We start from the raw sequence: 71,067 nt of genomic DNA, 5'->3' as shown, positions 1-71,067 counted from the left end.
ATCTCCCCTTGGTTGGGGAGGATTTTATTTGACTCCAATTCAACTGAATTCATCTAAAGTAGGACCAATTTCTTTATTTAAAAATAATATATATTCCCCCCACCCCAATTACAGGTAAAATCTGTTTTTAACATTCATTTTTTAAAGTTTTGAGATTCAGATTCTATACATCTTCTCTTCTTTTTTAACTCCATGAGACTGTAAATAATCTGATATAGTCAACTAACATTTATTATACATCTCATACAAATGCAATGTAATCTTTATAATTGATATTTTATTTTATTTTTTCCAATTACATGCTATGGTAGTTTTTCAATATCCATGCAAATTTATAAATTACACATTTTTCTACTACCCTCCCTTTCCTCTCCTCTCCCCTTGGCTTGAACAGTCTGATAAAAGTTGTTCAGTATAATGTAATTTCAAGAGAGAAAGAGAACATAGATGTGTGTGACATGTGTGTGTGTGTGTGTGTGTGTGTGTGTGTGTGTCTGTAAAGAAATAGTGCGGATGTCCAATAATTTGTGTTTCAAAGGAAGCAAGAGAGGTAACGAGGTGAAAACAGAGGAGAGCTTTTCAGACATGAGAGAATCCTTGGACAAAGGCATGAAAGTGGGAGATGGCAAGTCACCCACGGAGAGAAAACAGCTAGCAAGCCAATTTGACTAGAACAGGAAATTATATAAAGGGAAAAAAAAGGAAATGAGGTTCCAGAAGGTCAGGGGGAGCCAGATTGTGGAAGGTTTTCAATGTCAACCTGAGGATTTTGCATTTTAGTACTTAGAGGCAATAGGGAGCCACAGGAAATTTTGGAATAAGGGCCCAGGGGTGGTATGTTTTTGGGAATTACAATGTGACTTTTCTATGTGGGATGAAGGAGGGAGATTGGTTCTATTGGGATCTGATGAGCAAGGAAAGTTTGGTGGCACAGTACATAAGAGCACTGAGTTCAAATCTAACCTCAGACACTTACTAGCTGTGTGATGCTGGGTAAGTCACTTAACCTTGAATCCCTTAAAAAAGAAGGGAAGTGATGAACAGATATACTAGGGTCATAGTCACCAAATCAGAGTTATAGGGGATCTCTGGTCATTTAAATGAATCTGTATTGAAAAGGAGTCCTCAGGGCAGTTAAGCAGTACAGTGGATAGAGCACTGACCCTGGAGTCAGGAGGACCTGAGTTCAAATCCAACCTCAGACACTTAATAATTACCTAGCTGTGTGACCTTGGGCAAGTCACTTAATCCCATTGCCTTAAACAATAAAAATTAAAAAAAATATTATTTAAAAAATAAAAAGAAAAGGAGTCCTCACTTTAACACACCCAACAAAGTCATCAACCCTCAGCTTGAAGATTCCAAAGTTGTGGAGCTCACTACCACTCAGTTTCCACTTCTGGACAGCTCTAATGGGTAGGAAGGTTGTACTCATGTCAAACTTATATTGGTTCTTCTCCCACATAACAGCCCTGTGGTCATGGAAATGGAAGAAGGAGAGTAAGGATGCAAGAGATATTGTGGAGCTGGGATCTCTAAGACCTGATTACAGTCTTCTTTTCCTTTCCTCTAATTTTAGGACTAGAAACGAAGGATCATGGGAAAAGGGAGGTAGAGAGAGCCAGTCAGCAGCCTATGATTGCTGATAAAGTTTTTGTGTAGATACATATGGATGTGCTTTCCCACTGATCTTTCCTATCTCTACTACCAGTCTGATTGGAAGGGAAAGTCAGCAGACATGATGGGAAAGGAGAGCCATGGACATCAAGGTCTGATCTTGGGCAGGGTTCCTGGGAAAAGACTTGAAGAAGGCAAGTGTCCTCTATTCTCCCTCTTTGTCAGTCATGATTGATCTTTCAACATCACTACCTACTAAAGCATGAAAGGAAACCAGCCTCTCTCCAAAGGAGTGTCATGGCAAAGGTAGGTGCCTCGTGGAATCCAAATGGAAGAAGGCATCCCTCTTGTTGGTAGAACTCTTAAGATGCTCCTGCTTACATCTATTCCATTGGCATATATTTGTTAAAAATTATTGATATATCATTTTTTTACATCATCTTCACTTCTAAGACAACTGGAATTGGTCTCTAACTATACCCAGGAAACCTAGGTTGTAATCATAGAAAATGGGGATCAGATGATAGAGAGAGAGAGAGAGAGAGAGAGAGATGGATGGATAGATAGATGAACAGATAGTGGGAAAACTGGATGATAGTTGGATAGATAATTAGATAAATTGGTGAACTGATAGCTGAATGGATGGATAGGCAGACAGATAATAGATAGATGGATGAATGGATGGATAGATAGATAGATAGATATAGATAACAGAAATTCTAAATTGTACTCACTTTTCCCATGGATATATGTAATATGAGGGAGAGTACATTCCAGATTCGTGGGAAGTCCCTATGGTGGGGTGGTGGGGGTAGGAGGGCTGACTCATGAATTTTAGGAGTGCAGACTCAGGGTTTCCTAGAACCTAGGGTTAGTCACCCTTAAGCATTGAGTGCAAGTATGGGTTGGCAGGAGTAGCTCAGAGGGGGTGTTACATAAATATAACCTTCTCTTTTACCCTGCTTATTGACTTGTCCTTTGTGGCAAAGAACAAAAATGAAACAAAAAAATCAATTCAGTAAAACTGACCAGGAAACACAATATCGTCTCAGTCTGATCACCAATACAAGATTTCATACCTAAAGCAACTCCTCCCCACCAAGACTGTGCAGGGCCCCCAAATGAAACAAAAGCAATTCAGTAGGGGCAGCTAGGTGGCACAGTGGATAAAGCACCGGCCCTGGAGTCAGGAGGACCTGGGTTCAAATCCGATCTCAGACACTTAATAATTACCTAGCTGTGTGGCCTTGGGCAAGCCACTTAACCCCATTTGCCTTGAAAAAACCTAAAAAAAAAGCAATTCAGCAAAGCTAACCAAGAAACACAGCATCATCTGAGTGTCCACCGATGCAATATTTCATACTTATAGCAACTGTTCCCACCAAGACTGTGCTAGACCCCCTCCTTCAATGGAGAGCCTGGAGCCCATGGTCCTTCCTTTCAGTCAGAAGGGGAATAGAGGCTCTAAACCACCTCCAACTGCTATCTTGACCACCATCTTCCCTCTGATCATAATAGAGAATTCCCATATATTTAACACCAAGAGTTTTAGGAATAGCAAGGCTGGAAGCCCAATGACCTCAGCCATCATCCCGAAAAGCACCCCAAGTGGAGACAGATGTACCTTGGCTACTGTTCCTGCAGGCACTGCAGCCTCAGCTAGCAGACAAAAGGAAATTTCTTGACCTTAAAGACTTCAGTCTTATCCAATGGTTCAACATCAGTGGTTTATTGTTAGGAATGACATTAAAGAGGGGGGTATCACCATCTGATTTGTGGCAGCACTCTAAAGACCAGGGAACTTTCCACAGACCATTTTCCATCTGACTTGCAGCTGAAGGCTTGCAAATATGTTTTCTCTCCCATTAGATGTGAGTTCCCTGAGAGGAGAACTCTCTTACTTTCCTATATGTCTTTAGCATTTTGCACATAGTGAACAAGCCTTAATAAATGTTTTCTTTCATTCATTCATTCACTCATCTCAAAATAATAATTAAGTAGGAATCATAGATTTTTTTTAACTCCTCATTTACAGATGAGCAAACTGAACCTTTAGAGAGTTTAAATGGCTTGTCCATAAAAGTGTTAAGTATTAGGGTTTGGCCTGGAAAGATTTGCTTGAACTGATGATGAGTGAAGTGAGCAAAACCAGAAGAACATTGTACACTCTAACAGCAACATTGTGAGATGACCAACTCTGATGGACGCAACTCCTCTCAGCAGTTCAGTGATCAAGGACAATCCTGAGAGACCTGGTACGGACAATGCCATCCTCATCCAGAGGAAAAGCTGGAGTCTGAATGCAAAGCAAAGCATACTATGTTCACTTTTTGTTTTTAGGTTTTTTTCAAGGCAAAGGGGGTTAAGTGGCTTGCCCAAGGCCACACAGCTAGGTATAAGTGTCTGAGGTCCAATTAGAACTCAGGTCCCCCTGACTTCAGGACCCGGGCTCTATCCACTGTGCCACCTAGCCGCCCTATATGTTCACTTTTTAAAACTTCTTTTATGTTTTTTCTTCCTTATGTTTTCTCCCCACTTAGTTCTTTTTTGTTTATTTGTTGTTTGCAAGGCAGTTGGGTTGATTTGCCCATGGTTACACAGCTAGGTAATTGTGAAGTGTATGAGGCAGGGCTGGTGCTCTATCCATTGAGCCACCTAACCTACTACATGGAAATATGTTAAGCACAATTCCATATGTACAACCTATAACGGATTCTTCACTGCCAGGAGGAGGGAGGAAGGAAGGGAGGGAGGGAGAAAAATGTGGAACTCAAAAGGTTGCAAATGAATTAATGCTGATAACTACCTTTGCAGGTAATTGGGAAGACTATATACAAAATTAAATTAAATTTTTAAAAAAGTATTAGACTTGGGATTTGAACGTATTTCTTCTTGACTCCAATTTCTTTTACTAATTTGGGAAATTTGTGAATGGGAAAAAGAGTGGGCTGACTATGTGCCAATAGTAAAGAGATAGACAGAATCCAGGGCAGCTCTAGCATCTGTGAGCTGCCAAAAGACATCAGGGAAAGCCCTTAGCCCACTGGATAGATTCCCTAAGAAGTATCTATAGGAGAAAATGGAAAGGAATTGTTCAGATTGGGGGTGGCTAGGTGGTGCAGTAGATAAAGCACCAGCCCTGGAGTCAGGAGGACCTGGGTTCAAATCCGGTCTCAGACACTTAATTACCTAGCTGTGTGGCCTTGGGCAAGCCACTTCACCCCATTAAAAAAAAAGGAATTGTGCAGATTGAAAGAAAAGAATATAAATTAAACTGGTTGAGAGATACCCACATCAAGATGAATAGCCAATGCGGTGGAACAGGGGAGTGAAAAGAACTGAATGCCGCGTTCTATTTTAGTGAATCACTTTCCCCAAATGCACGTGAGTGTGTTGGACAGGTTTTAGCATGTCTGGTTTTTGTTGTTGCTGATTTTCTTTTGAGGATAACAATTTTCATTGGGGGGGTGGGGCGCAAAACAAGGACTGTGCCCAGATACCAGACCAGGAGCAAGCAGCTGATGGTCCTGGGACAATGGGACCTGAGACTGTTTCAGGAACAATGTGATCAAAGAGACAGGAGTGGAAGCAACTGGAGCCTGGACAGTCATGCTCTAGTCTGGGAAGTGGAGAAATAAATGAACAAGGGCCCAGAGCTAAGGGGAGCCTACTGTACCTGTCACTAATACTTCTCTTCTGGATGCATTCATTGTTGATGAAAAGATGAAGTGAGGGGCGGCTAGGTGGCACAGTGGATAAAGCACCGACCCTGGAGTACCTGGGGTCAAATCCAGTCTCAGACACTTAATAATTACCTAGCTGTGTGGCCTTGGGCAAGTCACTTAACCCCATTTGCCTTGCAAAAACCTAAAAAAAAAGAAAAGAAGAGATGAAGTGAGGGACTAATGCTTCTTCTTCTTCTTCTTCTTCTTCTTTTTTTTGCAAGGCAATGGGGTTAAGTGGTTTGCCCAAGGCCATACAGCTAGGTAATTATTAAGTGTCTGAGGTCAAATTTGAACTCAGGTCCTCCTGACTCCAGGGCCAGTGCTCTGTCCACTGCACCACCCAGCTGCCCCGGGGCTAATACTTCTCCAAGAGCTATCTGAGGTGTGGATGGGCCAGGATAAAGGAAAAGAAAATTTAATGCCTGTCTTAATTCCCTTTTATTGATTGTACTCTTTTATTTAATGCCTTTCCTTTGGATTGGCAGGCATTGGATTTCACTTAGTTCAAGAAACATCTGTGATAGGTAATGAATAGATTTAGGGAGATGAGTGGCCAGAGACTAGCTGAGGAAAGGTCATAGGCTCTACAGAAGCATTTTCTTGATGAACTCTCACGATATATGAAGAATCAAATCTATGCCAAGTCCTTTCCTATCATGGCAGCCTCAAACTTTCTTCAAGCTCAGTTCAAACATCACCCCTTAATGACTAGTGCTCACTTTCCAGAAATTCCTTTCTCTGTGTTTGATGTTTATTGTTTTACATGTGACTGTTCAGAAAACTTTGGGCAGCTCTTGATTGCCTCTGGGATAAAATATCAACTTCTCATCAGGATGGTTAAGACTTTCCAAAATCTGGCTCTAGAGGGATGCCACATTATTATCATTCTTAACCCTTTGCGTTCTAGCTGGGAAACTAAATGGTCCTATAGCTCGACATTCCACTTCCTATCTCTGGGCATTTGCTCAGATTGCCAGCCCTGACTGGAATAGATACCCTCCTCACCTCTGTCCCTCAGAGTCCTCTTCCTTCAGGTTTGGCTGCCACTTCTTTCACTAAGTCTCCTGTGGTCTTCTCAGTTGTTACTCCTCAGATCATTTTGGGGAATCTCAGAGAAAAACCACACACCAGTCACTGGAGATGTTGCAGAGATATGGAAGGGCTGCAAGTCATAGAAACTTGGTGCCTAGAGGATCCTCAGATTTCTATGACCCCTGAAGGAATTTCTTTCCAGGCTTGAGAAATGAGTGGAGGGGGAGGAGGAGGTGATTTGGTTTCCATGATTCTGTTGAATCTTGTGAATATAAAGCATGAATGAATGAGTGAATGGAGGGATGAATGGATATTTCTTTATAAAGAAATCAGTAATATCACAAGAGACTAGAGTAGAAACTGGAGGGGAAGGGACTGGAGCTAGGGGGGAAGAGATCCCAGAGCTATATTCACAAAACTATATTCACTTAGTATTGGTGAGAGTGAGTTCCACCTAGCCTAATTTTCTCTCCTTCTCCCCATCATTCCCCAGACCCCAGTGCTAGGCAGATTTTCACTCAGGATTTAAATACCAAAGCCTTTCCCTTTATTTTCTCAGGTCAGTTGGAAAGGAGGAGGGGAGGAAAGAAATGTTCAAATCCTTTGAGGTTACTTCAGTCTGTAATTAGGAGCAATGCTTTTTTAATGTCGGTTCTATGACATTACTTGATCTTGCTAATAAATTACAGGATTATTAAAAATGAAAGATCAAATCTTGTGACTTAAAGTGGTTGAGATTGAAGGGAGCTCAGGGGGAGGAGAGGGCTTAAATAGGAGAGCATTTTGCTTTTTTGAGAAACTTCTGAATATCTTATGGAACATATACCCTAGACTGCCTTTGAACCTGGAGAAAAAGCAAGAGATAAATGAACTTGGGGGGGGGGGCGTAGAGTGGTTGGTTTCAATCAGATCTTTTACCATTGTTTCTATCCTTGCCCTGATGGACATGCTTGCTTACCCTATGCCCTGCTTCCCTAGTATTTATTGTACACAGTTTTGGGTTAATGTTGTCCCCACCCTCAGCCCAGTAGAATGAAGGCTGTAGCTGGGAAGGGATGGACTTAGTCTTTTAAACCTTTGTCTGAGCCCAGCACAAAAGGAAGAAGGGACTTGATAAATGTTTGTCCAATGGGATTACATCAAACCTTACACAATTCAAACATCACATATCTTTAGAAGTCACAGTTACCAGGAAAGAAAAGGAGAATCAAAAGAAAGAGATGAAATGAAGATAGAGAGAGATAAAACATCCTTTTTGATCCAGGGATATCACCTCAGGGAGACTGAGAAGGAGGAAAGGAGGAGGGCTCATGAAATTCAATTGAGTTCTAATTCCAGAGTTACATGGTCTTCTTGAAATCTGCCAGCAGCTTCTGCTGGAGGACTTGGGGCTCAGCCTGATCAACTGTCATGCCCCTTCTTTCCTCAGCCGGGCTTCACCCAGCCCAGGACCTGTGGCAGTCCTGGTCCCAGAAGGGTCCTGGGAAGATTGCCAGCACTCTCTGGAGCTCCTGACCCTGTAGTCCAAAGAGTGGATCAGCTTCTAGGAGAGGCAGGGCTGTGCCCAGGGAAGCTGCCCGCCTGCCCGGTCAACCCTTAGCTGCCAGCATCTGGTTTGCTCTGGGAGCAGCACTGGGTCAAGAGACAGGATTTGGGCCTGGCCCTGATACTTATCTGTACATACACAGGCAGGTTGCTGGGACTGGCCCAGCTCCTGGGTTTGGAATTCTTTGTTGGCTGGAGGATACAGTTAGGGTAACCACTAGCTTAAGGCTGAAGTGAAATGTGGAGAAAGAGAGGCCCTGAGGCCTGGAATGGGGAGTGGGAGAGAGGAAAGGAGGGGAGAGTGGTCTCCTGTAGCAAAACTTGTGTCATAGATTTCAATCTGGAAGGGAGGTAGAGGACACTTTGTCCTACCCTCTCCTTTTTTGGAGAAGGAAACAGTCAATACCTAGTAAGTAGTAAATAGCTTCAGTTGTAGATGGTCAACAGATACGTCTTTGTTAACCACAAGCCTAAAGCAGGCACTAAGCAGGGGCTTGGACAAGATGAGGAGAATAAGAATAATGAGTTTATAGATTTCCTCCTCTGCCAGCAGTTATGGTGCTCAGTGCTTTATAAATATCTGCTCATTTGAGCCTCACAACACCCCTGCATGCTGGTATTTGACTCATTTTACAGATGAGGAAACTGAGGCAGACAGAGATGTAAGTAAATAGAGACCAGGGCTGCAAGAAGCTGTGTGAGGCTCAGTGATTGTGTCCAAGTAGCTACTTCCAGATTAGTATGGATGGCTTGACCACTGGTGTGTTCCTCCACTCGCCCAGCCATGACCCAGCTGGTCCGCAGCACCATCGAGGAGGCTCCAGCCCTGCGAAATGCTGCTGCAGCTTATTGGAAGCCTTGAATGGTCACATTTTGGCAATATGCCAAGCTTGAACTGGTTCCTCCAAGTCCTGCTGATATCCCCAGAGCTGTTGAGAGCCTGAAAAAAATATTCTCATCAGCTCAAACTGGTGGCTTCAAAAATCTCACAGTTAAGGAAGTTCTGCTAAATAGTTTGGTGGTGACTGAGGTATGCATGTGGTTTTATGTTGGCGAGATCATAGGCAAGGGTGGTATCATTGGAGGTCATATTTGAAGAGCAACTCTTAGCATGTGAGTATTTTATTTATCCTTTCTATATTTGTGGAACAGATATGCCTAGACTTATAAAAAATGAAAAAATAATGTGAAAAAAGATTAATATAGATGAAGGACATCACAGCAAAGAGAGAACTAATTCACATTACACATAGATTCTAGGAGGTCATTTCTATCTAAGTAGCACAGAAAGAGAATCAGGTCTGGAGTTAAAAAGACTTGAGGCTAAATCCAGTCTTAGACACTTCCTAGCTGTGTCACTGCACCCTTTCTGCCTCACTTTCCTCATCTGTAAAATGGCCTGTAGAAGGAAATGGCAAACCATTCTAGTATCTCTGCCAAGAAAACCCCAAATGGGATCATGAATGAGACACAACTGAAATGACTGGAAAACAATAAGAGAGAAAGGGAGAGAGAGTCTAGGGAGAAAGTCGGGCCTGGTGGGGGAGACCCCTCCAGCACAGCCAAGATGGCATCACGAAGAATCCAATACAATGGAACAAAACCCAGCAATAACAAGAAAGGCAGGCCTTTCTTCTCAGTATGGGAAGCATGAGAACTCTTAATTTTAGCTCTGATCTGTTTAGAAAAGGATATATGTGGCAGCTCCCAGGAAGGAAATTCAAAGGTCTCTATGCTATAAAGAAAACCATATTTTAGTGGGTTAAAAAAAAGAATGTGGTGAATGAAGAGAAACAATGTACTCCAAAAGCTTATTAGGAGGATTTAGTAAGGGTGTATTAAAAGGGGGCAGTGAGGGGAAAGGGCTAGATTTGGAGTCAGGGGCCTTGGATTGATTCTACTTGCTATCCATGTGACCTTGGGCAAGTAATTGCCCTTCCCTGACTGTTTCCCCACCTGTAAAATAAGGGATGTCACTGATCCTCTTAGAGACCAAAGAATGAACAAGAACAAGAAAATAAGGGAATTGGCCTAGATGGCCTTTGAGGCCCTTCCAGTTCAAGGCTTGGTTCTTTGACTTGTGGACCGGAGGTGGGGATTCCCAGAAGTGAGAACTTTCTGGAAGGCGCTGCTTGAGAAGCCCCAAGGTTCACTTGTCTGCAGAAGGTTCAATCATTTCCATTGGCTCCTATCCCAGAGAGAATGGAAATGGGAGGAACTTTCAGGAAAGTGAACCTGGAGGAGCAAAGAGAAGAATGGGCAGAGGCTGAATCTGTGGGTCCAGGAAAGGATCAACAGTCCCTGATGGACCTGCCTCCCCACCAAAGATCTAGTTAGGCTGTGGGGGTCTGGGAGAGTCCAAATTCATGGGCCAGGAGAGGAAAAGCAGGAAGCAGGTTCAGATGGGTCAGCCCTCTGCCTCCCTGGTGGACCTGTCCCCCCATGAAAGGTCCAACTAGGCTGGGGGGGTGGGTCCTGACAGTCCTGCTTCTCTCTTATATTCAAACCCAGGTCCTTTATTTTCCCTGAGTTATCCCTCCCTGGTTTTAGGGTTTTGAATCACTGGATCTCATCCCCCTAACCCTTATCTTCCCTAGCTCATTTGTATGAACTTACTTCTTTTCTCCCCCCATTAGATTGTGAGTTCCTTGAAAGCCAGGCTTTTTTTTTTCTTTGCTCAACCTCAGCTGGTTAATAGATGGTGATTAACTTTCTCTAATTAGGGTTCAGAGCCGGATTTCTTCTACATAAAGAAAGTCAGAGAGGATGCCCAAGGAAAACTGAAATATTTCCATCTGCCCAATTAGATGCAGAGAGACCCTAGTGCCTTTCCCCTAAGGGATCTGGCTTTGAGGGTATCACATGTGCCTAGCCTAGCCCCTTTGAGGGGTTGCTGTCTTCATAGAAGATGATTCAGATGATTTAGGGAAAGGTGAAGAAAAACTGGACCAAGAATCCTCTCTACCCTAGAAGGGCAACCAGACTGGGCACAGACCCCTCAACACTTTTACAACAAAGGGTTAGGATTGAGACTTAAGGGCTTTAAAACACATTTGATTCAACCCATCACCTCTTCTTTATTCATCTATTCATTTTTTTTTCACTTTTTAAAATATGTTTTAGGTTTTTTTTTTGGCAAGGAAATGGGGTTAAGTGACTTGCCCAAGGCCACACAGCTAGATCTGAGGTCAAATTTGAACTCAGGTCTTCCTGATTCCAGGGCTGGTGCTCTATTTACTGCACCATCTAACTACCCTGATTTATTTATTTTTTTGAGGTAAACAAGGTTAAGTGACAAGCCCAGGGTCACACAGCTAATGTGCCTGAGGTCAAATTTGAATGGAGACTCCTAACTCCAGGCCTGGGGTTCTATTCACCGTCACTTAGTGGGCCCCTTCTGACATCAAAATAGTTTTAAAAATAAATGCTCTTGATATCATAGTTTATTTACATTGCAGTTATTTCTGGCAATACCTTTCTCCTCTTTCTGGAACCCTCCCTCCATTCAGCAAAAACACCTGATGTGATGACCTCATAGATCAGTGTATGTACCATTTGGCCCTAATACATCCCCACCTCTCTGTGAAGAGAAAAGAGGTATAATTTAGTATCTGTTTTCTGGGACCCATTTCTCAACTTTTTCACCCCTCATTTTACAGTTGAGGTAATCTGAGGTTATAGTGACATTTCCAAGACATTGTTATTTGTAGGGGATGACAGAGCTGGCATTCAAAGTGAGATGATCCCAGTCCAGGGACCTTCCCATTATTTCGCCACCTCCCATGTAGCCTAGGGCATCTGGGCTTCATGCTGGAGGGACTGGAAGTAGCCCTGCAAGGAAGTTTGGGGCAGGGCTGGGAAGGAAGCCTGGCCTGCTCTGAACCACAAGATGCACAATGGGATCTCTGTGGGTAGCCCCCGTTTGACATTGGGGAGAACTCTTTGTACAGCACTGTTCCTTGTTTCCCCTTTCGACCATTTCTTACTGGAAAGGGTGATAGGAGAAGGTGTGTGATGTCTTAGCTCTGGGCCCGTGGGGACTGGACTCCTGGTCAGCCAGGAAGACTGAGGAGGCTGAGAGGGGTGAAATGAATAGAAATTCAAGATTGTAGCAAAGTCCAGAGTCCTCCCAGGCTGGGATTTCCCTCCTTCCTCCCCTGCCACCTATCTCACCTCTTCTATCTACTTCCCTACAGCCTCAGGAGGGCAAAGTTCTAAGAAGTACCAGAGAGAGAGAGGCTCCTAGGCCTGGAGCTTGAAAGCCTAGAAAGAGCCAGAAGTTGCAGTCCACAAAGTCCCTGCCTGTTCCTAGGAAGGCTCACTTGGTTGATCTGCTCTTGGTTGCTCATGGCCTCTCCTGTTCATTTTACTGGAGGCTGGTCTGGCAGAAAGTTTATGGAGGAAAAACAGAACAATATAAATCAATTCACTTTAGTTTAATGATTCATAGAGCTAGATAGAAAGATTAAAACAATTTTTTTAAAGGCTTTCTCGGGGTTTGAGCATACAAGGATGAAACCAGAACTAGGAGGAATTTCCATTCAGTAGAATGGAAACACTTGAATAGAATACATAGAATAGATTCAGTCACTTGTGCAGGGGTTGGTGGGCCCACTGGAAAGGGCAGGCAGGGTGTGCCTCTTGATCTGGGCTTGGTGATGATGTTTACCCTTTGTTCTCGAAGAAGTCCACATAACATCAGAGAGGTGATGCCATGCCAAGCAAGTGAATGGGATTTGAGTGCTAAGTCAGTAGCTTCACTTTCTCCTCTGCAGCCATCTGGATCTAGTGGCCAGATATGACTTAGGATGACTGGATGTGAGGCAATCAGGGTGAAGTTACTTTTCCAAGGTCACACAGCTAGTAAGTGTCAAGTGTCTGAGACTGGATTCGAACTTCCATCCTCCTGACTCCAAGGCCAGTGCTCCATCTACTGCATCACCCAGCAGGATTCTAGGAGATGGGGAGATGAGGAGGGAGAACATTTCATGGAAGGGAGCCAGCCTGGGCAAAGTCACAGAGGTGGGAGTTTCAAGTGGATTCATATCCCTGAATTATAAAGGGTGGAGAGAACAAGTAACAAGGAAGAAAAAAGCATTTACCAAGGGCCTACTATATGTCAGATTCTAATTAGCTGTGTGACCTTGGGCAAGTCACTTACTCCTGATTACTTCACATCCAGGACCAACTCCAGACCTGATCCATATCTGGTCATTAAACTCAGATGGTTCTGGAGGAGAAAGTGAGGGCAATGATTTAGCACAGAACCCCCTCACTCAAATCCAATTCACTTGCTAATCCTGGCATCACCTCCCTGATATCATGGTCTTCTTCAAAAACAAAGGACAAACAACATCACCATCACTCACAGATTTTCCACTCTTTGATCTTCATAATAACCCTGGGAGTTAAGTGCTATTATTATGCCCATTTTACAGTGGAAGAAACTGAGGCAGATAATTGTTACTGACTTGCCCAGGGTCACCCAGTTTGTAAATGTCTGAGACTAGATTTGAACTCAGGTCTTCCTGATTCTTGATCTGGGCACTGTGGTGCCCCCTAGCTGTCCATCATGACTTCCAGTTTAGAGTTAGAAGGGACCAACCTCCTTCTTTTGGTCATAAGAAAAATGAGAGTCAGTCCAATGTCAGAGATAATAGGTGCCAGAGCCAGGATCAGAAAGGAGATTATCTCCAGTAGGTAGTGGGCTCCTCATCACTGGAGGAATCCAGGGAGCAGTGGGTGACCATTATGGAAGAATGTTGTAGATGAAATTCCTGCTTCTGTTCTGGGTGGTCTAGGTGACCTCAGCCTCAACACTCAAAGCCTATTGTCTGATCTCAAGATCCCCTCCAGAAGGGGCTGGTGTCTGAGTGAGGGGGTTCCTACAAAGGTCTCCCGGCAGCCCAGTTCCCCGAAGCAGGACTGCCAAAGTCTGGATCCTTCCCATTCTGACTCACTTCCTCCTCCACCTAGGACAACTCTGAGAAGGAACTAAGTTTCTTGTTGACTTTCAGTAAAGTAAAAATTCCCTAATGACTTGTTTTGGCTCCCAAGAAGGGATAAGATTATAGATCTCTCAACTTTTGTTGGAGAGGTGGGGGACATTGAGTGAAGTGGCAGTGGTGGGGGGGAGGGTGGCAGAAGTGGAATGAGAGAGGGCAGGACTCGAGGTAGGGAGTGCTGGAAGAGGATGGCAGAACTGGGCAAGGGGTGGGGGAGAGAAATGGCAATGAGATAGGAGAGCCGTAAGAGCTGAACTAGAGAGTGTTTTGTATGTATTTTCAATGTTTTTACAACTCATAAATCAGCAAAGACTTGGTTACTGTTTGGTTAATAGTCTAGACAAAGTGATAGAGAAAGGGTTATAGTACATATCAAAGGAGATGAAGAAACAGCTCTCAAAAGAATTTCTTTTTTTAAATTTTTATTTATTTATTTTTTTTCAAAAGAATTTCAAAATGTTCATAACAACATGAAAATATGCTCCAGATAAAAATAAGAAAAATGCAAAATATTTCACCTCACATCCTTGCAAATTGACAAAGATGACACAAAATGGTGATAACGTTGGAGGGGTTGTGGAAAGATAGGTACACTGATACATTGTTGGTGGAGCTGTGAAACAATACAACCATTTTGGAAATCACTTTAGAATGATGCAAATCAAAGGACTAAGAAAATTAATTTAATGGGTCAGGACCCCTACTCAAATTCCAATCAGTATCGATCCATCTGATATGATTCTTTGCTCTGGTCCCAGAGCTATGAAATAAAGTTTGTAAGATCACTTGTGCAATCATTGGAAGCTAGCTAGAGGTTCTGCACTCTTGGTTTTCTTTGTCTAGGTGACTAAGCCCAGTGCAGCAAAAGTGACGTGGAAACTTCCAATTTATTTTTCAACCTCTAGAGCATTCTCTCTTGTGCAACATGAGCAGGTGACCATCTTATGACTACTTAATGGAGATACCCCATGCTTCCCCTAATCTATGATTATCTTGCTATTATGTCATTTTAGGTCCTCAAGAACTCCAGAAGGTGAACAATGGGAAATCAGAGACTGGTGGGAAGGATTCTCAATGGAGCCTCCAGGGTCCATGGATGCTAAGTGTGTGCAGTCATGGGTACACACACACACACACACACACACACACACACACACACACACACAGTAGACCATTATCCACTGCCCACACTACTCTGGCCACTTCCCCTTTCTCCTTTCTGTAGCCTGTTCCAACCTACCCACTGTTTGTCTTATCTGGACAAACAGGCAGCAGAAATATTGGCCTATGTTAAAGATGAATACCTTTCATTTGCTTGGGCTCTCCCCAAATCTAGAGCCTCGTAGGAGAAAATGCTATGAAGCTTTCAAAAATCTAAATAACAGCCAAGGAAAGAAGAACTATCTATTTAAAAAAAAATTCTCCTCCTCCCCCAGATAATAGAATTGTAGAGACCAGTTAATGACTGGCATATCAGCCTGGGGCCAGAATACACCAGGGTTTGGGGCACCCAGTCACAGGCAGTGTTTAAACAGACCTTCTGCATTCATCCCAAAGAGAAAAGCTTCATTTTGGAGGCCAGGCTTAGTTGTTACTGTAATTTGTTAAAACAATAATATAATGACTGGAGGATCTAACTTCCTTGTACAAAGCCCTAACTAGGGCTGGCAGCTGGGCTGTTGTCCCAGGGTACCAGATTTAGAAGGCTGATAGGACTCTAGTTGGGAAGAAACAATAGAGTTTAGCACATAGTGAGCATGAATCATTAGTTTAGAATTTTCTTAATCTTCTCAAAGGTTAGTCTCCCTCTATCCCCTCAGTACTTTGTTTGATTTTTATTCTGAGGCATACCTGGGCAAGGCAACCTGATCAGCAAACTCCCGACCCCGTCCCAGAGTTTAGCAGATAGCTAGGTGGCATAGTGGATAGTGTGATGGGACAGGAGACAGGAAGACCTGAGTTCAAATGTGGTTTTGGGCAATTACTAGCTGGACAAATCACTTTAATTCTGTTTGCCTCAGTTTCCTCATCTGTAAAATGAGCTGGAGAAGGAAATGGCAAACTACTCTAGTACCTTTGGCAAGAAAACCCCAAGTGGCATCACAAAGAATAGGACATGACTGAACAATACAAAAATACCCATTCCTCAGGTTACTGCCTGACACATAGCGCTACTTAATATATGATGATGGAATGAATGAATGGAATGTTCTGAATTCCTGGCCCTCTCTGGACCTGGAGCTACATGATGAAGAAAAACAAACCAAAAACCCCCAAACTTTGCTATTCTTTGGTACTGTGCATGATAAGGACCATACTGGTCCAATAGAAAAAGGAAATACCAACTCCCTCTTGGTACTTAGTGCTTTTTCCTTGTGAAAATGAGGGCATCTATATAAGGCAGGAGAATCTCCTTCTCCTGGGGAGGATGAATTCACTTGAAAGTGTAGGGAATTGTTTATGGGTGCTGGTATAATTCCTGTGCATTTTTGATTAGATTAAATAAAAAGCCTGTCCCATATTTGATGTTATATTAAGCTGGAGTATTTTCATGGGACCTGTTGACCTTTGGGTAGTCAACTGAGATGAGAGGCAAAATCTGAATTTTCCCAGGTTAAACCCTCGTTTAGAATAAAATAGACCAAATCTTAAAATTCTACAGGGATGAGGGGAATTATTCTTGAATAGTAACATGAAGCAAAGAGAATCTACTTACTGAGTAGCCTAAAAAATGCAAGCTGTGACCCAGAACCAAAGGTTTGGACTTCTGTGTAAGAGGTTCAATTTGCATTGAGGGAAGTGGGGATGTTAAGTCTTTTTTGAAAAAAAAATTATTTAAGGCAATGGGGTTAAGTGACTTGCCCAAGGTCACACAGCTAGGTAATTATTAAGTGTCTGAGACTGGATTTGAATTCAGGTCCCCCTGACTCCGAGTCCAGTGCTTTATCCACCAGGCCACCTAGTTGCCCCCAGATGTTAAGTCTTTTTTTTTTAGGTTTTTGTAAGGCAAACGGGGTTAAGTGGCTTGCCCAAGGCCACACGGCTAGGTAATTATTAAGTGTCTGAGACTAGATTTGAACCCAGGTACTCCTGACTCCAGGGCTGGTGCTTTATCCACTGCACCATCTAGCTGCCCCCAGATGTTAAGTCTTAAGAAGAGAAGAATATGGAAGAAAGATTTGCTTGGTCCTCTTTGGTCTCAGAGGGTAGAGAAGAATTAAATTCAATGTGAGGAAAACCTTCTGAATGATTAGAGAAGCCAAAAATGGCTTAGGAGTAAGAGAGTGGGTTCTCTCCAGTGAAGGAAGGCGAGATAATCACTTGATGGGGCTGTTACAGACTGGTTTTTCCTCTCAGGTCCAATCTATATTAGATGATTTCTGAGGTCTGTTCCATTCTGAGGTTCTGTGATTTTCCCTTTATTTCTACTACATTAATCTTATTAGATTCAGCCCACTGTTACAGCCTGCTGAGAGCTTTATGAATTCTGACTGCCATCCCAACATGGTTGCTATCTTTCCCAGTTCTGTGGAGATGATACAGTCATCTTCAATGACTTCATCTGAGTCATTGAGCAAATGCTAAATGACACAGAACCAAGGACAGATCCCTGAGACACTCCATTAGAGACCTCCCTGAAAAAAATACCAATTACTTTTTATAATCTGATCTTTCAAACCATTCCAAATCAATTTTATTATAGTATAATATAATATTATTAATATAATAATAAATATGTATGGGGGTTAGAGCCTGTGCCTCCCTATCTTGTCCAGAAAAATAGCATGAGGAATTTTATTAGATGTTTTGCTTAAGTGAAGATATTCTATAAATATAGTATTCTCTCATCTTTTAATCTAAAAACTCTGTCAAAAAAGGAGGTGGGGTTCATCTGGCAGTGAAGGTGTGTTAGCTCCAAGGGGGTCATTGTTTCCCTTTCAAAATGCTCAGAAAGCATCTCTTTAATTCTGTTTCTTTTACAATTTCATGAAGAATCAAAGACAATGTCATAATGTTACAATTTGCAAACCCCATCATACTCCCTTTAAAAAAATGAGGAGATTTGCCGAACTTCAGTCATATTGCATGTCTTCCTTTCTTCACAACTTTACAAAACTCACTGATGGCTTTGAGCAATCACATTCCCCTGTTCTTTTTTTATTTTCCTCCACCCAGGTCAACAGTCAGGACTGAGGACAGTGAGATGTTCTCTTACCATCTCTTAATTTAGGAGGGACAGCTAGGTGGTACAGTGTACAGAGTACCTTGCCTAGAGGAAGGAAGTCTCATCTTCATGGGTTCAAATCTAACCTCAGACACATTAACTATTTGACCTTGGGCAAGTCATTTCACTCTATTTGCCTCTGTTTCCTTATCTGTAAGATGATCTAGAAAAGGAAATGGGAGACCATTCAAGTATCTTTGCCAAGAAGACCCAAATGGGGTCATGAAGAATTGGACGTGATTGAAAAATAACTAAACAGAATTTATCTTGCATTTCAAATTCCTATATTTTTTAATCTTAGAAGTGAGCTTTGTTTAAAAAAATGATTTTTTTGATTATGTGTAAAGATCGTTTTCAACATTCATTTTCTGTAAGATTCTCAGTTTCATATTTTTCTACTTCCCTCCCTTCCCTCCCCCGTTCCTATGACAATCTGGTATAGATTATATATGTTTAACCATTTTAAACATATTTCCTTATTAGTCATATTGTGAAAGAAGAAGCAGAACAAAAGTTAAACCATGAGAAAGAAAAAACATTAAAAAAAGTAAAAATAGTATTTTTCGTTCTACATTCAGCTCCACAGTTCTTTCTCTGAATATGGGTGACATCATATCTCTATAATAATTTTATTCTATATTTATCAGACCAAAGATATCCTTCCTCTATGGCAACTACTACTTTCAGTGGGAAACATTGAAGTATGGTAGAAAAATGGCGATTTTGAAGTCAAAAGACCTGGGTTCAAATCTGTTTTCTGATACTTGGACAAGTCAGTTCATTTCCCTTGATTTCAGTTTTCTCATTTGTGAAATGAGGAAGCTGGATTGGATGGCTTCTGAGGTTTCTTCTAGAAGTAGATTTAGACTGTCTTGGCATCGACATCTATGAGAGTAGTTTTCTTTCTCTTCTCTCTCTTTTTTTGTTTGTTTGTTTTTAGGTTTTTGCATGGCAAATGGGGTTTGTCCAAGGCCACACAGCTAGGTCATTATTAAATGTTTGAGGCTGGATCTGAACCCGGGTACTCCCGACTCCAGTGCTGGTGCTCTATCACCGTGCCACCTAGCTGCCCCTTCTCTTCTCTTTTTATGCTGATGCACTTTTGATGAAATTTACCAAAACTCCAAGCTAATGTATTTTCATGGACCATTGCTAGATGAATTAAGACAATTGTTATTCTTATTGTATTGTTTCAGTCACATCTGACTCTCCAGGATCCCCTTTGGGGGAGAGATTCTGGAGCAGTTTCTCATTTTCTTCTCCAACTCATTTTGCATTTGAAGAAATTCAGGCAGACAGTGTTACATGACTTGCCCAGAGTCACACCAGATTTGCTATTTCCTTCTTCAGCTCATTTTACAGATGAGGAAACTGAGGCAAACAGAGATCAGTGACTTGCCCAGGGTCACACAGCTAATAAGTGTTTGAGGCTAGATCTGAACTCAGGAAAATGAATCTTCCTGATTCCAAGTCCAAGTGGTCTAACCTAGCTGCTCCAGTTAGGACTATTATTCTTATATTATAAGGACTGATGAAGAAATCCAAATCCCATGTTCTGACACTGTCATTTTAATTTACTTCCATGAATTTTCTCATCTACAAAATGATGTGATGTCCTCCAAAGTCCTGGCTCACATTGCAAAATGTCCACTGTAGCTATGAAGTCTTTAGTTTTTTACCCAGGGCTTCATAGTCCCTGGCAATACTGTTCAGTTTTCTTCAAATAGCACCATTTATTTATATCTGAATCACCAGGCTTCGGGTCATCGAGCCTGACCAGTCTTGGGTGTGTCTCTCTCAGGCCTCCAGTAGATTTCCTGGGCAGAGGAAGAAAAATTTCTCTATTATGGATGTTAGTTTGACAGACACCTCCTTAGCAGGACTCCTTCTAATAAGGTTTGGCCTTCATTTTTGAAGACCACGACATCTATTAGGAGGTGATGCCATGACAATCACATGAATTGGATTTGGGGTGGGGGGTGCTGTGCTAAGTCACCAGCCTCACTCTCTCCTCCAGAGCCATCTGGGTCTAGTGGCCAGATATGAATCAGGATGAATGGAGATGGCCCTGAATGCGAGGCAATCAGGGTGAAGTGACTTTTCCAAGGTCAGACAACTAGTGTCTGAGGTCAGATTCGAACTCCTGTCCTCCTGACTCCAAGGCTGATGCTCTATCCACTGTGCCACCTAGGTGCCCATCATTGGACAACACTTGTGCTTTGCCTGTTTCTTCCCGAGATGATCAGAAAAACTTTTGGGGGGCAGCTAGGTGATGCAGTGGATAGAGCTCCATTAAAATCTGGCCTCAGACACTTCATAATGACCTAGCTGTGAGACCCTGGGCAAGTCACTTAACCCCATTTCCTAGCGAAAACAAAAAAAAGATAAGAAAATCTTTTGGAAAACACTGTCCATTAAGGGGAGAGAAGCAAAACGGGAAGGCTAGAGGCTAAGAAGCTGATCCTTATAAATCAGTGGAGGCAAGCTGGATTGAAACACTGAATCGATCCATTCATAGAATTTGACTTGGTCAAAAGGCTCCAAGGAAGGAGAACTTGCTTCCTTTCAAGGCAGGACATTCTACTTAGTTGTTAGCAAATTCTTTCTGATCTCAAGGTAAAACTGACCTCTTTGTGCCTCCTTCCACCCTGTTTGACTTCTGCTTTGCCTTCTGTGCTCAGGCAGGACATGGTCACTTCCTTCTTCACATGATGTTTTATATACTTATGTACTTCAAATACTTGGAAGACAGTGAGCATGTGAGACTTTTTTTTTCAAAGTTGACATGTCCCATGTTAGCACCCTTTACCATCTCCATTCCCCTCCTCTGGACACCCTCCTCAAATCATGGTGCATGATCCAGAGGTGCTTTGATGAAGCCAGAAGAGTGGTGTCTCTCTTAAAGCTGACCCAAACTGAATCTGATTCTGTGGCTGTCCAATCATGAGGCTGACTTTCATTGAACAGCTTGCTACAGTCCCCTGATCTTTTCAGGTATTTTTTTTTTTTTAGGTTTTTGCAAGGCAAATGGGGTTAAAGTGGCTTGCCCAAGGCCACACAGCTAGGTAATTATTCAGTGTCTGAGACCGGATTTGAACCCAGGTACTCCTGACTCCAAGGCTGGTGCTTTATCCACTATGCCACCTAGCCACCCCGAGTCCCCTGATCTTTTTCAGAATAACTTCTGTCTGTCCACATCGCCTCCATCTCATACTGGTGAGGTTGGGTTTTGGTACTCAAGTGAAAGATTCAGCATTGATCCCCAGTGGATTTCATGCTATTTGATTAAACCCTTCAAGGAGGGAAGGAGCTCGGGCCCATTCAAATCCCATGGTTCCTTGCTCTGTCTTCTGATGTTGGCTAGTCTCCTCTCCCTGGACATTTTCTAGGGCGACCTTCCAGGGTCCGTTGAGTTCAATATCTTTGTGCTTATGAAAGTAATTTGTGGACTTAGGTTGTTTGAACTGAAGTCCTGTTCCAGATACTGGGTGCCAGGACCTCTCTCTTGCCAGGTCTCCTGCTGGGTGCAGCCTCTTGCAGTCTCAGACTGGGAAACCTCTGCCACCATCTTGTCTCTTCCAGTCTACTTGCGCTGTGTGGTTAGGCATAACTGTGTACCTAATGATGAGTTGGACTTGTAAGGCCGAGTCTTTTTTTAAGTTGAGTCAGGAAAGGTGGAACTCAACCCCAAATCACAGGAATTTGTTGCTAGTTCAATTAATTTTCTTATGTTAGCATCCTCTTCAGGGCAATGCAGGCCTGAGAGAGAGAGAGAGAGAGAGAGAGAGACATAGATATACAGAGAGAGACACATAGAGCAATAGACACAGAGAGACAGAGACACAGACATAGAGAGGCAGAGAGACAGAGACAGAAAAAGACAGACAGACAGAAAAGAGAGACAGAGAGACACAGAGACAGACACAAAGAGACATACAGAGACAGAGAGACAGAAAGAGAGAGAGACAGAGAAAGACAAAGAGACACAGAGGGACTTAGAGACAGACAGTCAGAGTGACAGAGACAGAGAGAGACAGATAGAGACAGAGACAGAGACAGAAAAGAGAGATAGGGAGACACAAAGAGACACAGAGACAGAAAGAGGCAAGAGAGATAAAGAGATAGAGACAGAGATAGAAAAGAGACAGAGAGAGAGAGAGAGAGAGAGAGAGAGAGAGAGAGAGAGAGAGAGAGAGAGAGAAATATGAGTGAGTGAGTGAGTCCATCTGCTCTCTAAGCCTGGCTGAGCTAAATCCTCCTCTCTGAGGTAAGTGCTGCAGGTCCATGGAAAGCAGATTGGTTTGGGAGCCAAAGCTACTGCTACTGTTCTCTATTTTGCCAAGTTCTAACTGATGCCCATTCCAAAGTAACTTGGCTTTGAAGTCTGTGGAGGGGTCTGGATGATGCAGGGATTCACACCGCTGGGGATGGTTGGAGAAATTGGGGAGAGTTTGACAGTAGAAAGAACACTTGGCATCAGAAGTCCAGGATTCTGTCACTACCCACTTGGGTGGTTTGAACATATTACTTCCTCTAAGGCTTCATTCTGTGAAATGAAAGGGGTGGGCTAAGTGACCTCTCCAGTCCCTTCCTTTGAAAATCTCCAATCCCATGAATGCACTAATGTGAACAGCCACTTCCCATGCTCCTCTCCCTGTTCTTGGAGTAGCTGGCAGATGGGAGGAGGGAGGGGATGAGGACCTGGGCACCTCCTCCCTACAGGACTGCTCATGACTTCACTGTAGGATGGAGACTAGCAGAGTGGTTGCCATGGATTTGATCCTGTCACCAGCTCAGCTTGGTGACTTCCTGGAAGGAGGAAGGGGAATTGGCCCAGCAAGGAGGAGGAGAAGGAGGAGGGGAGATACTTGATGTCAGATCCTTTGACTGTGGGGACCAGTGGTACCCCAAGAGCTGTGAGACAAGGCTGAAAAGCTCTTGTTCACTCATCCTCACTCTAGGGCTCCTGCCCCCTAGCTTGTTCAACATCCACCCACCTAGCAGATCTTTGCTCAGAAATTCACTTTGTAGAGGGAGTGGATGGTTAGAGGCCTGGGAGACCATTCTGAGCACCCCAGTAGTGCTTGTTAGGGTGGGGGAAGGGAGGGAGAGAAAAGAGCGCCACCTTCTACATTGTCCTTCAATGAAGCTGGCTCCATAAGTATCCTTGTTCTGGCCATATGGTATCTGGTGGCAGATAGCCACTTCCCCACCCAACCTGCCAGGATAAACTTTCCAAAAGGATTTGCATTTCAAAGATCTCCAAAGGTGGCAGAGCATAGGGGAATGCTACTTCCCACTCCACTTCCCCATCCCCAACCCACACACTTCCTATCTAGAAGCTTATTAGTTGTGGTCCCTTCTCTGACGAGTGATTCCAAAATATGAGTTTTCTATATGGGATACTGATGTTTCACATACTCCTCTCATATCCTAGAATCACAACTAGGGTGGGGCAAGCAGGATGCAGGTGCAAGGTGCCTAGGAAATGAAAGGGGACCCCTCCATCTTTTGGGGGTTCTTTGAACAGAGGCTGGATGACCCCTTCTCAGATACAGAAGTTTTCCTTTTGTCTGTGGTAAACAAGAGAGCTTCTGAGAATTTTTCTAGTTCTCTAATGCTGTGATTCTGAGTTTCTTTTTTTGGGGGGTGGCGTGTCTACAAAGGAAGTTCTAACTAGTGAGAGAACCCTTGTTTCTCTGGTTCCATTTTTTTCCTATGTCCACAAACTCCAGACCACAAGGGTGCATTTTCTAGGGCTTGTGAGGCAGGGCTAACCAAAGTGTATGCAAATTTGAAAATGATACATTGAGGGGAAGGTCATTATAAGCTGTGCCAGAGGGATGGCTAAAAGGAGTAGAGGCTATTTGTCAGAGGGCTGCCACCTCTAGCCTCAGGACAGATTCTACCTTACCCTTTCCATGACTATGGTCTCTAAGGTCTCCCTGGCTTCCAGGGAAGATCCATTATTCAATGAGAATGCAACTGGAGCATGTGCTGGGGGGGGAGGTTCAGTCCACACATATCTCCCTTGGAGAATTAATTTCCCAATTGGATGGGTGCTTAATTGTCATCTTGGCTGACCTCTAGTCATTTCCCTCTAGTGAGTATCAAACAAGGGGTCATCTAGGAGATGCTTCTAGACTTCCAAAGAGGGGGATCCCTCTTTGCAAGGAATGTTGGAATGGGGGTCAAAGGAGATGAAATGAAATGTTGTCAATGCCACTTAGAATTTTAGTCTTGAGCCTCAGTTTCCTCCTCTATAAAGTAAAGGGGGGAGAGTTGATGGTCTCTGAGGTTCCTTCTAGAGCATGGTCTTAAAGCAGTCTCTCTTAGATGGAAAGATCCCAGTATCTTGAAGATGGCTCAATAAAACATTGCAATGAGTTGGATACTTCCCTTTAGGTTTCTCTCAAGTCAGTGACTTCAAGTCAAGACGATGTCACATTCTCTAGGGACTGGGGTGGAAGTCTCCAGAGTATTCATCTTTCCAAGGCTTATGGATCACTCCCCCTCTACAACCTACTAGAGGACTTTTTTTTAGGATGTTTTTTTTTTTTTGCAAGGCAAATGGGGTTAAGTGGCTTGCCCAGGGCCACACAGCTAGGTCATTATTAAGTGTCCGAGGCCAGATTTGAACCCAGGTACTCCTGGCTCCAGAGCCGGTGCTCTATCCACTGTGCCACCTAGCCACCCCCACTAGAGGACTTTCTGAAAAACTCATGGCCCTCTGGTCAGCATGGACGTAAGCCTCTTCGAAATTGAGCCTGGCTGAGTCTCACATCACAGCTTTACAAGCTGTTGCTGGATCCCTTTCTGATGGGAAGCTCATCACCTCCCAAGCATGTCCATTCCACTTCTCCCTTATGGGGATGGATGTCTAAGCAGACTTCTCCTTCCTGAATTCTGTTACTAACAGTGACCTGTAGTTCTTTGGATGGTTGTGATCACTTCTCCTGACCTTCCTCAGCTTTCTTCATAGAAAGGTCTCCATGTTATCAAGAGGGAGGGTTTGGGCTTCTCTCTGCTTCCAATATTCCTACCATAGGGAGGATTTTCCTAGTTCCTAGCTTGGATTTCAGTGAGTCAGAACGTAGGTGGGCCTTCAGTATTAGGACTGCAGTGGCTCTCCGGCCTCCTAAATGTTGTCTTTCCTCAAGTCTTTGGGGGGGGGGGAGAGGCCAAGGTCACCCACTGCTCCCTTGATGAGACATCACCCCAGGATGTCATTGGTCTTCCTCAAAAAAAAAAAGACAAACTTTCAAATCTGGCCTCACACACATAGCTGTGTGACCTTGGGCAAGTCACTTAACCCCAATGACTTAACATACCCCCCAAAAGATAAGATTCTGCCATTGGATCCTTCCAATTTCATGGCATCGAGTAAATCTGCATCTCTGCTGGGGCCTCAGTGAATGAAGCTAATCCCTCTTCTCCTGGATCAGTCGAAACATGCTGGCGGTTCATGCTGACAGATTACTTGGCGTTTCCAAGTGCACCTAACATTCATTCATATCTTTGGGCTGAGCTCCCTCTCCAAAGCCACCATACTTTGATGATAAAAGGTTTGGCTGCGAGAGATGACCTTCAGGGTTGCAGGAGGTAAGATGTGCCTCCATGTCCTCCTTGGGGACTCTTGTGTGGTTCCAATAGCTCCCTAGGGAGATCTTGGAAACACCTTGGCAGCCTCTACACCACATATATTCCACACTCTCTCACCTGTCCAAGGCCCTTTCTGGCACCCCTCCCCCACTACTGGGAAGGGATGCAGCCCCCCCTCCCGCTCCTGAGCAACTAGGAGAGGGTGTAGCCCCCCACTGCCCCCAAGCCGCGAGGATGGAATCAGAACAGTATCTTGACGCTGTGACAAGACATCCATTTGCTAATGGCCTGGATGATTTCTCTGCACTTCTGAAGCTTTGGGCCTGAAGTAGATGCATGGGGCCGGGTGGCAGGATGGCATCCATTCAGAATCTGACCCTTTCATCTTCTATTCAGAAATAGAAGAGATGGGCACAGCCACCCTGGGGGCCGGAAGAAGGGAGCTTACAAGAGGGCTTTCTTTTCCCATCATTGAAAGGGAAGAGAAGAATGATACATCCATTCTCAGCTCCTGGATCATTATCCCACTGAGTTCATGTCTCAGGAAATGAGCATTTATTAAAGTTGGCAATAAAAAAAGATACAAAACATCACACTGAGTATTGTGGTGCAAAGGGGCGAGGCGGGAGGCTTGGGATGAAGCCTTGGTGGGCCAAATGGCACAGGGATTCATAGGGTTGGTACTGCCCAAGTGCCAGCTGGCTGTTTGAGAAGGGGGGGGTCTCCCCTCTCTGCATGGCAGGCAGGTCCTGGACCAGGACCGTGGAGGTCAGGAGTTGAGTGGACATTGGTGCACCCACTTGCAATGACAGTGGCTATCTACAACCCCCATGGACACCCAGGCATTGTTAACATCGCCCCATGCCACATGGGTGGTGTCCTCATGCTTTCTGGTGATGGAGCCATCTGTTCCTGGTGGCACAAATACATGCCTTGTGGCAGTTATAGTTTATAAGCTCCTTGGCTCAGTCCCCACCCATGGGTCTGTGAACCTTCTTGGGATGGAAGCCAGACTGGTCCTTGGCAGGGGTAAATGTCATAGGGCAGTCAGTATGGGGGATTCCCTCGACATTCCAGAAGAATTTTCAAGTTGGGTTCACAACTTTTTCAAGGTCTAACCCTGTGGCTGATTACCTTGGGGAACACAGGTAAGTCAGACACCTGTGCCTTGGTTTCCTTCTCTGTAAAAGGGACTCCCTTTCTGCCCTCGATTCTGGGCTTCAAAGGATGAGCTCAGTGACCAACTCTATCCGTCATTATAAATGGGAGAGGCATAAAATTACCGATGGTGCATTCAGAGAGTACTGCCCCCCCAACTGATCTGCAATCATGGGAGCAAAATGAGAGAGCAGGGGTGGGGGGACCCCAGTCGCTCCTCTTTTTCGGTTTGGATAAAGGTTCTCAAGGGATTCTATCAGTGTCCTCCCTCTTCACAGGAACGTGGATTCCATTTACAAAACTCAGAGATCTGTTTTTACAAAAACTGCCCTACAAGCAGCATTGCTACACTTTTGTCTATTCTGGGATCTAGGAGGGGCCCTAACCCACCCAGGGAGAACAGTCACCTTTCTCTCCCAGGTCTTCCCTCCCTCTCAGGCCCCATTACACCTGGGCAGGGGGAGGACTGGGTGTTGGTGCTTTCCGAAGGGGCTCCTTGACACAGCCACTAATTTACCTCTTGTACTCTTGTACTTCTGCTCCCTGGCCAGGTTGGGACTGGGGAGGGCTGATGGTCACCCTGCCTTGTCAAATGTGAATTCTAAACCTAAATTTCATTAAAAGAGGGGCACTCAGTCCGGCTTGTTTGCTCTCTTGAAGTATCTGGGCCTTGGCTGGCAGCTAGCTGATGGAGATGAGGCGGCTTCTGGGTAGCCTCATCTGGGAGCAAGGTAGATCACAGCTATTTCAGGTCTACCTTGCAAACAGGACCCTGCCCATGGATGAGGCAGCAGAATGAACATTCTGTGAAAAAGATGGCCCCTTTGCTTTAGCCGACAGGCGGCCCATTTCAGGAGCAAGCTGGATGGTGGCTTGCCCAGAGCAGGACGGTGGGGATCAATGAGAAAACCTTCATTGCGGGGTCAGTGGGTCCCACTTTCCCTGGTTAGGGGAGCAGGAAACACACAGCTCACCCTACATAGCAAGGATGGGCTGCTGAGGCATCTACACAGAGAAGATGCCAAAGTCTCCAGAAAAAGGGAAAGGTTCTGAACTCTGGACTTGGGGTGGGGGGGGAGGGTCTTCCCAAATGGCCTGCTCTGAGGAGAGACAGGGAGGGAATGGAGAGGAGGTGCAGTGCAGGATTCAGATACTGGCCAGGCTGACCGCTCCTCAGAATAGATTGGGGTGGGGTGTGGTGAGGAGGGCAGTCCTCATGACACCCTGCTGCAGGAAAGACTTCAATACTGGAGATGGGAGAAAATGACTTTTCAGTCAAGGCAAGTGAAGCTGTCTGTAGATTTTTAACAAGTATCTGTTGCTAAGAGACAGATCAAAAAGCCTGGATGAGAGGCAGATCTCAAAGGCGCACCAGCAGGGTCACAGGGCTCCTTCTCACTGGGGTCACCACCTCTGGATCCTGCTGCCTCTTTCGTGCTTCATTTGGCCCAGGCCCACTTGACGCAGGCATCGGGCTTGCTGGGGATGTGGCTGCCATGGATGCTATGTGCTGACCCTTTGCTGAAATTGTTCATGGACAGTCTTTGGGTGAACCTTGGTAGTTAAACGTTGCTGACCCGCGTCTCAACGGAGGAGATCATGGTGGGGGTGGTGGGTCTGCTCAGGGACCGATCCCGTCGGACATAGCGCGGCTTCCGAACTGAAATAGAGACCAGAAAACTGGGTCTAAACTAAGGTCAATCCTTCTGGCAGCCCCTGAGCCTGGGCACGGCCAGGGAGGGTTCTAGACATTTTGAGGAGCTGGAAAGGATGGAGGGAGGGAAGGAAAGATAGGAGGGGATTGAGGAAAGGGTGAGGAAGGAACGAAGGAGATTAAGGAAGGAAGGAAGGAGAAAAGTGGGAAAGAAAGGCAAGATTGGACTGAAAGGGAGACCTGGGGAGGCTGCAGCTTGCTCTTGCTCCTAAAGAATGGCCAGCAATTAAAGACCTTTCCTCAATTGGTTGGATTTATCAAATAAGCAGTTTTTGAGGACCTACTTTGTATCTGACGCTAAACTGGGTCTGAGGTACCAGCCCCTCCCCTCAAGAAGCTCCGTATATCATCTCAAATCTGTATATTTGAGGGAGGGACAGGTGGGCACCAAGGAAAGACCCAGGAGTGTGGAGGTGGGGAAGGAAGAGGTCTAGAAAGATGGCCTAATGTCATCTAAAGAGACTTCCTGTAATAAAGGCTCCAAGTCATTCTGGGTCTTAACAGACTTTGAGAGGACTGAAGTTACTGTCCAGTCCACCAGATGCCAGGCATCCCCTCGATAGCTCCCCAGGCCCAGAATGACCTCCTCTTCGCCTCTGTTAACATCCTGGAAGGCACATGAGCCTTCTTAGACCCCACCCCTCCATGCTTGACTGAGAGTACTCTTAGAGTCTCTTCTTAGCCCCCTCTTTGAGCAGAGCACCCATGCCTCCAAGTCCCAATGGCCCTTTTTCATCTCTCTATCCCCAGTTCTGGGTCTACCACCTCACAAACAGCAGGGGTTTAATAGATATTGTCTGCTGAAGTGAACGAGAGTGAAGATGCCTCCAGCCTTCCCAGGACCTGCGCACAGCATGACGGCCTTGCCCCTTACTCCCAGCCAGAAAACCTTCCTTCATATTTGGCAATAAACTTAGGTCCAAACTTGAGCAAGGGCAGAGGGCAAGATGCCTAAGGGCAGGAGCTTGTCAACCACCTCTGGCCTGTGCACAAAGAGAAGCCTAAGGGATGCTCACTGAATTGAATTCAATGCGTCCTAGATGGTCAGGGATCAGAGAATCATCTCTGCAACTCAAAGGGACCTCAGGGGTCATTGAGTCTCAACCCCTCCTTTTACAAATGAGGAAACTGAAGTTCAGCAAGGGGAAGCACAGAACTTGGGGCTGAGGTAGAATTGGAACCCAGACCCTCCAGATTCAGAATCAGTCCTTTCTTAGAGAGGCCCATGAACCCAGGATCTAGACCTTTAAAGGACAGAGGACTTGGGATCCTTAACTTGTTCTCCAGGCTGTAACTTGAAAAGAGAAAGAACATATTTCTGGCATAAAAACAATTCAATTGTGGAAATCAAACTTTACCTGATGAATTTGGAGGTGGTATCATGGCAGCCTTTGGGAGGAAAAAAAAGGAGAAGGTAAATACATTGTATTTCCAACAGCCCAACCATGGGTGAACCCAGCTAAAAGGGGAGGGATACAGGGGTATTTGGGGGTGTGTGTTACTTACAGTTTCTCCAGGCTGTAGGACAGATGCTAGGGAGAAAAGAAAACACACCATTACACAGGAAAAGCAAATGGGGGGGAGGATGGACCCCAAGATCAGTTGTACTGGGTGAAGTCTGAGCACTTTGAGGACCTAGATTCAGATCCCACTTCTGTCACTCCCATCTGTGTGACCTTGGACAAGTCCCTTCCTTCTGGTCCTTGGTGATTCTTATATAAAATGAGGGGATGGGATTAGATGACTTATGATAACCCATCAAGCCTGCAAGGACCTTCCACTTTTCCCATGAGACCACTTAGACAACGTTTAGATGACCAAACCATGGTGGGAGGAGGGCATCACCTTCCCTCCCCATCTCCACCTTCTGAAATCTCCCTGAGATGTCCCGGTGAGGTCACCTCTGCCATGAGGCCCACCCTGATTCCTGCTCTCTTGCTCCCATCTATCCTATAGACTTTTGTGTGAAGAGCATTTCCTCAAGTCAGGAACCCCCCATGCCTCCTTGCACCCCTGGGTCTATTGCCATGTTGGTTGCTCTTCTGTCCAGTAATTGGCTTTCAAAGTGGAGAGAAGCCCTTCCCATTAGGAAAAACTCAAACCCAGCAAAGACACAAGCCACTACACAAGCTTCGCTGGCTCAGGTAAATCATTTTCCTTTTCTGAGTGATGTGAGTTTATGCTGTAGGAGAGTCCCTTTGGCACTCCCTGGGCAAGTCACCCAGACAAAAGGCCCCACAAGCTTGGTGGCTCTGGGGCAAGTGGTGGAGTGGCATATGGGCTGAACCCAAGCTAGACCCTTCTTTCCCTTCTTCCCCTGCCCTCCTTTGCAAGCTGCTACATGGAGGGAAGAGAAGCTGGCCCTAGCCCAAACTGAGCCTGGTGCCCATCTGGTCCTGGGCTGGGTGACCGAGTCTCCCTCCCCCCCAGCTGCCTCTGACAGGACAGAGCAGGCATGGCCAAGCACTGCCAGGAGCAGCCCTTGGAATTCTCTGCCAAGCTGGGCGGGCAAGGGAGTTTCATGTTGGAGCTACACTGCCACCAGTGGGAAGGAATGCATCCAACGTGGAAAGCTGCCACTCGGTTACTGTAGATGGCAAGGCCAGACTGGTGTCTTGTGACCTGAAGGAAGGATCCTCTGGCACAGGAGGGTGGTCCTGGTTCTTGGGTCCCAAAGGACCAAGAAAGGGCCAGGGAGTCATGGAGGGGAAGGGCAAGTCACCTGAAATGCCCTAGGTAGTAGCACACTCCAGTCTGGAGTGAGGAATCTGGCACAGGAGCCCAAGGTCTTAGTGCCAACTCTCTGACCACCAGGGCTCATGAAGCCCGTTTCCTCTTCTATAAAATGATGGAGGAGGGCCTCTCAGGAGGCCCACACTGTAAGGGATCTGGGAGGTCAGCAAACCCCACTATCACATTTTACAGCAGAGAAAAAAGGAAGACAAGTGGCTTGTCCAAGGTCACAGGGCTATTACCCGAGGCGGGACTATCCACCAGGCTGCTAGGCAGTGAAAGAACACAGGGTGGTGGTTGGCAGAGCAAATATTCTAAGGGCCTTTGTCTGGGCCCACCAGCAGTGGGTCTCAGGAGTGTGAAGGCTAGGGCTCAGATTTGGAACAAAGGAAACTGAGGTCCAGAGAGCGGATGACTTGCCCAAGGTCAGTCAGAGTCAGTGGCAGAGCTAGGATTCAAATCCAGGTCTTCACCTCCTGATCAAAGACACACATGTTCAATCTCTGTGGGAATTTATTTCCAGAAAGAAAAAGATAGGTCCTTCTATATGAGTCTGGAGAGGCTCTGCTGTCAGAAAATGGAAAGGATGTAACTTATTGGCTTGCCTTTGCTTTCCTTGTCAGGGAAACCTGGAGCCAAATTTCCTGCCCTGATGTTCTCATGTGCTCGACCCGCCCCCTCTTTTCCTCTGACACAGATGGTCTCGGTTCTGTTAAATCCTTAACTGTCTCCCTGGTTTGCGAGGAGGATGAGAAATCTTGGATGTGGGGAGGGGGCAGGGGGCAGGCCTCGGGCCAGGGTCGATTTCCCCTAAACACGATCTTATTTTCCAAGGCTGGTTGCTAAGGTCAATGTTCCCATTTCTCAGATGAGGAAATGAATGGGGCTCCCACCAGCAGGGGGGATCTGAGCTAGCCCCAAAGTCAGCAGTCCTATCATTCCCTCCCCACCACACCCAGCAGACCTGGATTGGGAATGCAAGCACAAAACAACAAAAAGCCAGGCACTTCCCCTCAGCTCAGGCCAGACTCTGATCTCCTCCTATGCACCCACCTCCTCCCATTGGCTTCTCCAGAGCTAGCCCTTCTGCTGAGAAGAGGTGACCCAGAAGGCACCTCGTGGAGTGGAGAGGAGGCCCAGGGCAGCACCCAAGCAGCAAGCAAAGGAGTAACACACAGGGTGATCGGGAGATACCTTTGTTTCTTCTGTAGAAGAAATGGGGGAGCTTACTGGAGCGTTTGAAGTAGAAGAACAAAGCAACGGTGAGGATGAGGCAGGAGCTGATGAAGAAGGTGCCCAAGAAGAGGGAGACGGCCACCTGGGGGCCTCCTGGAATTCAAAGGAGATGGGGTTATGGAGGAGATGTGGCCAGGTCTCTCCCCTCTGTTAACTGGCCAGGGTGCCAGGCCCTGGGAGGTGGAGCAGTAACTCAGTAGGTTGGCCTATCAAACCCAGGCACAGAAATCGTTAATGCACGTCTAGCACCTATTGTTCCCCTTGCACCCTGAAGGTGCCAGTACCATCTGGAGCCTCTGGAGGTCATTGTGGAAGGAGGAGATACCTCTTCCCTCTCCACCAAAGAGGTCATTCTGGGTATGGCACCGGCTGCTGAAGGTGAAGGAAGAGAGTTATTAGCTCATCCCTCTCATTAACTTGCTTGAGGAGCCCTATAGGAGCCTGGGCCTGGGGCAGGGTGAGGCCTTTCCTCCTGTACTAAGGCAAGGATGAGAAGAGATGGAGGAAGAGACGGAGAGGGATGTGGGGGGGGGAGGGGGAGAGAGGCAAGCAGAGGCAGAGAGAGACAGAGAGAGAGGATGTGTTCAATCTTTAATTAGTGACTGGTCAAATCGAAAAATCCTGGCAGGACAGAAGAGGGTGGCAGAAAGTTAATGGAACTTTCAGGAAATGATGGGGCAGGTGCTTTTTTGACATGCTTGCTTGGGGAGGTGAGTTTACAAGTGAGGAGGGAATCACATGGTGAGGTTCAGGGTTATTTTTAGAGGCTGGGGAAATGACAAAATCCCAACGAGAATGGCAAAACGCGCCTTGGCTCTGATTTTTGCCATACATGGAAACCGACTTCTCTCTAACAAGAGTCGTGTGGGCTCTATTGAATTTTCTGTTTCTGAGTATCTCTGTTACTGGGCGAGAGCAGCGGGTGGCATCTGGTGGCTCCAGAATATTTGTAGGAGCGGATGCAAATAGCCAGGCACTTGTTTTTTTAATCACATACTTTTCAAACCCAAAACCAGCCCTGAAATTCCTCATGCCTCGCTGGGGAGTGTTCCGGGGGGGGGGGGGCGCTTGATTTAATGGGTACCAGTTTGGGCTGTTGCTGCTGGAAGGTGACCTGGACACAGGGACTCCTGTGCTGGTATGCCTTAGTCTACTTCTGGATGGGAGAAGAGGAGCCCTACCCCAGCCGTCTTTGAGAGACAGGTCAAAGGAGACCTGGCCTTTCCCAGAACAAACCCACGACACCTATTGAAAGCCACCCATCAACTTCCCCAGTGTGTGACCCTGAAGAGAGGAAAGATTACTGGAAAGTTATGGCTTCTGATGGAAATCCTGATTAGAAAACCAGGTTTGGGTTCAAGGTCTCATCACAGCCAGAAGGCTCCTGGCCCAATGTCCAGGCCTTGGGGACGAGAAGATGAGCGGGTCCAGTGGCGGCCTTGACTGACACTAAGCTGAAGGTGCCTATGGCAGGGTAGAATCCTCCAAGGATGATCCCTGCCAGTCTATCTCTTGAAGAAGGCACGGGGTAGGGGGGCATCATGGGGGACCTGCCCCACCCTCTTGGTGCGCTTGCCAAGGTGTGCAATCACGTGACCATCCAGAGGAGAAAGCACCATGGCTTTCATGAGCAGCCTTCATTCATCCTGGTGACCAGCTGTGGCCATTCTCCTCACTGCTCTTTGCAAACAACCCCATGTGGAGGTTTCTGTTTCCTAAGGGAACTGTCTGTGGAGAGGACCCAGGGATTCTGGCATTGATGCTGAAACACTGCCACTTCATTTAATTAGTAATTTCCAGAAGGATGTCAGTGCAATGGCCACAGAAGGGAGCTGGCAACAGGTTAATGGGGAGGAGGTAGGGGCAAGGGGAGGACCTGGCCTGGAGCAACTGCCCCAAGATGGTTAAAACTGGCCTTCTCCATCTTTAATCAGACCCTGGACCCCAAGACTTGGGGGTTTTAGACAATGTCCTAATTTGGAATTCTCTGTTTGTGGAACTGACCATCTGAAGATTGCCAAAGGACACAGTTCCTCGGGAAGATGCCCACTCAGTCCAAGCTCTGACCTTGCAGCCTCGTGCCCTGACACCTGAGGCATCAGGGTGGGCTCTGGGATGGGGAAAGGTAAGTTTGGGAGGGCATTCCCTAGTGCCCTGAGGAGCAGAATGACTTACCCAGGTTCTGCAGAAGAGGGGTCACTGTGGTTCTGTAGGATGTGAAATTAATTTCTTTGTTGCCAACTAAGGGTGAAAAAACATCTATTAGACCCACAGTCTGTAAACTCAGCCCTGGCCTGGTCTGGGGGGGGGGGTGTCATCCTATTATGGAGGGACAGGAGCTTCAAAGAGAAGCCTCCTGGGTCTTATGGGTACACCATGAGCCAGCTTCTCAAGGAAGCCTGAGGCTGTGCGGGATGAACTGTTGCCATGGAGGAGGGAGCTTTTAGGGAGATCTTTGGAAGGAATGAGACACGCCAGTGGGCAAGGGTGACGATTTCTGCAGGGAGACAGCTGAATGAACTCCAATTTATCAATAAGGTAAGAAAGGGGAGGTCCATGATCACACTCTGCTGGCTAGTGTGAGAACTGCAGGCCAGACACAGTGAGGGGAGGGTCTCCACCAGCTTCATCAGAGCCCCCCTTCTAGGACTGGGTTTGGGGTAGCATGGATTAGGGGTTGTGGGGGTGGCTGGGACCTTGGCCGGAAGTGAGAAAAGTGTCCTCTGTGGGACTCCCACAATTGAACTAAACCCACCCACTAGGCCAAATCCAATGCAAAGGGACTCACGGCTTCTACACTCCACCACGTAAGCCCCATTAATGGGAAGAGTTTCATTTCTGCACCGAACACAGCTGCTGCTTCCATCCTCATTCCAGTGTCGGTAGCAGCCTATGCAGGGGAGAGGAGGGAGGGCCGGTAAGTCAGTGGGAGGGGGCCAGAGGGGGGACCAGGATTCCCTTCTGAGTGCTTTTTCACAGGTTGATCTTGTGATGTCCCTGTGAAGGTTGGAAGGAATTGGCCTCCTCATCTTGTCAGATGGAAAAAACCTGAAAAGGGTGTGTGTGTGTGTGTGTGTCTACCCAATGGCAGGCCTGACTGGTTCTTCTCTCTAGTTTTCAGAGGTCCAAACTTTGGGAGACTAAAAAAATCCTTAAGAGTTCAAAATCCTCAAACTTGATGTGCCCCTGAGCCAAATTGGAACCACTTCCTCTGAGGTCTGGAAACCTGAGTTCATTCCAATTCCACATTCTACTATATTGGTTTTTTTTTAAGGCAGTGGGATTAAGTGACTTGCCTAAGGTCACACAGTTAGGTAATTATTGTCAGAGGCTGGATTTAAACTCAGGTCCTCCCAGGGCCAGTACTCTGTCTACTGCACCACCTAGCTACCCCCCAGATTTTCTTCTGATAGTTCCCAATTCCTGTGGATTTTTCCTCTGGAATATCCACCAAAGCCCTCCCTTCCTGATAAGTTCTCAGTGTCTCACAAAGGGGCTGGTTTCTCAATCTGGGAATTCCTTCCAATGATGATGATTGTGGTCTGTCAGTTCTGTGTGTGACTCTCACCTGCTCAAGCATGCCGGAGACCTCCCTCCTCCTCTTCTCTCCCACCCCCTTGGTGGCTGGCCCCTGTGTTTTCATCTCCCCCCCCCCCATCTTTTTTTTTTCTGCCTCTATTCCCTTGAGAACCTCTTTTGCTCCTGTGGCCCTCAGGTACCACCCACTGTTTAGGTGTTGCCTAAGCTCCTCACTAAACTGCACTGTCCTTTGTGGAATATTTATATGATGCTTGAAAGTTTGCAAAGACTTTCACATTATCCCATTTGAGCCCTAGGAGGAAGTAGGAGCCACAGGGATGATCCGATCTATTAACACTCAAGAGAGGTTAGGTGTGGATGGTCACATGGCTAATAAATGGCAGAGGATAGATTGGAATCTGGGTCTTCCTGACTTCATCCTCGGTCCCTGATCCATCAGCCTAGGCTACTATCATGTCTGCTGATTCAGCCCTTGTCATCTCCCACATCATCCCACCCAGGTTTCCCACTGCCTGCAGTCTGTGATCCAAGGCCCCCCACAACCCATCAGTTTCTGACCTTTGCTCTCCCTCACCAACACTCCTCCTTTCTGGGGCACCCTGGGTGTACCCCACACATACCCCTCTATCTGGGCCGATGATCATGCACCCTCTTTTCTAATTGACTGCAGCCTCTGAAGGCATTCATCTGGCCCTAAAATCTACCACCCCGTTAGCTGTTTATCTTTTCTCAGGTATAATCTACCTTCCACTCTGGAACATAAACACTGTGAAGGCACCTGCCTTCAGTCCACACCAGGAGTGCTGCAGAAGCCCCCCGTTGCTCCAGATGCTTGATGCCCAGAACCACTGTTAACAACACTGATGGGACAGATGACTCAACCCAAGAGCCTCTAGTCGGCCTCAATGGCACAGCTTTACTTAGGGACCTGTACCCCCCTTCCAAAAGAGGACATAATCAGTTTTCCCCTGACAGTTAGCAGTGGGGAGAGTTAGTACAAGAGGGATTGCTACCAGCATCTCTTGACTCTAGGATACAAGTGAGGCCTGATGATTTCTTTGGTCATAAGATGTGCATTCTGAGAAAATTCAGAATTCCCCTTTCTGCTCTTTGGCCTTGAGCCCTCTATAGAGTCATAATAGAAACTTGCTCTCAGACTTAACTCCATGAATTGGGGCCTTGGTAATTCTATAGGCTGAGAGATCCTTGAGGGGTGCCTCATTATTGGAGGACCTTCAGTTATGGCATGGATTCTTATTGCCCCCATTTGCCACTGCCTTGGAAAGGAGATGACCATGCTCCCTAGAGCCTTGGGGAGGCCCCTTGCAGGGGGGGGGGGGCGTGGCAGTCCAAGCTCTTCGCTTTACCTGAAGCACACTGGTCAGTGCCCGGGCAGCTAACGTTGACGTCCATCACGTCTGTGCAACACTCTAGCTGGGGGACCTAAAAAGGACAGAGAGCTTGGTCAGCTGACACCTTCCATTCCTCTGGGAGAGGGGAAGCATCCAAGTATGATGGGGGACCTTGAGCAAATCCCTGGAAGTCAAAACAATAACGTGGTTTCTCTGCCTTCTGTGGGCTGTCTGGAGCCCTGTTCATCCTCTTTCCCCAAACCCATCTCTCAGAAGCCTCCCTAAGCAAAGCAAGTCATTCTTAAAGAGCTGATGCCCAGCCAAGGTTGGCCCAGGGCAAAGAGGCCCCAAAGGAGGATGATGGGAAGAGAAAGAAGATCCAACTGAGGCTCTGAAATCCTTTACCAGCTGCTGATTGTCCCATGAGGGAACTCAGTGTTGTAATCTCAAAGAAAATGAGAAAGGAAAGAATTCCAAGGCCAAACATTTCCACAAGGGAGCACCTTGTGTCTATGTGGAAGCTATGGGTCCAAAAGAGAGTCCAAGAAGCTAGAGGGCATTTTCTAACCCATGCAATGGGTCACGAGGAAGTTATAATGATGGTTCCTCCATTTCCAGTGCCTGAAGGCTGGCAAAGGGCCCCATATCCAAGCTCTCATTCTATCTCCATGCTGCCCTCAGGAGGTTGGGATTAGCAGCAGCCTACCAGAGTAACAAGGGGATTGTCCAGCAAAACCTGTTGCCTCCCTAGCTCAACCCTGTACAACTGGTCACAACTTCCCATGGCCAAAGTGTGCCGGGGAGTCTGGACCAGTAACCTAACTTCTTATAATCCTTCACTTTCCAAACTGTTTTTAAAATAGATTCTTAGAATTGCAGATGTCCCATTTCACAGCCACTTCTAAATGAGGGCTCAGAAGACATTCCCAACATTTTTCTTGAAGATATGAAGTGTGACAATCAGATAGAACTGAAGTTAGACATTAACTGACTGTGCCCCATTTAATTAGTTAGAGGAGAATCTGGTCTCTCGGCTGAATAGCTGAAAGATGGCAGCCAGCTGACCTTGGACCTTGGAGCACAGGGGCAAAGCTTGGTGGCGCCCAGGACTGCAGAGATGTCTGATACTGGGGAAAGTGAGCCCTTCTGTCACCCTGAATCTTTCACCCCTTCGTTTCTTGAGCTGCCTCTAAGTACTTCTGCCACAGCTTAAGCCATCAGGAGGCAGTGATACAAAGTTGGGTGATGAGGTGTCAAGCCCCAGGAATTGAGATGTTGCTTCTGTCACTGTTTCTGAGGCTAGGATGCCCATTCTAGGCCCGATTTCTAGGGTCTCAAGGAGGAGAGTCTTGGATTAGGGATACACATTAAATCCTGCCTTCTATCTACTAGACAAACATTATTTCCTTAGAGCTGGAAGGTTCTAAGGAAGGGAAGGGACCTCAGAAGTCATTGAGTCCAAGTTTCTCTCTTACAGAGGGAGAAACTGAGGGTCATAAAGGGGGAAAATTACTTGCCCTAGAGAACCCAGGAAAAAGGATTGTAGTTATAGTGAGGATTCCAACTGGAAAAAAAATCTCCATGATAAATCCAATGGGGCTGAAACAAAAGCTATGTGCCTACTTTACGGAGGCCTAAAGTCTGAAAAGGAGAGATTGGAATTCTCTTCAGTTATTAGAAAGTACACAATTGGGGGACACGAATCAAATGCCCCACCCCACCCCTGTGGATCTCCCAAGGCTTCCCAGCATATTGATCATAGTATGACTGCCCCATTTATCAGAAAAATCAGCCACAATGCTGATGGAAAAAAAAATACATTAAAAAAAAGACAGAAAAACCATCCTTTCAGCTAACTGATAGATAGCCAGGACTTGAGCTAGTAACTGGGTGAATGACTAATGGGCAGAGAAGGGACAAGGCCCTTGGTGCTGAGTCACTAGGGAGCAGGCAGGCAAGGGGACTCCAGCATGGCAAGCACGCACCTTTCACTACAGAAAGGTTTGAGCTGGGAGGACTGGGGCAAGGCAAGGCAGGGCAGGGCAAAAAAAAAAAAAAAAGTGGGGGTGAAGCCACTGGATATGGGGAAAATAGGGAGCCTGGCTGCCTCTCTGAGGTGGGACATGGACATTCAGGCTAAGGGCAATGCTGTCTCTGATAGTCTTTGAGCTGTCACCAACCTCTTTAGTGATTAAAAAAACCCCCACCAAATACCAAGCCCAACTTACCAAAGGCAGAATTGGCAGAGGGATTCCAGATTTGGGGCTGAAGGAGGGGCCAGAGCTTCCTGAAGTGAGAGGCAGCTGCCTACCTTCCTGGGAAAGCTTCGGCAAACAACCTATCGAGCAATCCTTAGAACCCAGGCCTCCCTGGGGCCACCTCCGCCAGCCCACAGGTTTTAGAGCTGGTTTTACAACTCTGGGAGGACGGGCCGCTTCCTGTTCCTCTGGACGTACTCCTTGGCAGGAAGCTGCATCCCCTTTCTGGGTGTGGTGGGGATCTCAGAGGTCCTGGAGAGAGGGTTTGGCTACTACAGAAGAGGAAAAGGGAGGGGTGGGTGTGGGGTGGGTGAATGGTCCTAGTGGATGGAAATGAATGGAAGCCAAACTCTGGGGCCTTTGAGGTGTGCCCTGCTCCTTTCACAAGGAGCTCTGGGCTCTGGTGGTTCCATTTACCCAGACACAGAATGACTTCTTGGTGGAGAGGTTTCTCAGTTCCTCCTATAAATCACACAGGTGTCCTAGTCTCACAGGCTGACAGGAGGGGAAGGCCCAGACCCACCTTGGGCTATGTGGCCATGGGCTACCTAATACCCCTTCAGCCCAAACTCTAGTCATCAGGATGACTTAAGGGATCACCTTGCTAGGGAATGCAAAATATCTAAAAACACAAAACAAAAGCAAGGTCTCTTGGGCCCCGCCCCTTCACAGCATCTTCCCAGAGTGACCTCTTTTCAAATATGAGGAAGAACCCCATTGCACTTGACACTCTTGGATGGAAATGCCCACAGGCTGGGAAGATAGATGTCTTACCTTATCTAGGGGAGAAACTGAAGACATTCAGAAGCCTGGCCCAGTTGCCTGTGGAGGATGGTTTCCTGGTGATGGCAGGCCTCTGGTTGCTAGGCAACGAGGAGTCTTCCCGGTCCTGGTCCAGGCCAGGCCACACCCCACATCTACAAATCAAAGTGGATTAGGAATCAGCCTGGGTCCCAGCAGCCCTGCATATCACAACAGTGGGGCCACCTCACCCATCAAAAGAGGAAGACCGTTTCTGAGACCACAAGGGGAACTGAAATATGAGTCAGAGGGCAGGGTTCAAATCTCACCCCAAGGCTTCTGATCTATGAGACTGGGGGCAAATCCCTCAGCTTCCTCATCTGTAAAATGATGTAGTGGCTTGGTGCCTCGGGCCCTTCCTGGATCTGGTCACATTTCTGACAGAATGAACTCAGTAAGAACAGAGCCTCTGGAAGCATTCATTTCTAGTAGTATAAAGTAGGTTTTCTGAGCTGAGATTGGATTCCAGAAAGGAAAATCCATTCATCTGCTTGGGATGAGTCAGTTGTGTTCCCACCCAATTGTCTCCCCTTCGGGTCATGAAGGTGATTTCCAGACATGGTTGTCTTCCCACTGGGGAAATGGTCTCTCAAAGCCTTCAGCAGGGGAAGACTATCATCACCCTGATCATTTATAAATACTTGCCACAAGATTTCCAGGTTCTCCAACTTCATTCATTTTAAAACAAATATGGGTCACTGTAGGGCCTAGGGCAGACAGGCAGCTGATGATCAGAGTGGATGGTGACCAAAAGCATCTGAGCCAATATGAATGGGTATGGGCTGTGTGGCTCTTTCCACCAAGGCAGATCTTAACCTCTTTGTGACTGTGGCTAAAAGATAACCATGCCATACATAGCCCCTAACCCCATCCAGCTGGATGACCCTATGGGGAGGACCCTAGGGCTGTTGCTTCAAAGCACGAAGGTAGGAGGGGGCAGGTGTATTTGATCTCACTGGCAATAGGGAGCCACTTAAGTTTATTGAGTAAGAGGGAGACTACCCTTTAGGAAAATCCATTTGGTAACTGAATGGAGGATGGATTGGACCGGGGAGAGATTTGAGGCCAGCCCACTCCCAGTAGTTACTGCAATAGTCAACCAAGTGTGAGAAGATGAGGACCTGCCCCAGAGTGGGGGAGATGTCAGAGAGAAGGGGGCACCTTGGGAAGATGGTCTTGGCACCAGCTCGGATGTGGTGGGGTGCAGTCTGCACAGCTGCTGCTCTGGGTGGAAGGGCCTCTCACAGCTGTGATTTGCTGGCACAGCCTTTGAGAACTCAGTCCCTTCCATGGCACAGGGAATCTCATCTGAGGGATGAGGGATACCAGGAAAGCTGACAGAAGGCGAACGTCTGGAAGTGCTGGTACCAAAGTGATGCTTGGTTTGGCAGGACTCCCTGGGGCAAGGCTGTCAGAGGTCTGGGGCCCCATTGGCTCAGGAAGACTTTCAGGTCCTTCTCTGGTGCCTGCCCATTAGCCAGAAATAAGTGTGCTTGGGAGGATGAGTATCTCCACCTCTGGTGGGCAATCAGAAGACCTCATTGGTTATAGGTGGCCTGGGAAGGTGGGGAAGATGCTTTAGTGATCCACCAACGGGGGGAAAATCCAAAGATGGCAAAGATTTGAAATGCTGGCCCCATTAGCCATTCTATAGCCTTGAAGTACATACAGGCACCCCCTGCCCCAGGAAGGAAGCAGTTATGAAGCCAGTTATTCTATGTGCCAATTACTTTGTACAACCAACCTAGGACTTACTATCACTGTCTCCATTTTACAACTGAGGAAACAGAGGCAGACTTACTCAAGGGTCCCACAGCTAGCACATGTCTGAGGTTGGTTCCACCCACTACTTGGAGGCTTGTGGCCACCTGCAGGGGAAGGAAGGTCAGAAAGTATGGGCAACTCTCAAGAAGGAAATTCTAAAGAGCAAAAGAGAAACAATTAAAAGGTGAAAAAAGTGGGCCTGGTCTGAACTGCCCAGGCCTCACTAACTCGGATTTTAGATACATCTGGAAGAGGGGAGCAGGGCAGGTAACAGAAGATAAGTCCAGGGCCCTGGCAGAGTCCCTCAGAAACAGTATCCGGAATGCCAAGATGCAGAGTGATGGAGGGAGGTCTGGATTAGGCCCCTCATCTGCTTCCCACTGCAATGCAGCTTCTGCCCTGTAACCCCAAATCTGAAAGGTAAAGTTTGGCTTCCTCTAGCCTGGAACCAGGCCCTGCCATTCTAGTGCCTTCCTCTCAATCTCCTCCCTCTATGGGCCGTTCTTCTCAGTTAGAATGGAAGCCCCTTGAGGGTAGGGACTGTCTGGCTGTCAGGTATTTGTATCCCAGCACTTAGCCCTGAGCCCAGTCCAGGGAGGGGGCTTTAATAAATGCTTTTTCTTTCACAAACACCAATCTTTCTGTAAGGGATTAAAAAACAAACTATAGGAGGGAAAAGGATGGCCAAAGAAAGGGCAAGCTGCCCCAGATGGGGATAGACCACATAAAGAGGACAGAAATGACTTCTTCCCTGGAAATGCCAGGACAAAAATGATGAGCAGAGAGATGAGGCTCAAGCTAAACAGAGGGATAGTGAGAGAGCCCCTCACTGCCCTGGATGGTATATAGGTATATACACAGGAATATAAATCAAAGCAAAACACTGTCAGCTGGGTTAGGAACCTATGAAAGACCACGGAGAATGGAGCCTGGAGGAGGAGGAGGGGTGTTCCAATTTTTCTCAACAGGGACAAAAACAAACAGCATCTTAGAATTATAGACCAGTGAGTTTGACTTCAACTCCTGGGGAAATTCTGGAAGGAATCATGAAAAAGATGATTAATGGATGCCTGGAAAAAGAGAAAGCAGGACCACATCCTATGTAGGGGTTGCCAGGGATGCTGGCAATACTGTTCCTCTAGACTTCAGAGAAGCATCTGCTAACCAAGTTCCCACTAGTCTTCTGGAGGTGGGCTAGACAATAAAGCAACAAGATAGATTGGGAATTGGTTGAATGATTGGACTTGAAGAGTGACGGTTACCGGTGCCATGTTAACAGGGTAGGAAGTCTCCAGTGGGGTGAGTCAGGGATCTGTGTCGTTTAATATTTTTATCAATGAGCTGAATAAAGACACAGGGAACATGTTCATCAAATCTGAAGGCGAGGTAAAGCATGGAGGGAGAGTTACGACTGGATGGCAGTCAGGCTCCACAAAGACCTTGACAGGATGGAGCTGGACTAAAGCTAATGAGATGAGATTCCACAATAACCACCTCCCTTACATGATAGTTCAAAGCATCAGTTTTACAAGCACAAAAAAGGAGGTGCATTTAGACTGACAGCAGTTGGGTCTGAAAAAGAGGGTTTTAGTGAGTTACTAGCTCAAAAGGAATAAGGAGTGTGATGGGGCTACCCACAAATCCAAAGGGTTCCAGGGCTGCATTGAGAGAACAGTTTCCAGGTATAGAGGTGATACACCTCTTTGACTATGCCCTGATCTGATTTCAACTGGCTTTCATAATTGGGAAGAATACAGACAAGTCAGAGAGTGTCCAGAGGAGAACAAAGATGGTAAAGGCTTATAGCTCATGTTACAGGAGGTGTTGGCCTTATTTAGAACAGAGAAGAGAAGTCTTGGGGCAGACATAATAGCTGTCTTCCAAATACTTGTAAAGCTCTCATGTGGGAAAAGATGTGTTCTATTTGCCCCCCAAAGGCTGAAACCCAGGGCCATGGGTGCATGTACAGAAAACTAAGTTTAGTCCAGAGATCAAGAAACTTTTTTCGGGGGAGGGGCAAGGCAATAGGGTTAAGTGACTTGTCCAAGGTCACACAGCTAGCTAAACTCAGGTCCTCCTGACTCTAGGGCTGGTGCTCTATCCACTGTACCACCTAACTGCCTTATCTTAATAACTAGAGTTGTTCCAAAGTGGATGGGTCCTCTCTGAAGGTGCTGGACGACCACTTGCTGGTTACGGGATAGCAGCGATTCCTTTCCAGGTATAGGCTGGACTAGCTGTATGGATAGTGGCCCCTGCCAGCTCTGACATTCTGTGAATAAACTGCTAAGCTCCTACCCACAGCTGATCCTTCATTCTTTTTTTTTTTTTTTGCAAGGCAAATGGGGTTGAATGGCTTGGCCAAGGACACATGGCTAAGTAATTATTAAATTTCCGAGACCAGATTTGAACCCAGGCACTCCTGACTCCAGGGCCGGTGCTTTATCCCCTGTGCCACCTAGCTGCCCTGTGATCCTTCATTCTTCTAAGACCCATCCTCATTTGCTGCTCCTTTCCTACCCAGGGGCATCCAACCAGGATAATGGAAGAGGCATCAACCAGGGTACCAACCTTGGGCAAATCATTTAACCTTATTGGGGCTTGAGTTTCTTTATCTGTAAAATGAAGAATTTAGAGAGGCTCCTTATGATGCCTGTATTGTCCAGAAATGGAGACCTACCCTTGGGCTGTGCTGTCTTGCTAAGTGAATTCAGACTCCCCCAGCCCCATGTAACCAGCCAGCCCTGGGTCAGTCTTGCTTCACAGGTCATTTGACCACCTACTATGTGGCTGGCTATCCAAACCTTGCCCTCTTTTACCTTTGGCTCTGCTGTCAAATGCATGTTACAGTGCTTTGGAGTCTGCCCCATGGATCCGGCTACTTTCCTTGGGTCTCCTTTCCCTGGTCACTGCTCCCTTCCAAGTTACAACACAAGCTCCTGGAGGGCATGGGCAGCCCCAGCTTTCTCTTTGTATTCTTAATGTTTAGCTTGTAAATAGCTATCCTCTCTCCTTCCCTCCCCAATGATAAGATGATTGCTTCCAGATACTTCACCACAGCAGAATCCCCTGAATCCAGTAGCCTCACAGTTTATAAATATCAAGTCTGCAAGAAGGTTCTAGATGCTAAATGCTAGGAAATGCAAAAAGCGGCAAAAGTAGTTAGGAAATATGGGGAACAAGTTGGGTTTTATATTTTTTTATTTGCAAAATACTAAACAGCCTGGCATGATGTCTAGGATTTGATAGGATATGAGATATGATACATAAAATAAACAGCTTTCCTGAGAAAGCTTGAAGGAGTAGAAGGCACATTGGATTTCATCTCAGGAGAGGCCTGGGTTCCCATCCTGTTTTAGAGCCCCTCGAGGTATGGGAGGCATGAGTGATTCCCTACCTCCCAACATTGGTGTCAGCCTCATATGAGCTAATGTGTAAAGTTCGTTGGTGTAATAATTCTTAAAGCATAATATAAATGTGATGTTTAGTTTTGCTAGGCTTTAAGTCCAAAGTAGATGGGACTCAGGTGTGTAATAAAAATAAGTGCAGCAAGCCATTAAGTTTTAATTTAAATTTTAAGGGTCACAAAGTACTTTAGTTCTATTATCGTACCCATTTCACAGATGAGGGGAACTAGGCTGAAAAGGGTTAAGTGACTTTTCCAAGGTCAGATAGCTGGTATATAACTGAGTCATTCATTTATCCATCAGGTTGGCTACCTTCCTCATAAAAAATAAAGAGCACAGATGTTACAAGTGAAAAGACAGCTGGATCTGAAACCAGAAGTCCTGGATTTCATTCCCCCTACTCCTGCATGACCTTGGGCAAGTCACCTCCCCTCTCAGGGTCTTGTTCCCTTACTGATAAAAGGAGAGGGTTGGCTGACTAGATTCCTAAGGTCCCTTCTAGAGAGGTGGAACTTCAGCGACTGGGCTTGATGTCAAGAGACATATTCTGGAGTTCCCAAATGGGGCTCCAGAGGGATTAGCTTTGTGGTCCTGGGCAAGTCAATGTCCTCATCTGTAAAATGAGTTAAGGAAGGAAAAGACAACCACTACAGGATAGGTGACCCCCAAATGGGGTCACAAAGAGTCAAGAGATGAGTAAACAGAATTCCAGTTTAAATCTCCATCTCTAATCCTATGGGGGGAAAACAAAGAGCCCAGAAGTGAGACTAGGAGAGGATGCCCAGGGCTTCCTCTGGGGGAACCCATGGAATGGGGTGGAGAGCTGGCTGGGAAGTGCATATTATGTTTAGGATCTCCCTTCTCAAATGGCTCTCCAAAGGTTAACCAATCCAAGCATTGGTGGCACTAAAAAACAAATAAATTTAATAAATTCCCCTTGGGGATTGTTTTTTGTGGCAAAAGCTCGGGCCTGAGACTCCATTCTCTTAGAACACTTCCTGGCTTCCGGAGATCCCAGAGTTCTTTATTCTGTGGCCGCCAGGAGGGCTCCAGGGTCCCTAGGGAGCGAAGCCAGCTTATCGACTAGAGATTTTCATTAGCAGTGGATGCAAGGCTGCTGTTTCTAGAACAGAGCTCATGTGAACAGAGGTTTGGTGAATTCAGGAAAACATCCATAAACATTCACAGCTGGACTATTAAAGGCTTTTGAGCATTTTGTGCTGATTAACAGAAATCAACTCTCTATCTTTAAGATGATCTGACTGAAAGATAAAGGATGAGTCTCACTGTTCAGCTGAAATCTATTCATTTAACAAAGAATCTGCTGAATGCTCATCCTAGGGAAGGTTCTTTCTCTACCAGGCGCCATAGAGAACACAGGAATCATCGCCAGGACGTAGACAATGCTTTGGAGGTTCAGCCTCCATCTGATATCTCATTTGATTTTCAGAATTAGGGGCTCATTTTATAACCAAGGAAGGAAACTGTAGCTGAGAAGTTCGGTAGTACATGGATTAGAGGTGGAATCAGGAAGACCTGAGTTCTAATCTGGCTTCGGACACTTAACTGAGTGGCCTTGGGCAAATCACTTCACCATGTTTGCCTCAGTTTCCTCCTCTGTAAAATGAGCTGGAGAAGGAAATGGTAAACTACTCCTGTATCTCTGCCAAGAAAAGCCCATATGGGATCACAAAGAGTCAGACATGACTGAACAGTAAAGCTGAGAAGTTAAGGGACTAGCTCAAGGGTTCCAGCCAGTACAGCTCACTCCAAGAGACCTGAATGCAAACAGAATTAGACTGAGACCCAACCCTGGGGCCTTAGGAGAGGTTCCAGTTTCACTGATTAAAATTAAATGTCTAATGTCTAATAAGCACCTGCATGTATGGCACCTGGTGAGGGGCAAAACAACACACAGCTAAAAACCCAAACCAAACCCATCTGACTGACTTCAAAGAGCTCCCTTCTGCTCCAGTTTAGTGACTCATCCAAGGTCATACAGCTAGGTTATTATTAAGTGTTTGAGGGTGAATGTGAACTCAGGTCCTCCTGACTCTGGGGCCAGTGCTCTATCCTCTACCCCACCCAGCTGACCCTCCCTTCTGCTCTTGAAGAAATACTCATGGCAAGCCCCCCCCCCCCCCCATCTCTTTTCTGGTTCTGCCTTCTACTTTCATACTTTCCTGGAACTTGAGAAATGAATTTCTATTCTTCCTCCCGATATTTTACCTTATTCAATCAACGTTTAAAGCAAACAGCAGATGATCTTCACAGGCCTGAGCCAATAAGAACCAGATGAGCTATGTTCCTGCTACTTTTGCATTTATTCTCTCTCCCCCAAAATGAGGTCTCCAGCTGCTCTATCTTTTGCTCAGACCTTTCCTGTGTTGGGAATCCTTTCCCTCCCCATCTCTAGCTGCTGAGTTTCTACCACTCTGAATACATATCCCAAGAGCATGACTCTAGAGCAGAATGGGACCCCCCAAAACACCAAGTTCATCCCCCTAACTTTTTTTTGAGGCAGTAAGAATTAAGTGACATGTCCAGGGTCACATAGCTAAAATGTGTCTGAGGTTGGATTTGAATTCTGGTCCTCCCAACACTAGGGATGATGTTCTATCAACTGCAGCACCTAGTTACCCTCCTCCCTCCCCATCTCATTTTATAGATGAGGGACCTGAGGCCCAGAGAGAAGTAACTTGCCCAATATGGATCCTCTGATGCCTATTTGGGAAGAAACTATTTTTGATAGAAGAAATGGTTTTCCCCTAGAGAACCAATGCTTTAAGATCTCTGAGAATGTCATAGGGTATTGATGCATACATTTTTGAGGGGTGGTGGGGGTAGGGGAAAAGTCAGGTTAACAAATATTCTCATACCAAAGCTGAGGGTAAACAATTTCAAGTCAGAGAAAAAAATGGAATTGTTTCCAAATAAAACTGACCATTTGCCAGTCTTGTCTAAGAGGTTTTCGGTCTTGCCTTTGATAGTCTTTGGCAAGGGGTCAGAAATCAAGGAGCAAAGTCCAAGGCTTTGATAGATGTCAGATCACAGCTGCTCAGCCCGAACATCCTTCCCATAGCCTTGAGCAGGGCTGCCGATGCCCCATCTGCTTCTGCTTTCTATTCTTATGAACTGATCTTTCTCTGTCTCTCCAGACTACCCAGGGAGTTTCTATTTTTGGTCTGAACCAGCACTAGGGAGACACTGACTCTGGCGGGTGGCTTTAACTCTCCCACAATGCCAAAGTGGGGTGAGCCACAGAGATCTCTTGATGCCGGATGTCAACTGGAGGCTGATGTTGGTCAAGTTCACAGCAAGGGGAAAGCAGCCAAAATGGGGGCAGGGGGAGGCGGGTGTGCAGTGTGAATGGCGAGCTCCTTATTTGCCAGAAGACCACAAACAGCTACCCTCCCAGTAAAAAATATCACCCAATGTTTTGATAGAAAATAGATGCTGAAAACCATCGGCCTAGAGAACAACTAAGCATTGTGGCCTTAGGAGTCCGAGTCTGACCTCCAAAGAGAGTGTAATGAAATGATGCTGTTGATTTCCTGTGCAAGGTGAATTGATCGCTCGTGAAAGGTGTTGCAGACAACCCTCTCTTCTGCTGAGGAACGCCACAAGGTCACAGCAGGTTCCTGATGCTAAGGAATTGGAGCTCCCGACTATTCTGAGAAGCGGCACAAGATGCCACAGCAGTCTTGATGTTAATTATATGATGCCTGCCGTGGCAGAGCAAACAAGAGAGGGAGGAGCTGCTTTGGGGGCTGTGGGGGCAGGTGGGCAAATGGGGAAAGCTGGCAGCACTGACCACGTTACTGGGAAGGGTACTGGGACCCAGAAAAACTGACCCAGAATCAGGAAAGTCACCTGTCCAGGGATGAAGGAACCAATCCAGAGGAAGGTCTTCTCTCCCTGCCCATCACTGGAGAGGACGAGGAGGCATACACTGAACAGAGCCAATGCCTTCCTTCCTTCTGTTCAACTACCTTTCTTTAAAAACAAAAGAAAAAAACTATTTTGTTACAGGGGAAGACTGGGGAGGGACATGGAAGTGAAAATGATTTATCCACCAAAAGGCATAATCAACTTTGGCTTCCACATTCTGGAGAGAATTAAGATTTGGGCTAGCCCAGCTCTGGAGCTGAGGCATTTCCTTTCCCTGATTTCCCCATCAAAATTGCACCTTGCCCTGGTTTCTGGAGCCCTGGCCAGTTTTTATAAAGTGCTTTCTTCACAAGGGAGGAAATATGCATTTTTGAAGGATCTCCGAGCCAGGCACTGTGAACCTCTCACATGATCCTTCTGACAACCTTGAAAGGGCTGTTTTTATTCCAATTTTGCAGCTAAGAGAGAGGTGAAATGACTTGCGCAGGATGGCCCAGCTAGTCAGCATCTGAGGCTGTGATGTGCCTATTCACTCTGCCACCCAGTTAGCTCTAAACATACATGGCCATAGCTAGAGGGATCAGTGGCTGAGAAGTGCAGTGACTGGCCCAGGACCACACAGCTTCCAAGTACCAGAGGCTGGATTTGAACCCAGGCTTCTCCTGACAGCAAAACTGAGGGTTCTGGCTGCTCTGCTACGCAGCCTGGCCCTCTGCCAAAATGTCTGTCATTACCAATCCTGGCAAAATCCTAACGGTTTGTTGTGACTGGTGAGGCTGGCACCCGGAGCTGTCAACTCCTGTCTCAGGAATGTTAGCAAGGCCACGGGGGGGGGGGGCATTCTCTCTCTCAGTCTACCAGGAGGAGGGGCTGTGGCGGCCGAGACAGGGCTGGCGCTCCTTCCCAGGAAGTGCATCTCCACATTGCTGTTCATTCCTATCTGTCCTGGAGGATCCTTTGTGACCCCATTGGCAGAGATGGTGGAGTGATGGGCCATTTCCTTCTCTAGCTCATTTTACAGATGAGGAAACTTAGGTGAAGAAGGTGGAGTGACTTACCCAGGATCACCCAGTCGGTCTTTATCTGAGGATGGATTTGAACCCAGGTCCTCCTGACTCCAGGTTTGGGGTGCTGAGCCACCTAGGGGCCCAGCTTCTAGGCTTGAGATTATAGACTTCCACCAAAACGGTGATTAAGAGTGAGGACCTGCCCCTTGCAGTTCATGCTTTTCAAGTAAACACTGAATATTTCATAGCTGGATCTAAGTCATAAAATACTTCAGAGGATAAAAATCCTTTCTTCTTGATGATCCCCTTGAGTATTTAGTGCAAATGGGTCTAATGAGGGCTGGGGGAGTTCAAGGAAGTGCAATGAGCCTTAGGGCATGGTCTGATTTCAGCCTCTGTGGGGCAAGGAGGGAGAACAAGTCGGACCCTGGCTCATGCCTCCCTCCCTCCCCCAAAGTAGCAGGCCGAAGCATGCATGGACGTGGATGGAGGCAGGGAGACTAGGGAGGAGGCTCTTCTCATCGTTTGGGCAGGAGATGGGGCCTGAGTTAGTCTGGGGGCAGAGGGAGTGGACAGCACAAGAGATAAGGGGAGGGAAGTGGTAAATGGCAAAACCATCTCATCCTCTAGCAGCCTCCTTATTCATCTACCTGAAGGCCTTAATGAAAAAAAAATGTAACCCTTTGGGGACGGGGTGACCTGAAGATCCCTAAGGGCATCAGCCTGAAGGTTTTTAAGAGAATTTTCATTTGGATGGAAGGGGAAGGAGCTCTCTTTTCTAGGGGGTGAAAACTGCTGAGAAGGAGGAGAATACAGCCCAGCCAGTTTCAGACCATTTAAACTTTGGTTAATGATCATGACCAAAATTCATAGAGCATGTTGAAAGTTTGCAAAGCTAGACACACACCCGTATATCATCTTTATCATATCCCTATCCAGCCAGCCAGCCCTTTCTTCTGTCCTTCTTCTCTTCCTTTCCATCCATCGTTTCCTTTTATCTTCACAACACCCAGAAGGGACTCCTCCCTGAGCCTCAATTTTCAGTTTTTTCAGTTCCCATTTCCAGATGCCCTCTAGCCAGCCTCAAAGGTCAAGAATTGGGGAACCCAGAAGCCCAGAAATGGTTTACAACAGGGTTTTCTCAGACCATGGTCAGTTCACTGGCTCTCATTCAGCTATTTTCTAGCCGGAAGGTTGTGAGCAAGTTACTTCCCCTCTAAGCCTCCAGCTCCTCATTTGTAAAATGTGGGGTGGGATCCATCAAGAATCTTCACCCTGGTGTTCATGGAGATTTGGGGGATAGGAAAAAAGCCAATCCAACATCACTAAACTTTGATCCTCTTTGAAATCCCTATGGATTTTATTTTCTTCCCTGAATAACACGATTCTGAGAAGGGGTTGGTCTAAAGCATCACCAGATTGCCTCAGTGGTGTGAGGGGTTCCCCAGCTTAAGTCCAGGAGCCCCTGGACTTGCTGGTCTGAGGTCCTTTCCAGCTCTGACATCCTAAGATCCTGGGGCATTTGTGTTTTTGCAGAGATGAGCCTCAATTGGGCATCTTTGACATTGTTTTGGGGCAGGGAGGTGGTTGTGAAGACCAATGGGTAGAGAGAAGGGGTTCTTTTAGTGTGTGGGGGAGAGAAAGAAATGACAGGGGAACTCGACTCTCTTCCCTGAACTAGAACTCCATCTGCCCCGTGTGCCTTTAAGACAACCATCACCCTGACCTGGATAGCAAACTTTTCCTTTTCACCTTTGCTTAGAATCCTTATATTACCCAGAAACTTAACCTGCCCCATCCCCAACTTTGTTAGTGAGCACTTTCTTTTCCCCCTCATTTCTTTCTCCCTTCTCTTTTCTTTCTCTCTCTCCCCTCATCTCTTTCATTCATCTCTTTTTTCTCCCATCTTTCTCTCTCCCCCATCTTTCTCTTCTTTCTCCTATGTTCTCTCTTTTTCTTGTCTTTCTTGTTTCTTTCTCCCATGTTCTCCTTCTCTTCCCCCTCATGTTTCTCATTTTTTCTCTCATCTCTCTCCCTCATCTTTTTCTTTTCTCCCATCTTCTCTCCTCTCATCTCACTCTTGACTTTCTCCCATTTTCTTTCTCACTTCTTTCATACCTTTGTCTTGTTTCTTTCTCTCCCCTCATCTCTCTTCCTTCATTTTTCTTGTTTTTTTTTCCATCTTTTTCTCTCTCCCCTCATTTCTACCTCTTTCTCCCTCTCATCTTTCTCATTTCTTTCCTTTTCCTTTCATCCTTTTTCCCATCTTCTTTCTCTGTCTCCCATTTTCTTTCTGTCATCTCTTTTCCCCATCTTCTCTTTCTCCCATCTTCTTTTTCCCCTTATGTTTCTTTCTCACATTTCTCTCTCCCATCTTTTCTTTCTCTCTTCCCTCATCTCTTCTCTTTCCCCTCTTCTGTCTGCCTCACCTCCATTTTTACTATCTGTTCCTTTGCTGAACCTTTTAAGGACCAGGACTGCTTTGGTTTGAGTCTTTCTATAGCCCCTAGAACCTAAGCCTTGCACATCCTGGGCTACTAATAAAAGTCTGTTGACTTGAATTGAGGAAAGGAAAGTCTGTCTTTACTGAAGGTGGGGGGGGTGTCTGGAGAATGTACAGTAAAACCACCCCCAGCTGGCCCGATGAAGACTAAGGTCACCCGGGGACAGGTCTCCTAGGCTGGGGTAAAGCGAGCCTGGGCAGAGGGTGGGGCAATAGCTGAAAAACTGTGGGGTTTGTATGTCAGCCCCTCCCTGCAGCTCTGAAGGCCTGGGAAGGAGGCAATCACAGCCAGGTGGGAGGACACCCAGGGTTATTCAAGTCTCTCCCACATGAGGCAATTCTGGGGAAAACAAGGCCCTTTTGATAGGCATCTAAGTGAAGGAATCCAAACTACAAGAGGCAAGAAGCTCACCCACTACTGTGTAACATGTGGGTTTACATCTAGACTCTGACCTTCCTTCCCAGAGGCACTCTAGGAAAGGTCACCTCCCCAGGCTTGTTTCCTCATCTAAATAAAATGGATCATCTCTGGGGTTCCCCTTTCTGGTTCTAAATGGAAGTTTGCTGTTCAGTTGTGTCTGATTCTTTGTGACCCTATTTGGGGTTGTCTTGGCAAAAATACTGGAGCGATTTGCCATTTCCTTCTCCACTCATTTGACTGATGAGGAAACCAAGACAAACAGTGTAAAGTGACCGTGTGGCCCAGGGTCACAGAGCTAGGATGTGTCCAAGGGCAGATTTAAAGGAAGCCTTCTTGACTCCAGCCCTGGTGCTCTATCGGTGACACAGGGTAAGAGTTGGAGCAGGTACTTAGTGACCCCTCTATGACGGATCTATGAAGTGATTGGTCATCCTCCAGTGATAGGACCCCAGGGGCCCCTGAAGTGGCGAGAGCCCTCTCATTGGGGAGACTTTCAATTTTTACCAGCTGCTCCTAGTTTTGCTCCAGGAGGTCAAACAGACCAAGGATGGGATCCCTCCTCCACATGACAGTTAGCTCTCACAGGACCTGAGAGGTTCCTTGGTCCACCTTCCTCATTTTACAAATGAGGAAACTGGGGGCAGCTAGGTGGCGCAGTGAATAGAGCACAGGACCTGGGTTCAAATCCGGTCTCAGACACTTAATAATGACCTAGCTGTGTGGCCTTGGGCAAGCCACTTAACCCCAGTGCCTTTCAAAAACCTACCCCCCCCCCCAAAATGAGGAAACTGAGGCCCTGGGGAGTGAAGTACTAAAAGTTGGAGTGTCTAGTCTCCTCCTCTACAGGGTAATGAACTAACCAGAGGCTCCCAATATTTATCTCTCGTTTGTAAAGAGTAGTTTGCAACTATAGCTGACATCTGGGAGGGCGGATTGAGTTTTTAATCTTTCTTTGCATCCCCCAGCCTTTAGCTTAGTGCTTAAGAAATACCTGTAAACTGAGAAACATAGGAATGGAGATGGGGGGTGGGGTGGGGGGGAGGGGATAAGAAAAACCAGAGGATCCCAGATGTTGGAAGGGTCCTTAGAAGTCCTGAGAGCAGGTCTCTCCATGTATAAGCGACTTTCCAAGGGGTCTCATCCAGGATTTGGGGAGGGGGAGACTGATGGACAGGTGAAGGGGAAGGAGAGTGAACAGGAGGGTGATGGAAAGTGCATGGACAGGGAGAAGGGACGGTGGAGAGATGAGCAAAGAAGGACAGAAATTAGGGGGAGGGTGAGAGGAGAAGGGAGGTGAAAGGATGCGATGGAGTGGGGGAAGGGAAGGGGAGGGGAAGGGGCAAAGAAGGAGGAAGGGGCAGAGTTGTAAGAGAGGGAAGGGATGGGGGGAGAGAGGTAGGGGAAGTGCAGAGGGGAAGGGGCAGAGTCCTAAGAGAGGGAAGGGATGGGATAGAGGGGGAAAGGGAAGGATGGGGCAGAGTAGTAAGAGAGGGGAAGGGATGGGATGGGGGAGGGGAAGGGGAGGGCAGGGGGAGGGGGCAAAGAGGAAGGATGGGGAAGGGATGGGATGGGATGGGGGAGGGGAAGGGGCGAAGAGGAAGAAGGGGAAGGGGCAGAGGGGGGAAGGACGAAGCCGGGGAGGAGGAAGGGAAGGGGCCGAGGGGCCGGAGGGGAGGGGGCAGCCTGGGATAAAGGGATGGGGCTGAGGATGGGTGAGACCCTCCCCTAGCCCGCGCAGCCCACTCCAGCCTCCCCGCCTCGGAGGGCTCCTCACTCACCAGCCCCGCCGCCTCCTCCGTCTCGGATGCCTCCGCCCGCGGGCAGACTCCTCTTCGTGTCCCCCGCCCTTAGTCCCGCGTCCGCGCCGGCCCTTGGGACTTGTAGTCCGGCGGCCGCCCAATGGGCACACAACCGGAGAGCGCGGCGCCGGAGCTGACTACATCTCCCAGCGGCCACCGCGCCCCGTTGGGGGGTCCTCCCGCCCAGCTAAGGCAGGTTCGTTGTTGTCTTCGGGACGCGGACGTTAGGGAGGCGTTTCCAGGCGCTCGCCGGAGACGCTGGAAAATGTAGTTTTTTTTGTCCCAAGGGCCTGTGCAAACCGACCGAGCGTCCGGCAGCGTGGACTACATTTCCCAGCGGGCGTCACACGGCGGCCATGGTTGGCGTTGCTAGGAGATAAAGAAGCCCCAGAGAGGGGCGGGGCTGGAGCCTAGGATGGAGGGGGGACCACGAGGGGCCTGTATCCCCGGAGCCTGACGCCCCTGCTCACCCGGCCTGGCCGCCGCTGTTGTCCGCTGGAGACCCGCCGGGCTGCAAATGTGCGTGTGTGGCGAGGGGGTAACTTTTAGTGCCCGCGGCTGGCTGAGTGACCTTGGGCAAGTCCCTTAACCCGAGCAGGCTCTGAGGGATGCATCCTCCTAGAGGGCAGTGCATGGGGTACAGTCTGGTCTATCTTCTGGGAGAATATTATAGATTAGATCAAACTGAGCTCTGGGTTATGTCTCCCCTGCCCCTCTTCCCCTGACGTTATCATGACCAGAATGTAAAGAGCAAACGGGTCTGGCTCCTTTTCTACTGAGTCCAGACCTCCACGCATTCCTCAGGGCGGGAGGAGATACTTGTCTCTGTTTGGATTATATGCTTTTCTTTAAATTAGGTGGAACAGCCCTGGAGTCAGGAGGAACTGAGTTCAAATCCGACCTCAGACACTTAATAATTAACCTAGCTGTGTGGCCTTGGGCAAGTCACTTAATCCCATTTGCCTTGCAAAGACCTAAAAACAAAAAAAAGAATTAGTTTACACTCTTAGATTGTGAAGACCACATTCTTAACTAATGAGGAAGGGTCAGTGGGGAGTTTTCATATATATTGTTCCTGTTCATGTCTCCTTACTTCACTCTCCCATCTGTATGGTTGAGTTGAGGCCCCGCTTTTTCTCCTCATACCTTGAGAAATCTCCGGAATTTATTTGAAGGGGGTTACATACCACACAGCAAGTTCTAAAATCCTATTCATCTCGAGCTTTTTTAAAAAATTAAATTGTATTAGTCTCCATTCCCACATCTGTCAAATGAGAGAGTCTGACCAGACTGGGTGTCCCTAATGTCTCTCTCCTGACTCTGCCCTCACCCTGGTGCAGGCCGGCATCACTTCATTCCTGGACTATTTATTGCAATAGCTGCTGGGGGATCTGTCTGCCTCAAGTCTCTCCAGTTCCTGTCCATCCTCCCTTCATATCCAAATGTCTCCCAAAGCTATAGCTCTGCTGGGTCATCCCTCTTCCTTCTTCCCCTCCCACTCCCCAAACACTAGGGTCTCCCCACCATCTCCAGGATCGTCCTCTGCTGGCTGTCCAAAGCCCTTCACCACCTGGCCCCTTCCTTTCCAGCCTTCTTATACCTTACTCCCCACCATGCAGTCTAGTCATTTAGTGACATTGGCCTCTTGACTGTTCCCAACAGAAGACTCTCATCTCAGCTGTTCCTCATTCCTAGAATCCTCTCCTTTTTTCCACCTCTACCTACTGGTTTCCTTCAAGTTTTAACCAAAAAAAAAAACCCAGCTTCATTTTTCTGATCTCCTTAATGTTAGTGCCTTTTCTCTATTGAGTCTTTTTTTTCTTTTGGTTTTGGTTGGGCAATGGGGTTAAAGTGACTTGCCCAGGATCACATTCAAATTTGGACTGAGGTGCTCCTGATTCCAGGGTTGCAGATCTGTCCACTGCACCACCTAGCTGACCTACTGATTCTTTCCAATCCATGTGATCAAGGTCTTGTTTGCATCTATTTGTTTTGCATCTGGCTTCTCCCCTTACATTGTGAGCTCCTCTAGGGGCAGAGACTATCTTTTATTGTCCTTTGGATTTCCAGTGTAATATAAATCTTGATTGATTGATTTATCCTGGACTGATTGGGTCCCCTCTCAGAATCATGCTTTTAAAGGTACAAAATAAAAGATTAAGAAAGAAACTGATTATATTGAAAACCAGTTATCCAAATATTGGGGGGAAACTGAGTTCATAGACCTTGGGTTAAGAACACCTGGACAATCAAGTGATGGCCAAGGTCTTCTTTTCTCCCTATTAAGCAGCTAGGTAGAGTATCTGGCCTAGTGTCAGGAAGTCTCTTCTTCCTGAGTACCAATCTGTTCTCAGATACTTACTACTTGTGTGAACTCAGGCAAGTAGCTTCACCCTGTTTGCCTCGGTTTCCTCATCTGTAAAATGAGCTGAAGCAAATGGCAAACCATGAGCTTTGTGACCTTGGACAAGTCACTTCACCCTTTCGGCTCAGGTTCCTCATCTGTAAAATGAACTGGAGAAGGAAATGGCAAACCATTTCAGCATCTTTGCTAAAAAAAAACAACAACATAAAAACCCCCAAACCAAACCCCAAACCTCAAATGGGGCTCTTGAAGAATCACCAACAGTAAGCAATGTATGTGAACTCTTTGAAGGAAGTATTTGTACTTTTTAGCCTGGCACACCCTGGTGAATCCTTAGTAGATGTTTGTTGATTCAAGCTTTGGCAATCTATCACCTTTCCAAGAGGGGTTCATTTCCAAAGACACATTTGAAATACTGGGCATCAAAGTTTAGGAGAATATTGACAAGTTGGTGAATTGAGTCAGTCAGTAAACATTCATGAAATGTCTACTATATGCCAGACACTGTGCTGGAAGTTCTGGAAAAGAGAAGGCTTGGAGGGAACATGTATTTGAAGGACTATTTTTTTTTTTGGCCAGAAAAACCCACTCCTTGTGGGTCAGAACCTAGAACAATGGGAGAGGTGGCCATTGCCTCTAGAGGTGATGGGTGCTTCCTCTCTGGGTAACTTCCAACAAAGGCTGGATGACTACTGGGGAGGATTTCCTAGAGGCAATTTCTGTTCAAGTGTGGGTTACACTAGACCCTCTGAGGTCCCTACACACTGAGTAGGACCACACAATCAGAATCCTAGTCTAATTGCTGAGGGCTGTTGTTCAAAGTATTACTGTGATCAAGTCATTTCGTCAACAAGATGCAATAGCAACTGAGATAGAGACAACCTTATTACTGTAACAAGGATCAAGATGACTGGAGATGGCCCTGGATGTGAGTAACTTACCCAAGGTCACACAGCTAGTAGGTATCATGTCTCTGTGATCACATTTGAACTCAGATCCTCCTGACTCCAGGGTTGGTGCTCCACCTACACTATCTAGCTGCCCCCAATAAAGACATACACACATAAAATATAAACTAGTCTTGGAAAGAAAGGCATTAGTGACTGGGAGGAGAGGGGTGGGGGAGGGGAGATGCAACAAAAGAAATAAATCTTCCTTTTCAAAAACATTGTCCTGCTTGTAAAGAGGATGATGCCCTTTTTGGGCCTTCTATAGTGTGAGAAAAAAAATTATTCAAGTCAATGCAAATTTGGACTCTGCTGTATGACCTTGAGCATGTCACTTAACTTTTCGAGGTTTCAGTTTCACAGAATTACACAATTTTCTGAAGGAGAGGACCTCTGTGTTTGCCTGGTCTACTCCATATCCATATAACACAGCTCAGAAATAGCCATTCAGCTTCTGCTTGGAGATCTCCAGTGAAGGAGGAAAGTCAGCACCTCTCAAACCCATTCCACTTTTGGACAGTTCTAATTATAAGGAAGGTCAAACCTGAATCAGCCTTTTTGCAGTTTCTACTCATCATTTCTGGTTTTGTCCTCTGGAGTCAGACATTGTTAGTTTAAATTTATCTTTCACAAGGATAACTTTTAAAGGCAGATAGTATGTTCTACTCTCAGTCTTTTCTACTCTAGGTTCAACACCCCTGATTCCTTCAACCCCTCCTCAGGTGATATGGACTCAAGGCAACTGGTGATGCAGTGGAGAGCTGGTTCTGGAGTCAGGAAGACCTGAGTTCAAATCCAACCTCAAACACTTGCTTAGGGACGTGGTTTGGGGGATATTATTTAACTTCTGTCTGACTCAGTAAATGGTGATGATATTAGTGTCACCTCCTTTATAGGATTGTTGTGAGGGTCAAATGAGATTTAAAAAAAAGCCTTTAACACAGTATCTGGTACCATCTTGATGGCCCTCTCCTGTCCCTTGGGAGTCTTCTATGTTACCAATATCCCTCTCCTCCTCCTTTTCCTCCTCCTCTTCCTTTTTTTTTTTGGTGAGGAAATTGGGGTTAAGTGACTTGCCCAGGGCAAGTATCAAGTGTTTGATGATTTGAACTCGGGTTTCCCTGACTCCAGGGCTGGTGCTCTATCCAGTGTCATCTAACTGCCAAATATTGATATCTTTTTAACCTGTAGTCCCCAGATCTGAACTTAATGCCCTAGACTAGACTGGATTTGGACAGAATACACAAGAACATTTGTGTTCTCATCTGTGACCTGAGATGGTCCTTCAGACCTTCTCCAGCTCTGGTACAGGGGTTCCTGCTTTGGAGCAAGTCAAATATAAACTCCTTGAGGGCAGGGACTGGTTTTCATCTTTGTGTTTGTATCCCCAGACAATTATCACAGTCTCTTCCCTGTAGGAGACATTTAATACACACTTGCCGAATTGTCAAATTGTAATTAGGGTATGATGTTGCCTGAATGCATAAATGGAAGCAGTATAATCTAGAGAAGTTGCTTTGTATAAAGGTGATTGAGTTGGAGTCTATGGACCTGGATTAAAAGTCCAGTTCACCTTTTACCAGTTGAGTCTATGTGACCTTGGATAAATAACTGACTCTTGCTGGGTCTCAGTCTTGAGACTTCCCAGATTCATCTTCTCTAGGCATTGCCTCCTGGATCTGCTCCATCCTGTCCATACTTTTGCCTAGGTTGTCTCCTGTACCTCTTCCCTCATCACTGTCACCAGCATGGAATCTCAAGTTGTTATATCCACACAAAAGATCTGTCTTTGTCAGCTCCTCAAATTGATTGGGGAAGGGGGAAGGTCACTAATGTTTGGTACAGTGCTGAATCCTATGACCTCAGGCTGTCAGGCCCCTGGCCAGGACCTATGGGGAAATGATTCTCTTCACATCTCTATCCTACAAGCTTAAGCATTTACTTAGCTCCCTCGTCTGAGAGTGGATCTTGGCAGCGTCCATCTCTGTGGGTTCTGTGGCTGGTGTAATGTAAGCAAAACTGCCTGCGACAGCCTCTCATTTAATATCCTGTCAAGACCATCAAAGTCCGCCAAGATAACTAGCTTTTAACTGCCAGCATGAAGCAATTCAGGACGGGGAGAGACAGAAACACTGTAGCTTCTTGTTCACAGGAAAAATCATCTCTATTTTTCTTTCTGAGAGTGCGAGTACAAATTAGGAGGGGCTCTTTGGTACAATGGCGAGTTATGGATTTGAAGGCAGAAGATCTTGATTCAAATCTCACCCCCCTGTGCTTATCACGTCTTTGATCTTGAGCCCATTGCTTAGCCTCCATTCTCATCTTCAGAATCACAGGTTGACTTGCCGTTGTTTGGCCACATTTCAATCATGCCTGACTCTCCATAACCCCATTGGAGGTTTTCTTGGAACAGATACTGGAGTTGTTTGCCATTTTCTCCTCCAGCTCATTTTACAGCTGAGGAAATGAAGACATGATCTTTAAAGTCCTTTTGCTATGATGGATGACCTCTGAGGTTCCTGTTTAACTCAATACTTATGACTTGGGTTGAGACTCCTGCATTTTGCCATTCAATTTAACAAGCATTAAAACAAAATCTAACATCTCATTATATGCAAGGTATTATGCTAGGAGTTGGGGGGATACAAAGACAGAGATAAGAATATTACCTGGGCAGTCAGGTGACCATGTGCATAAAGTGCTAGCCCTGGAGTCAGGAGGACTTCCCACCAGTTACTATTTGTGTGATCCCTGGCAAACATCTCACTTTGCATCAGTTTTCTCATCTGTAAAATGAGCTGGAGAAGGAAATGGCAAAACCACTCCAATATCTCTGCCAAAGAGATATTGTGACCCAAATGGGGTCACAAAGAGTTGGATATGGCTGAAACAAATCAACCACAGCAACAATACATCCCTTGCCTTCTAAGAGCTTACATTCTGTTGGACATACAACATGTATACAGACAAGTAAAAACAAAATGAGGGGCATATCAGGGTGTTCTCAGATGAAGCTGAGGAGTTTACTAGGGACATGAGCTTAGCACAGTCCTTGCTATATCATAGTAAGTTAATATAGTTAATTCATAAATGCTTATAGATGTGACTTGATATGAACATAATTTAGAGTCTTTGAGGCTGTATATATAGTCACCTTGATAAGAGGGGCAAAAGTCAGTTTTCAGTTGGGTCTCATCATTGAGCTGTCTCAAGCTGAACTGGTCGGCCAAGACTTTTGGAAGAACAGATTCTTCTTGGTGACATTTCTTTGAGTGGGCTGAAGGAGACTCAACAATCCACTCTTGCACCTTTTCTCTGGATGCTAGATCAGAGTACTGCAGAACAGACCTTTGGGGATCAGCCCCTGAGATTGGACTCAGTTGGTGGGAACCCAGAGCTTGGTGTTACAACAAGTTATTTGAGAGTCATTGGGGTGGAGGTGGAGGTTCAGGAAAAGTCTCCCCCCCCCCCCCAAGTGATAGTTTATTTTATTTAAAGGAAAAGTCTTGTGTAGGATATAACAATTGGAGATTCCATGCTGGTGACAGTGACAAGGGAAGAGGTACAGGAGACAACCTAGGCAAAAGTATGGGCAGGATGGAGCAGATCCAGGAGGCAATGCCTGTAGAAGATGAATCTGGGAGTGGGCTTTCTTCACTTGCAATCTCATTAATTTTTCTTCCCATTCTGGCATCCAGAGTAGACCAGTCATGTGTCCAGTGAGACTTGTTTTGGCTGTCTTTGGCATGACTAGAAATGATGGAAAACTTTACCCACCAGAATTTGCTACTTTCCTAATTCAGGGAAACCTAATTTAGCACAACATTAACATCAGAGGAGCATAGAGAGGAGGATGTTTCTACCACTCTCAAAATCATTGCATCGTGAGACTAATTAGGGAAGTTCCCTTCCCCTTCCCCCAATCAATTTGAGGAGCTGACAAAGGCAGATCTTTTGTCTGGAACCTTTGATTATCTGTACCATTCCTTCCTAGAGTGTGGACTTGCTCGTTGGCATTCTGTTAAGTGGGCAAACTCATTGAGGCTATCTCTAGATGAATGAGTTGGCTCCATTTTTCATGGGTCACCAACTGTGCTGGCCATTAAAAGAGAATAGTTGACCATATCCATCTCCCTTTCAGTTCCTTTTTGCCTTTTTTCCCCCAGTGAGAGCAATATAGGTGTCTCTGTGGATTTCCTTCCCCATTTCTCCCTCACCCTTCAGCTTCCTAGAGCCATTTTGTTCTAGAAGCAGGTATGAGCTGCATCTGTTCACCCAAGTTCCAGTAGCCTTAGAAGAGGTCTCCTTTTTCCTTTTTTTTTTTTTTTGTCCTTTCTGGATGAAAGCAGAGACCAGTGACTTAAGGTGAATTTTCCTGCCAAAAAGGTGATGGTAGTCATGGCAGTGGTTTTGTTCTTTGTCCTTCAAGAGGATCATGACGTTGGGAGGTCATGACATCAGGAAGGTGATGCCATGAGCTGGAGAAACCCATGGGAGCTATGAGTGTTCATCCGTGGGACCCAAGTGGGGAACTTATGAATAATGGCATGCCTGATTCTTTGTCTCCTAGCCATAGGAAGGTGACTTTGTCAGCCATGTGAGGAAACTAGAATCTAGCCTTCTAGCTGAAGGAGGAGATTTCTAGGGCAGGGGCACAAATCTTGGGGGGGTGTTTTCTAAGTAAATGAAAGCTTGAAAATAAGTAAGCAGGTCTTCCATCCAAAGAAGGGTATTCCTTGAGCAACATGCCATTGGAGAGAAAAAAAACTCACCTGCATGACCCTTAGCATTATGAAATGAAGGAGTCAAAGGTCTTGCCTTATTAGAGTGAATTATTCAGACAGAGCAGGTCCAGTAAGAAGAGGGTTGTTTGTCTAATAGCTCCTAAGTATATTTTCCTTCAGCAAAAAGTTCAGAGTTTGGGTGGCACCCCGATTCTGGGGTAGGGAACAGATGATGAAGGACCTTCTGGGAAAAGGGTGTTCATCAAAATATCTTAAGTGTTGCTCCTTTGGCAACTCAAAGTCTAGTTCTTTCCCAAGGAGAGTCCAATCATAACATGTTATGGAGCAGTCAGAGGATGTTAGGACCGTACAGAAAAGTGGAATCTATCAGAGATGGAAGAGATTTGTGCTGATAGTTCATGGATCTCTTTATTTGTTTATTTATTTGTTTGTTTGTTTATTTGTTTTGGGGTTCTTTTGAGTCTTTCACATTTTGTGCTTTTCCTGTGTGGTAAAATAAAGGCTGTCCTATATCCAATAGCACCTTAAGTGCATGTTTGTGACTTGGGGACTCTGTAGGGTTTTGCAAACTGTAAAATGTTTTGTAAGCTATTATAACAATAAATTTAGACGCGATATATGAGCTCTAAATGGAAATTTCCCAAATCAAATAATTAATGGGGGCATAATCAGTATATCTATTTTTGAGAATAAGATTGAATCTCGTCCTCAAAATTGGATCTTATCTGTGTGAACAAAGAGTATATCCAATTTTGTTGTGGTTCCATTGTTTAGTCATGTCTAACTCTGCATGACCCCTCTTTGCATTTTCTTGGCAAAGATACTGGAGTGATTTGCCATTTTCTTCTCCAGTTCTTTTTACAGATGAGGAAACTGAGGCAAACAGGAGGAAGTAACTTGCCTGTGGTCACAGAGCTAGTAAGTGTCTGAGGCCAAATTTGAACTCATGTATATGAGTCCTCCTGACTTCAGGCCCAGTGCTCTATCTGCTTGTGCCACCTAGCTACTTCCCCCAAATTGTGTATGTATAAAAATCCCTATTTTAAAAAATATCCTGTTGCCCTTCTACCCCTCAGCCACCTTAGAGGGCTCCCTACCTATTTTCTACTCTTAGTCATGGCTCTGGTGGTTAGGAGGCTTAGCAATATGCATAATCCTAGGTCATTCCCAGGAGGCTGCTTTGTTTTTGAATGGTGTTGATAGAAAGTCTTGAAATTGCAATCTCAGAGACAGTAAATGTTTACAGTTTTGGGAAAACTGAAGTTGAGTGGCCATGATCTGGGTATCTGAAGAACAGACAGCACTTTTGTCAAGAGTGTGCATCTTGGAAGTGTTAATGCGTACAAGGACTCTTGAAAGTGTGATTACACACGGAAAAAGAAAATTAATTCTTTTTCAGCTGAGGACTATGTAAAGCAACATATTCAAGAAGATAATCTTGGAGCACATTTAAGATTATAGGAGCCTGGGGCAGCTAGGTGGCACAGTGGATAGAACACCGGCCCTGGAGTTAGGAGGACCTGAGTTCAAATCCGACCTCAGACACTTAATAATTCCCTAGCTGTGTGGCCTTGGGCAAGTCACTTAACCCCATTGCCTTGCAAACAAAACAAAAAAGATTGTAGGAGCCTGGGGGAGACCTAGGGATTCCTTGAATACCTGGGTATTGTCACCAAGGAACTATTGAAGAATTGAGGTTCAAATCCAATCTCTTCTACTTGCTACTTGGCTGACTTTGTGTATGGCATTTAACTTCTCTGGGCTTCAGTTTCCCTTACTCCCATGATGGAGCTGGGCAAGGTGGCTCTTAAAATCCCAGTTCTGTGAATTTTCCCATGATGGGAGACTCCCTCTAGATCTCTTCATATTATGTGGGTACCAAGGGGCTTGTGGACTGTCCATCTCTTATTCTTGACTTTTATCACATGACAACTCACCACCCTTTCTCTCTCTGTCTCTGTCTCTCTGTCTCTTTCTGCCTTTGTCTGTCTCTCTGTCTCTCTCATTTTCTTTTATGTTACTTTGTCTGAGTCTGTATCTCTGTGTCTCTCTCTGTTTCTGTCTGTCTCTCTGTCTCTCTTTGTCTCTGCTTGTCTTTGTCTCCCTGTTTCTTTGTGTCTGTCTCTATCTCTGTTTCTGTGCTTCCATTTGTCTCTCTCTGTCCCTGTCTCCCTATTTCTCTGTCTTTTTTCTATGTCTCTCTCTCTCTCTGTCTCTCTTTGTCCCTATCTCCTCTTTCTTTTTTTTTAATCTTTGTTTGTCTGTCTCTATCTCTCTGTCTGTCTCTCTGTCTCTCTTTCTCTGTTTCTTTGTATCTCTCTGTGTCTCTCTGTTTCTCTATTTCTATCTCAGTCTCTCTCTGTTTCTTTTATGTTACTTCTCTAAAGGATTTTTTGGGTAACTCTACAGTCCCTCCCAGACCCTCCCTGCCATTCTGTGTTTGGACCCCTTCTGGAAGATAAACACACTTTGGGGTTGCTGGATATATTGGTTCCTTCCCACCAGGCCTACAGTAGGGTACCTGGGAAACACAGTCAGGGTTTTCAAGTCTCCCATGTCCTCATGGTACTTTATCCAGGGGTAGAGCCCATGTGGATGATCTTATTCTGTCTTTGAAAGGTAGACTTCCCAAGAACTGCCTTTTCCTTTCTACCCTCGCAGTTCTTATCCTGGGTTACATGAACTTTTTTTTTTTAGGTTTTTGCAAGGCAGTGGGGTTAAGTGACTTGCCCAAGGCCACACAGCTAGGGAATTATTAAGTGCCTGAGGCCGGATTTGAACTCAGGTACTCCTGACTCCAGGGCCAGTGCTCTATCCTCTGCACCACCTAGCTGTCCCTCCATGAACTTTTAAAAAATATTATCTGTATGAACATATTTCAATTTAATAATTGGTTTCTTTTGTAATTGTAATTTATATTATGTATTTAAAAACATGATTCTGAGAAAGTATTCACATGTGTCCTTGGACTGACTGCCCAAAGAGTCCAGGACAGAAAAAAAAGGCTGAGAATCTTTGGTCTGGGAGTTCAGATCTCTAAACTTAATGGTTATTTTCAAGGCAACCCCAAAGATTACATAAGAAATTTCCCCTATCTTCAAGAAAATTAAATTCTAAGACGATACTGCCTTGGAAATTTCCCTTCTCAAACTAGGAGATAGGGTCATAGAATAGTTCATGATATAGACAGAGAAATAGGCTTGGCACTCGGAAGAATAAAATACAGTCTCAGACACAACTGTATGGTCCTGGGCAAGTCATTTTTTTGTCTCAGTGTTCTTTTGTAGTACGGGAATTATAATGGTGCACATTTCTTAGGATTGTTGTCAGGATAAAATAAGATGACATTTGTAAAGGGCTGACTATTTTGCTATTAATAGAGGTGGCCAGAACCACAGAGGTCATCTACCTTTCCCTCTTCATGTTACAGATTACAATACACTAGATGACCATTGAAGTTCATTCTCAAATTCTATGCTTCTGCTATTCTTTGAGCCTAGTTAATTAACTAATATTTGTTCTTCATTTTCTCTCTTTTCCTTTTTTTAATTTTAATTTTATTTTAAGGGGCAATGGGTTAAGTGACTTGCCCAAGGCCACAGAGCTAGGTAATCGCTAAATGTCTGAAGTCAGATTTGAACTCAGGTCCTCCTGACTCCTGGACTGGTACCCTTTCCACAGTACCACCTAGCTGCCCTCTCCTTCATTTTCAAAGAAGACCACAACTTCAGAGAGATGATGCTATGACAAGCGTGGGAAGTAGATTTGAGTGAGGTGGTGCTGTGCTAAGTCTCCAGCCTCACTCTCTTCTGGATCCAGTGGCCAGATATGAATCAGCATGACTGGAGATGGCCCTAGATGTGAGGCAATCAGGGTTAAATGACTTGCTCAAGGTCACACAACTAGTATGATTCAAGTGCCTGAGTTTGGATTTGAACTCCCATCTTCCTGTCTCCAAGGCAGTGCTCTGTCCACTGTGCCACTTAGCTGCACCCCCCCCCCCCCACTCCTATCCAATTCACATGCATCCCTGATGTCAAGGTCCTGAGAATGAAGGACAAACAACAATGTCTACCACACTTCACTTGAGCGAGGTAAATTTATGATCAAGGAATCTCCCACCTACCCCCTGCTACTCCTTTTACCAATAAAAGAGGGCATTAGAAAGTTGCTTACACAGAAAACTCTCCCTGCTTTGTGTGGTATTGGGGAGCCAAATTTATTTGTGAAAATTCTTCCAAGAAAGCACCAGGATGCCTGGGGTTTGTGCAACAGGATTTCCTGCCAAGGTCTAGGAGTGACTACAGGCTCTGCAGGGTTGGCTGGTTCTCCATAGGAGGTTGTTATGGGTGAGAAGCTTAAGCCATTTTTCCTCTCTAGGAATAGTCTCTTTTTCATCCCAGCATTAGAAACTACCAGCATCCCAAAGGGCTTCTCTCCAGCCCTTCCAGGAAGTGGTACAGTGGGTGGGACTGGAGCCAGAGACCTGTCTGTGACTTCTCCTTTTGGGTTTTAGTCACAGACCTAGGGAAAGGACACTCTAGATCTCAACTGAGCTATAAAATAAAGGGAGTTGGATTTGTTACTCAGGCTCCTTCAAGGGGCTAGGTCTGCGATTTCATTGCAACTCGGTGGAGGTGGATAGAACGTTTTGGGCCTGGAATCAAGACCTAATTTCAAATCTAGTCATAGACACTAGTCATGGACAAGTCATTTAACCCTGTTTGCCTCAGTTTCCTGAAACTGAAATAATAAGAACACCTAACAGCTCAGAATTGTTATGAGGACCGAATGAGATAATAATTATAATGCACTTAAGAGAGTGACTGGCACATAGAAGGGACTAATATTTCATTGTTGTTCAATTGTGTCTGACTCTTCATGATCCCACTTGGCATTTTCTTGGCAAAAATACTAAATAATATCAGGTCTTTCTGATGGTTCATCCCTGGTTCTTTGGGTTTGCCTTGGATCATTGTATTGCTGAGAATAGCTAAATCTTCACAGTTGATCATTGTTTCAATGTTTTCCTCCTGGTTCTGCTCACTTCACTTTGCATGGGTTCATCTAAGTCTTCCTTGGTTTTTCTGAAATCATCCTGCTTGTCCTTTTCTTACAGCACAGTAAAATATTCTATCATAATCATATTCCACAGCTTGTTTGGCCATTCCCCATATGACAGCCAATTCTTAGCCACCACAAAAAGATTTGCTATGAATATTTTTGGTCAAAAGGTCCTTTTTACTCTGTTGGATGTCTTTTCTCCTGCTCATTTTACAGATGAGGAAACTGAGACCAATAGGGTTAAGTGACTTGACCAGGGGTCACACAACTAACATCTGAGGCCAAAGGTGGAATCTTTCTGACTCCAGACTAGGCACTATTCACTATATTACTTAGCTACCCAATGGTAGGAGCTATGGTGTTATATAAGAGTTATCTATTGATGTAAGGAACTCCTGATGAGGCAGCTCCTGCCATCAATGCAGATCAGCACTTGCTTTGCAACGTATAACCCTCAAATTGAGAGGTTAATCAACTTGCTCAGAGTCCTACCTGCTAGTATACATTAAGGGTAGGATTTAAACTTAGATCTTTCTGATTCCAATTAGCGTTTCTATCATTCTAAGTTGTCTGTTTTAACATTCCATGTTCAATTCTTACATCCTATGAGAGAATGTAAGTTTCTTGCTTCTTTCTTTCTTTCTTTCTTTCTTTCTTTCTTTCTTTCTTTCTTTCTTTCTTTCTTTCTTTCTTTCTTTCTTTCTTTCTTTCTTTCTTTTTCTTAGTTTTTGCAAGGCAATGGGGTTAAGTGGCTTGCCCAAGGCCACACGGCTAGGTAATTATTGTCTGAGGTCGGATTTGAACTCAGGTCCTCCTGCCTCTGGGACTGGTGCTCTATCTACTGTGCAACCTAGCCGTCCCGCTATGTAAGTTTCTTGAAGGCAACGTTTGTTTTAATTTGGTCCTTATACCCCAGCACCTGACACAGAAAAGGTATCAATCAATGCTGGTAGTTTGGGAAGGTGGAAATGCAAGGTGGGCACATGTATGTAAATATATATGCATAAATGGAATATATTTAAAAGTAGAAATATATATAAATGATACACATCTTCTCTAAATAGGACTTATGATTTTTCTTACCAATCTGTTAAAATAATAGCCAACATTATTTAACAAAGCTTTTTTTTGGTATTCATTCTGTCATTTGAATCTCACAACAGTCTGAAGAGGTGAATGCATTTCACATATGAGGAAACTGAAGCACAAAAAGATTACCTGAACTTGTCCAGGGTATTACTCAGTATGATATTATTATTAATAATAATAATAATGATGATGATGATGATGATGATGATAAAAATAGTTGACATTTTCATAGGGTTTTCAAGTTTTCAAAGGTTCTTACGATTTGCTTGAGAGAAATCTGCAGTATTATTGTAATAAGGAATGTATCACAGTAAGTTTTGTTTTGTAGAAGCTGAGGGTTGAAATCTTTGCCACTTGTCTCACACCCAGTGAGGAATAAATCCATCACTGCCTCTAGCCTTGAGTTTTTTTTCCAGAAGAGAAGAAAGTAAACATGGGTATCCAAGGTACCACCACCATTGGGTATGGAACAGTTAGTAGGAATAGAGAGCAGGAAGAAATCGCTGAGCAATTAGCTCAGAATCTTGAGCTAGTACAATAGGTAGGAAGCTCTTTTAAGCTTTCCTGGATTATAAATATCCTTGGATTATAGCGTTTGCAAGGGTGCTAACTGATCATTTGAACTTTCACTTCGGAGCTGGCATTGTCTAGTGAAATATTAAGTAGCATCTTCCTCCTGAAGTGTCCCTTTCCTTGTTGCAAGGTTGCTCCATGGTTTTCTGGGAGTGATGTATATCCCCAGGGTCGTTGCTAGACCAAAGGAAACTAAAAAAGGAGAGACTGGGAACACAGGGCCCTCAAGACAAGCCCACGTTGTTGAGTCCACACTACCTTGGTTTATGGGGATCTAGAAGGTCCCAGTTCTGCCCTAGGATTGTTCCTTTCTCTCCCCACTTCTCCCCCCCCACCATCTCCACTCCCAACTAGAGGCTATTATAGTTTTCTCTAAAACGTTCCCAGAAATCTGCCTTTTTTTCTAGTAGGTGTGGCACTGTGGGGCATCTGGTGTTCCGGGTTTAGTAATTAATGGAGGGAGGGACTCATCCAGTTATGAGTCAAACACAACCAGGAAGGGAGTAGAGGATATCTATGCATCATTTGAAGACTGGTGAAGTCCATGTCCTTGGCTGGCATGTCTAATTAGATGCATGCCAGCAAAGGGAATGCCATTACATACAGACTACCTCATTTTAATTCTCATAACATCCCTATGAGGTAGTTGCTATTATTATAATACCCATTTTGCAGATGAGGGCAGTGAAACTCAATGAAGTAAGTGACTTGTTCAGTGTCACTTGATTTTTCTACCCATATCCCTCATTCCTCTTTTTAGTTTATATTTTTTTTCTTCCCTCATTAGATTGTAAGCTCCTTGAGGACTGGGACTATCTTCCTTTTTGTTAATCCTATCCCCAGAGCTCATCACATTGCCTGGCCCCTTATCGGCATTTATTAAATATTTATTGACTGACTAAATGTTACACAGCTAGCAAGCATCCGAGGAAGGGTTCAAACTCAGGAC

At 45.8% G+C, this 71,067-nt stretch overlaps 1 protein-coding gene and 1 pseudogene across 4 annotated transcripts; one reads left to right on the top strand and one right to left on the bottom strand.

Annotated features, from left to right (window-relative positions):
- The first annotated feature begins 8,703 nt into the window (after positions 1-8,703).
- On the top strand, positions 8,704-9,015 carry LOC141491569 (ATP synthase F(0) complex subunit g, mitochondrial pseudogene; annotated as a pseudogene).
- Positions 9,016-26,252: 17,237 nt separating this feature from the next.
- C1H1orf159 (chromosome 1 C1orf159 homolog) lies at positions 26,253-55,695 on the bottom strand. Of its 4 annotated transcripts, XM_074218786.1 has the most exons (10): positions 55,315-55,695; positions 49,588-49,710; positions 40,517-40,659; positions 37,500-37,575; positions 35,381-35,482; positions 34,768-34,833; positions 32,551-32,685; positions 30,130-30,155; positions 29,982-30,012; positions 26,253-28,569 (listed from the first exon to the last, which is right to left on the bottom strand). In XM_074218786.1, exons 3-10 carry the CDS (start codon positions 40,541-40,543, stop codon positions 28,472-28,474), a joined length of 561 nt encoding a protein of 186 aa, XP_074074887.1. In that variant the 5' UTR covers positions 40,544-40,659; positions 49,588-49,710; positions 55,315-55,695; the 3' UTR covers positions 26,253-28,471. The 4 variants fall into 4 exon arrangements, with proteins under 4 accessions (XP_074074887.1, XP_074074886.1, XP_074074889.1 ...); XM_074218785.1 differs by lacking the exon at positions 49,588-49,710; XM_074218788.1 differs by lacking the exon at positions 49,588-49,710 and having other exon boundaries at positions 32,587-32,685.
- Positions 55,696-71,067: the final 15,372 nt, after the last annotated feature.

The sequence above is a fragment of the Macrotis lagotis genome, chromosome 1, assembly GCF_037893015.1.
Source record: "Macrotis lagotis isolate mMagLag1 chromosome 1, bilby.v1.9.chrom.fasta, whole genome shotgun sequence".
Classification (NCBI taxonomy): Eukaryota; Metazoa; Chordata; class Mammalia; order Peramelemorphia; family Peramelidae; genus Macrotis; species Macrotis lagotis.
The sequence above is the reverse complement of the archived record's forward strand: the minus strand, read 5'-3'. Positions and strand labels throughout refer to the sequence as shown.

What these genes read in the sequence shown, in the direction of transcription:
- C1H1orf159 (XM_074218786.1), bottom strand. Translation starts at nt 40,543, where the DNA reads ATGTCTTCAGTTTCTCCCCTAGATAAG. An exon ending in CGTGGTGGAGTGTAGAAGCC is followed by an intron (nt 34,834 to 35,380) that starts GTGAGTCCCTTT and finishes TTTCACCCTTAG; the next exon opens with TTGGCAACAAAGAAATTAAT. An exon ending in CCCTCTTCTGCAGAACCTGG is followed by an intron (nt 32,686 to 34,767) that starts GTAAGTCATTCT and finishes TTTGAATTCCAG; the next exon opens with GAGGCCCCCAGGTGGCCGTC.